We start from the raw sequence: 72089 nt of genomic DNA, 5'->3' as shown, positions 1-72089 counted from the left end.
TTTGACCAACCTGAGAGCCTTCTATGAGTGCATAACCAGCTGGCTAGATGAGGGGAGAGCAGCAGATGTCATTTACCTTGATTTCAGAAAGGCTTTTGACACTGTCTCCCATAACATTCTCATCAAAAAGCTCAGACAGTGTGGCTTGGATGAGTGGACAGTGCAGTGGATCAAGAGCTGGCTGAATAACAGAGCCTAGAGGGTAGTGATCAATGGCACAGAATCGAGTTGGAGGCCTGTGGCCAGTGGAGTTCCACAGGGATGGGTTCTGGGGCCAGTCTTCTTCAACATCTTCATCAATGACCTAGATGAGGGGACTGAGTGTACCCTCAGCAAGTTGTCTGGTGACACCAAACTGGTAGGACTGTCTGATTCCCTAGAAGGCTGTGCTGCCATTCAGCGGGATCTCAACCAGCTTGAGAGTTGGGCAGAGAGGAACCTCATGAGGTTCAACAAGGACAAGTGTAGAGTCCTGCATCTGGGAAGGAACAATCTCATGCACCATTTTCTTGGTACCAGTATCGGTAACTGGTTACTAGTACAGGCTGGGGTTTGAACTGCTGAAGAGCAGCTCTGCAGAGAGAGACCTGGGAGTCCTAATTGATAACCATGAGCCAGTAATGTACCCTCGTGGCCAAGAAGGCCAATGGCATCCTGGGATGCATCAAGAAGAGTGTGGCCAGTAGGTCAAGGGAGGTTCTTCTCCTCCTCTACTCTGCCCTGGTGAGGCCTCATCTGGAGACCTGTGTCCAGTTCTGGGCTCCTCAGCTCAAGAGGGACAGGGAAGTGCTGGAGAGAGTCCAGCTCAGGGCCACCAAGATGATCAGGGGACTGGAACATCTTTCATACGAGGAAAGGCTGCGGGAACTGGGGCTGTTTAGTCTGGAGAAGAGGAGACTGAGGAAAGATCTTACTAACGTTTACAAATATCTGAATGGTGGGTGTCAGGAGGTTGGGACATCCCTTTTTTCTATTGTATCTAACAACAGGACAAGGAGTAATGGGATGAAACTGGAACACAAAAAGTTCCATTTAAAAATAAGAAAAAAATATTTCACCATGAGGATGACGGAACACAGAAACAGGCTGCCCAGAGGGGTTGTGGAGTCTCCTTCCTTGGAGGTCTTCAACACCCGCCTGGACATATTCCTATGCAACCTGATCTAGGTGAACCTGCTTCTGCAGGGGGGTTGGACTACATGATCTCTAAAGATCCCTTCCAACCCCTACCGTTCTGTGATTCTATGATTCACCACCAGTGTTAAGTGTGAGGGTGAATCACTTTCACACCTATCAGATCTAAATTAGGCAAAAGTGATTACAAAATATATAACTACAATCTAATAACATCCTTACACCACCTTTAAATGAAAACCTAGCTGTGATCACAAAGTCTGCAATATTTGTAAAGATAAGAACATTAAGCCATGAAAGAGAAATTTAAACCATTTGCAAGGAAATAATCAAATAGGATCGACATTTTAAATGAATTCATAGAATCATAGAATCATTATGTTTGGAAAAGACCTCTAAGATCATCAAGTCCAACCACTAACCTCACAATGTCAAGCCCATCACCAAACTAAACCACATCCCTCAGTACTCCATCTATGCATCTTTTGAATAACTGTATGGATGGTGACTCCACCACCTTCCTGGGCAGCCCGTTCCAATGCTTAATAACCCACTTGGTAAAAAAGTTCTTCCCAGTCTCATATCTAAACCTCCCCTGGTGCAACTTAAATCCATTTCCTCGTGTTTTATTATTCATTACTGGAGACAAGAGATCAACCTCCACCTCATTACAACTTCCCTTCAAGCAGCTGTAGAGAGTGATCACAGCTCTTCTCAGCTTCCTCTTCTCTAGGCTACACGTGCCCAGCACCTTCAGTTGCTCCTCATCAGACCTGTTCTCTATACCCTTCACCAGCTTTGTTGCCAGTCTCTAGGCATGGTCCAGTACCTCAATGTCATACAATCATAGAATGTTAAGGGTTGAAAGGGACCTTTAGAGATTATCTAGTCCAATCCCCCTGCAGAAGCAGTTCCACCTAGATCAGGGCACATAGGAATGGGTCCAGGTGGGTCCTGAAGACCTCCAAGGAAGAAGACTCCACATCCTTCCTGGGCAGCCTGTGCCAGGACTCCCTCACAGTCACAATAAAAGAGCTTTTTCTTATGTTTAAATGGAACTTTTTGTGTTCCAACTTTACCTCATTACTCCTTGTCCTGTTGCTAGGTAAAACATAAAAAAGGGATGCATCAGCCTTCTGACATCCACTATTCAGACATTTGTAAATATTAATGACATCCACCCTCAATCTTCTCTTTTCTAGACTAAACAGTCCCAGTTCTTGCAGCCTTTCCTCATAAGGAAGATGCTCCAGCTCTCTGATCATCTTGGTGGCCCTGTGCTGGACTCTCTCCAGAGTTCTCTATTTCTCTCAAGCTGTGGAGCCCAGAACTGGACACAGTACTCCAGATGAGGCCTCATCAGGGCAGAGTAGAGGAGGAGAAGAACCTCCTTTGACCTTCTGGCCACACTCTTCTTGATGTATCCCAGGATGCCATTGGCCTTCTTGGCCACAAGGGCACATTGCTAGCTCATAGTTTGTTATCAATCAGGTCTCTCTCTGCAGAGCTGCTCTTCAGCAGTTCGACCCCCAGCCTGTCCTGGTGCATGGGGTTGTTCCTTCCCAGATGCAGGACTCTGCACTTGTCCTTGCTGAACCTCATGAGGTTCCTCTCTGCCCAACTCTCAAGCTGGTCGAGATCACACTGAATGGCAGCACAGCCTTCTGGAGAATCAGCCAGTCCTACCAGTTTGATGTCACCAGACAACTTGCTGAGGGTACACTCAGTCCCCTCATCTAGGTCATTGATGAAGATGTTGAAGAAGACTGGCCCCAGAACCCATCCCTGTGGAACTCCACTGGCCACAGGCCTCCAACTCGATTCTGTGCCACTCTCAATTCTGATCACCTCTCTCTGGGCTCTGTCATTCAGCCAGCTCTTGATCCACTGCACTGTCCACTCATCCAAGCCACACTGTCTGAGCTTTTTGATGAGAATGTTATGGGAGACAGTGTCAAAAGCCTTTCTGAAATCAAGGTAAATGACATCTGCTGCTCTCCCCTCATCTAGCCAGCTGGTTATGCACTCATAGAAGGCTCTCAGGTTGGTCAAACAGGATTCCCCCTTGATGAATCCATGCTGACTCCTTCTGATAACCATCTTTTCCTTCTTGTAGTAGGAGGCCCAGAACTGGACACATTATTTGAGATGCAGCCTCACCAGTGTTGAGTACAGAGGAGAATCACTTTGTTGATTCTGCTGGACACACTGTTTCTGATACAAGCTAGGATGTCATTGGTCTTCTTGGCCACCTGGACACACTGCTGGCTTATGTTCATTTGGCTATTGATTAACAAGTCCTTTTCCACAGGACAGCTCTCAAGCCACTCTGCCCCAAGCTTGTAGCTTGAGGTGGTTGTGGGTGCAGTGCGGGACTCGGCACTTGGCCTTGTTGAATCTCATGCAAATGGCCTCGGCCTATCACTCCAGCCTGTCCAGCCTCCTCTGAAGGGCCTTTCTGCCCTCAAGCAGATCTATGCACCCTCGCAGCTTAGTGTCATCTGCAAATTTACTAAGAGTGCACTCAATCGCCTTGTCCAAATCATTGATAAAGATGTTAGACTGAGCCCCAGCACTGAGCCCTGGGGAACACCACTGGTGACTGGCCACCAACTGGATTTAACTCCATTACTGTGACTCTCTGGGTCTGACCATCCAGCCAGTTTTCACCCACCACAGAGCAGGTACATCCAAGCCATGGCAGCCAGTGACTTCCAGGAGGGTGCTGTGGGAGACTGTGTCAAAGGCCTTACCAATGTCCAGGGAGACCTCATCCACAGCTTTTCCCCCATCCACTAAGTAAGTCATCTTCTCATTGAAGCTTGGTCAAACAGCACTTGCCCTTCATAAAGCCATTTTGTTTGAGTCTGAACCCTTGGTTATCCTGTATGTGCCTCAGAATGGCACTCAGGATAACCTGTTTCATAACCTTCCCCACTACCAAGGCCAGCTGATAGGCCTGTAGTTCCCAGGATCCTCCTTTTGACCCATCTTGCAGAAGGGGGTCACACTTGCAGCTTCAGTCTGTCCCCTGTCCCTGTCTTCTGGCTCTGGTGGTATTCAGAATCACCAGCATAACTAATATAATTAGTACAGACACTGGGAGAGATACTGTGTCTGCAGGAGTACATAAGGAAATTAAGACAGGTTAGAGGAAAGGACCCAATGGGGAACAAATGATGAACTGGATCAGCTTTCTTTTCCCTGACATCCTCACTGTTGGCTCCTTAACCTCTCTTTGGCCCTGTGGGAACTCCTTCATCTGCCCATGACTGGGCCAGAAGCATGTCATGAGCATGCACCTGAGGGAGGTTTCATGGGCACCTGTTGGTCACAGGGTGCAGGATGATCTGGGCTGAAGGCATCTGGACACCATACTCTGGCTTGGGAAGAGCCAGCTCCACCAGCAGCATCATTCACTGTGTTACCACCACCTCCTTCTTGCAGCCCCTGGATTGCTCTTCCAGCCAACAGGGCTAAGTGCCTTGCACAAGTCATTGTCACCTCTCCAGCACCTGCTCTGCACCACAGCTGCACATCTTCACTGTAGTCCCGCTCACATACCACCTCTTCCTCTCAGACATGTGTCCATGAAATGCCACTACACCAAGCTCATTTTTTTTCCTGCAGTCTACTGAAGGCTGGCTGACAGGGCATGGCTGTGCTTTCATGAGTGCAATTCGCAATCTAGCCCACAAGAAAAGCAAGGTGACAAAAATGCTATTTACACTGGCAGACTGGAGTGCTAACTCATTTCTCTTACAAAGGATTTGGCACAAATTATTAGAACTGAACTGGAAAAAAAATTGAAAAATTATTAGATCTAACTGACAACTTGGCTGCATAAATTCCATCTTCATATGAAGAAACATTCTTATACCGCTCATGCTATTGTTTTATCTCATCACTGTGGTAGTCACCTGCTCCTTTTCAAGCTGATACAAGTACACAATATGTCTCTTTTCCTCTTTATTCTTGCCATAATGTTAAATCATTTCAAACTTTCTTTAAAAGTAAAACATCTAACCTTCTTTTCTATGCCTCCCACTTTATCTAAGCCTGGGGGTGGTAGGTAAAAGGCAGTGTAGCAGGTAGGTTTTCTTTGTATACCTCACAAGACAAAAAGCAATTTAAAAAGTGTCATCTATATTGTAAGTGTTCAGCATACAGAGATGAGACTGCTTTCTTAGAAACCAGCGCTACCTACGAACTCACAAGAAGACACAGAAGAGAGGTTTCTGAACAGAATGGGAAATGCATCGTTTGGAATCACAAACTAATACTGGGATCAGTATGATTTTTGAAGTTGCCTGATTTTGTCATCCTGGCCAGAGTGGCCACAGAGATTGTTGCTGGGGGGCAGCAGACAAATGGCTGAGAGACCCGTCAATCTCCTAAATGCAGCAAGGGTAGTAACATGTCAAACAAAAAACAGAAATAAAAAACCAAGACATTGTTCTCACATTGTAACAGAGCATCCCTGTTAGCTTCAGCTGTCATGTTTACCCAAAAAGAAAAGACACAGAAAAGGTCAGAGAAAGTGAACTGCTTCAGTTCCTCCTGTGGGTGGGGTGGGTGGAATAGCAACAACCATTACTTACAGGTTACTGTTGCATGACATATGGCATTTATGTGCAAGTAGTTCTGTTTAACAGGATGTGAAGAAATGTTTGTCTCATTAGAGGGATCCTACTGACAGCTTCTGGTAAGACAGCCTGACAGCAAGGTGGTGAGCAATTCTGCCACAAACTTTTGGCTACAAACAATGCAGAGCTGTTGTGCTTGCCAGGTATGGTTTATGCCTGAGGGCACGCAATAACTAGGCAGGGGAGGGAGGTTGGGGGGTAGTGGTGCTGGAAGTAACTCTCATAACATTTAACTCCAGCACAGCAGATACCTACAACATTGCTCAAGTGAAAGGTCTCTTTTCGTATTACAATGTTTCCAGCATTGGCAACACATACCTGTAAATCACTAGCACTCTCATGTTCCCAATGGCCTTTTAGTAGAAACAGTGTCTAAATGGATCGCAACCACCACCAGGTGGTTAACTATAAGGAGTGAGTCATGAGTCACAGAAAATAACAGCATCACAGCACCCCAGAGTACTCCGGATTATAAACCTTCAGGCTAAAGAACAAGTGACTGATGCTCATCTCTCTGCTTTGCAAAAGCATCAGGTTTAATGCTAGAGAGGAAGGGAATGAAGAGGGTCATCCTGAGAAGACAAATTGGTTTTCCTCAGACATATGCTGCCACCAAAAGCAAACAGAGATATCTTAAAAACCCTTTCCTAGCTGAGGAGCTCAAAGCAACCTTGTGCTCCTGCCAAGTCATGTATGCCCTGTGAGGAACATAGCTACTACCTTTGGATAAAAGAGCAGCTGAAAGTTTTGGATATAATCCACTCAATGCAGAAAACATAAAGGAAGCAGTTACTAGCCTATATTGGTCTCTTTTCTGACCTTGTCTTTGTTAATAGTTACAAATATACACCTGAAAGAATCACTGATTTATCTTTTAGAGAATATTATCAGCTATCTAAGCTGATCTATGTGAAAGATCTCCTCCTATTATTACCCTTTTACTGCAATTTTCTCTGTAGCAGCTGATGAAATGCGTCACTAAAAGTGCAACTGGCAACAACATCTTTGTTTCCTATTGGCACAGGAGTTGTTTAGCTCACACTGTTTGACAGAGCAGGGATAGCCTCACAACCTGCCCTGCACACTTTTTGCCAGGACAAGAGCATGCTGTCTGTCCTGATTCCCTCTAGGCTTAATTACACTGGAGATGTGTTTGGTGCCTTTGCCATTTGTAGGTGGCAGTGAACAGAGCAGCAGGTTGTGCTTCAGTGACTTGTACTCATCCATGAGGTCTGGGTGTTTTGAAGGGATTTTTTTTTTTTTGTTATCCTCTGACACAGCAGCTGTTGTAAAGTCTTTGTTAAAATGTCTACACCAAGGGCTGTACTATGTTACTCAAGAGCGAAGAAGTCCAAGCCTTCATTTTGTTAATGTGCCCCTACAGAAAGGTAAGAAGTTTTTATAATTTCTTTTTTTCTGTAGCAGAAAGTGGCTTTTTTCTCTTTTAGCCATCATGATAAGGCAGTGATTACAATGGATAAGTAAATCCCATGTATATAACCATGTGATTTAAGGACTGATGTAGAAGAAAAATGATAAGATCTTTTTATTTGGTGTTCAAGCAGCCTAATTAACAGATTTGAGTTCTAAGTAAGGTCACAGTGCCCTCTGCTGAAACATAAAGCCCTACATGAAACAATAAACAACAAAAAACCCCAACTGGCATAAGAATAACAAATTTCCTATTCAACACACAAATTATAAAAATAGGTTTGAAATGCTATTTGGGACCTCAGGCTTTCCCTTCACAGTACTGTAGTTGGGAACCATTTTGATTACAACTTTGTTGCTCTGCTTTGTAAAGTATGCAACAGAAACCTCAGAAAGCATTGCTGCTATTACTGATACAGATATACATGCTAGTGGAAATGTCTTTCTCATACATAGAGAAAAGAAAAGGTAAACTGATGACAGCCCTTCAAAATAGCCAGTAGAAAGTTCAAAAACTGTGTTTTTATCAGGGTCCTCCAGACTGTATCTATACAGAGTTAGGGTTTGACCTCATTCTTCCATTGGGAGGAGAAGGGTTAATCATAAGTGTAATTTTACTGACTGACGTGTTTTCTTAGTGGGTGTGGGAAACCACGATGACTAAGAATGGGAGAGAGGAGAACATTTAATGGATGTTTAAGGCTGAACTAATATCGACTAAAGAGCTGTAGACATTTGACATCTGGAGGAGAACTGAGCAGGGAGGAAGAACTCTGGAAGAGGCAAGGAAGAAAGGACTTAGATTACAGAGGCTGAAATGGCCCATTCTAATATGCCATGCCAGGAATTGCATGAGGCCTGAGCCCTTGTACAGTATTTAAAGAAGTTACTTAGGCACTAGGTTAGGAATAAACAACCTTGGCATTTTTGGAGCAGGCTACTGTTTCAGTTGTCATATAGCATCTAATATCCCAATACTGTTGCCTTCCTGTGTCTCCATCTCTACCTTTCAACCTGGTACTGAAAGATTGAAGCTATCTTTATTGCCATGCAGATCCGCTCTTTAGAGTCTATAAATTAATAGCCGTTACTTCAACTGAAGCATAGCTTTTAAAGAAAGAAGTCTAGCTAGCAAAGAAAACAAAACTCCTACTTCCCAACCAAGATCAATTTCTCCTAGTCTCCAGTGAATTTTTGCCCCATTTTATTCAAGAGGCAACAGCTTCTGAGGTTTTGTTGTCATGTTTTTAATTACAATAAATAAAATGGCAAGAGAGCTATCTGAGAACATCTTTGCTGGTTTGATCCTCAGTCACTCTGAGAAACAGCCTCAGGTTTTATTCAACAGCCTACTTACAGGTTTTTGTTTGAAGATGGACATCTGTTGGAGATTTTCAGTGGGGAACACCTGGAATTTAATGCTCAAGATGGAGTGGGAGCTAAGAGGCAAGAAAACTCTCTTCTTCAATAATTTGTGTTGTCTCTTTTAATCCTTCCCTCATTAGCCCAGTGCTCCCACCCAAGATACTCTTTCATCTGTGCTCACAACCCACGCTTTATGTTTCTTAATGCAACGCTCAGCAGATAGCTCTGAATAAGTTCACCCAGAGGTTGTTCTAATTCCCTCCATTGAAATTTCAATTTAGAGGCTCACATTAACCCATTAATTAAAGTGCCACCCTATTTATTACAGCAGCTTCACCTTAATCAGTTAATACAATGGCAAGTTTCTCTTTGTTGCTTTGCCTGGCAGGGAGATCTTGTCAAGAGGATGAAATATATACCAGACAGGTGCCAAATTGTAAAGCAATATGAGGTCCCTGCCATTTGGCACTGCCACTTCTGGCACCAAGCATGATGGAGCTGTAAACATCCCAGCAAGTGACTGCTCCTCCCAGACTAACTCCTATCCTCTCATTGTTACATACTGTAGCTGACACACCAAAACTACCTTCTTCAAGCAAGCACAAGCCTCCCAGGGTCGGACATATCAAGGAATCAAAGAATCTCATGTAGTAGTTAGTGTTCCTAAAAGGCTCGAGGAAAGCTGGACTTCAGGAAGGCTTACACTACAATGCTTCATTTTGGACATAGATTCTCTTTTATTTCTGGGCTGCTCAGCCACACCCTCTCTCTCACTGGCTGCCAGCTATGGCCAGACAGGTATGACATCTCTGCTTCTCTTGTGGGAGCTTGCGAATGCTTCCTCTGAGTATGAGACCACAATATAGAATCATATAATTATTTCAGCTGAAAGAGACCTTTAAGATCATTGAGCCCAGCCTTTGTCCCAGCCCTGTCCATCCCACTAGACCATTTCCCTGAGTGCAACATCCAACTGTCTTTTAAACACCTCCAGAGACGGTGAGTCCACCCCCTCCCTGGGCAGCCCGTTCCAATGCCTGACAGACCTTTCAGTAAAGAAATTCCTCCTCATATCCAGCCCAAATCTCCCCTGGTGCAACTTGAGGCTGTTTCCTCTTGTTCTATTGTTTGTTATGAGAGAGAACAGACGGACCCCTGCCTCACTACAACTTCCTTTCAGGTAGTTGTAAAGAGTGATAAGGTCTCCCCTGAGCCTTCTTTTCTCCAGGCTAAACAGCCCCAGATCCCTCAGCCATTCCTCATATGAGATGTGCTCCAAATCCTTTACTAACTTGGTAGCCTGCCTCTGGATCCTCTCCAGCACTTCAATGTCCTTGTAGAGAGGGGTCCAAAACTGGACACAGTATTCGAGGTGCAGTCTCACCAAAGCTGAGTACAGGGGAATGATAACCTCCCTCCTCCTGCTGACAACACTGTTCCTGATCCAGGCCAGGATGCCGTTGGCTTTCTTGGCCACCTGGGCACACTGCTGGCTCATGTTCAGATGACTGCCAACCAATACTATCAGGTCCCTCTCTGCCTGGCAGCTTTCCAACCACTCCTCCCCAAGCCTGTAGCGCTGCTGGGGGTTGTTGTAGTCCAAGTGCTGGACCCGGCACTTGACCTTATTGAAACTCATAGCATTGGCCTTGGCCCAGCCATTCAGCCTATCTAGATCTCTCTGTAAAGCTTCTCTACCCTCAAGCAGATCAACACTTCCACCCAGTTTGGTGTCTTCTGCAAGCTTACTAAGAGTGCACTCTATCCCCTCATCCAGATAACTAACAAAGACGTTAAACAGGAGTGGCCCCAGTACTGAGCCCTTGGGGACACCACTCGTGACCAGCCACCAACTGGATTTAACTCCATTGACCATGACTTTTTGGACTGAACCATCTAACCAAGCCAAGAACAGCCAATTTGTTTAAGAGAACACTGTGGGAAACAGTGCCAAATGCCTTACTAAAGTCAAAGTACACAACATCCACAGCCTTTCCTTCAACCAACAAGGAGTTCACCCTGTCATAGAAGGAGTTCAGGTTTGTTAAACAGGACCTGCCCTTCATAAACCTATACTGACTGGGCCTTATCACCTGGTTGTCCTGCATGTGCTGCATAATAGAACATAGGATGATCTGCTCTATCAGCTTCCCGGGCACTGAAGTCAAACTTACAGGCGTGTAATTTCACAGATCATCTTTCCCTCCCTTCTTATATTTGGGAGTTATATTGTTTGATTTCCATTCAGATGGGAGCTCCCCAGTCAGCCAGGACAGCTGCTAAATGAAGGACAGTGGCTGAGCAAGCACCCCTGCCAGTCCCCTGAGCACTCTAGGATGTACCCCATCCAGCTCCATAAATTTGTGCACATCAGTGTGGAGTAGCAGGTCACTGACCATCTCCTCCTGAATTGTAGGTGGATATTTTGCTCCTTGCTCCTGTCTCTTGGCTTAGGGGGCCGACTTTCCCCACTGGAAATGCTGCTATTACTAAAGACTGAGGTAAAGAAGGCATTAAGCACTTCAGCCTTCTCTTCATCTTTTAATACCAAATATCCTTCTGGATCTAATATTAAGGAATAGAGACTCTCCCTGGTCTTTCTTTTATTGTTACTCTGTTAAAGCCAGTTTGACTTCTTGCTAAGCTTTTGACCTTTCATGGGAGGGCCTTTTCTGTGTCTGTATGTAGTGCTTGTAAAATCAGTAGGGGTAAACTTTGGTTTTGCAGATCATCGCACTCTTTCCTCACAAGCATTAGCTAACTGGAGGTACAACAATGTAACTTCCTTCAGCTGAAGCACTCTATAGCCTCACACTAATCTTTTCTTGAACCATTTCCTTCATAAGAGAACTTCCCCCTTTCTGGCAATACCCCAGGGAAGTTAATTTTGCTAGCAAATTCATTCATCTGTCTGCATTTGGTTTTCCATAGCTGGTACCTTTTGATCCCAGAATCTGATAGGATGAGAGTGTGTGTTACCCTCAACCTGAGTCAGAGGCAACAACTGTGTTGAAAGCTGGAGTAATTGCTTCTCTGCAGCTCTGCAATAAATTATGCTGTGGTATGATAGAGGAAGGAAATCAGTAGCTGCTGTACTTGTTTTGCTTGCTCTGCCACTGCCTTGGCCTAATACATTCTGTTCCCTGACCCCTTTTACGGAAGAAGAGTTTCCTGCACAGGAGCCTATTCCTGTTTGTGACATACTTGAAAAAAAAACCCACAAAAAAAAACATAGCAGCATTTACAGACATTTTGTTCCTAAACTCATTCTCTTCCATGATGAATCAGCTTTTTTTCTATATTCTGTAATCTCTCCATATTTTCTCTGGGACAATCTCTACACACTCAATGAAAGAAGTTTTCTGGATGATCTTTGGTTATTTGGTTGGAAATGAAACAATTTATATATATGTGTGTATATATATATAAATATATATATATATGTACTAACTTGGATTGCAAACCCAATCCTGAAGATCTGGGTATCCCATCCCCCATGAATTATGTATTTACGTATGGATTGCATTTTCTTGGTACCATTATTGATAACTGGTTACTAGTACAGGCTGGGGGTCGAACGGCTGAAGAGCAGCTCTACAGAGAGAGACCTGGAAGTCCTGATTGGTAATAAGCTAAATATGAGCCAGCAATGTGCCCTTGTGGCCAAGAAGGCCAATGGCATCCTGCAATGCATCAAGAATGTGGACAGCAGGTCAAGGGAGGTTCTTCTCCCCCTCTACTCTGCCCTGGTGAGGCCTCATCTGGAGTCCTGTGTCCAGTTCTGGGCTCCTCAGCTCAAGAGGGACAGGGAAGTACTGGAGAGAATCCAGTGCACGGCCACCAAGATGATGAGGGGTTTGGAACATCTTTCTCATGAGGAAAGGCTGTGGGAACTGGGGCTGTTTAGGCTGGAGAAGAGGAGATTGAGGGGTGATCTTATTAACATTTACAAATATCTAAAGGGTGGGTGTCAGGAGGTTGGGACATCCCTTTTTTCTATAGTAGATAGTAACAGGACAAGGGGTAATGGGATAAAGCTGGAACACAAAAAGTTCCACTTAAACATAAGAAAAAACTATTTCATTGTGAGGGTGAGGGAGCCCTGGCACAGGCTGCCCAGAGGGGTTGTGGAGTCTCCTTCCTTGAAGGTCTTCAAGACCTGCCTGGACATGTTCCTGTGCGACCTGTTCTAGGTGACCCTGCTTCTGCAGGGGAGTTGGACTAGATGATCTCTAAAGGTCCCTTCCAATCCCTACCATTCTATGATTCTATGGTTTTCCATCTTCCTCAAAAGATATGCCATTGTATCCATGCAACTTATCTGTCCAATATGAAAAGTAAGCCATACTATACTCCCACAAATGTATCAATGTTATGGAAGATGCCGACAAACCTGCAAAAGTCAGTGAACATCCACAAAACCCCCAGTCATTGCTATCTGTTGTTACATTGGGAAAGAGTCTTGTTGGATATTTTCCTCTCAAAAATTTCACTGATGGCTCCTCTGCATCTAGTTGGGTGGATTAATTGTACAAGGAGCTTTGCAGATACAACATAAGAACTTGGTTTGCAAGAAGTAGAAGTTAAAGCAAGAGTTAACAGACTACAAAAAGAAAAGCAGAATTTAACAGTCTCTTTAGATACAAATTGCCAAATTACTTCTGCAACAATTCTCATAAACAAAACCCCACACTTACTTTCAAACTCTTATTTGTATGACCTTAAGCTCACGTAGCTGGTTATTCCCAGGTTATGCATTTATGGGATAACAAGTTAGAAAAACTACAAAGAAGTCTTTAGAGACTGAGGATTTATCTGCAGCCATAATATTGTGTCTCCTCCTCATGAGAAAAAATCATGTCTCCTTTTACTTTCATGTTGCAGGTATCTTCTAGCAAATGGCATGTGTCTTTACTTTTGCATAACATTTCTGAGAATTCTTAATATTTACAATCAAGTGCTTGATCAGAATTTTCTTAACTATAGATCTGGCTTTACACATTGCTTTTAATGTACATATATCCATCTGTGAGAGAGAAAATATAATTTTTATCCAAACTTACAATACACATGCTCCTAAGAGAGCATTTGCTTTCTTGTGAACCTCTATGTTGAGATTTTGTGTCCTGGGGCCCTCCGGCAACAACTTGCTGTAACTTCAGCACAGATTCCCGGTAATTTGTAATGTCATTTATCCTTTCACATCCTGAACACCAAGCTTCCACAGGCAAAAAGGGGAACTATTTGCACACAAAATATTTTTGCAAATTTAGCATCTACTTTGGATAATAAATAGATACAGGTATTTACACATTCATGTATTAAAAACATATAAATCTATAAATTGCAGTTCACTTAAGGCCTTGGTTTCCTAGTTGTATAATCAGTAACTTCTAGGCATATGCTTATTAATACAAATGTAATTTATTAGCTTCATTTTAGAAACTGCCTTGAATTATGTCATGGAGTCTATGTAAGTCTGCCAGGGGCAGGGGAGGGAGCTGGGGAAGGGAAGAGTGCACAATGACTTAAGTGTGAAAGTAATGAGGCTGAAGTATAATAAGAAAAGAACCCAGCCAATTAGTCCCATACAGAGTGGGTTATCGACTTCTCTAAGCTTTGTGATGGTAACACATCCTAATTCTACACTCTGGAGTGTAAAGTGTTTTTCTGGGAAAAAATAACCCAGAACATGCTACCATCTGGAAATTTGTATTATATTATTAAAATATATTAAAAAGTATAAATGTTCAAGATATACTATGGAGTGATGCTCATCATAGAATCATTTCTCAGAAACAGAAATAACAAGACCACAGATAACTGGTGGTGTCTGCTATTACATGCACCAGTCATTTACACCAGAGATGGAAGAAAACGATTAGATCATCGTTCACACCCTGCAGATGGAGTAAACCATCTTCTGCTCAAGAACCTCAACAGATATGAAAAAGATGTCATGTTATCATCTGAGATCCATCTCTAAAACTACCAATTACACAAATCACACTCTAAACTGATCCTAGTGCATCTGTTGAAAATGTTACTGGAAATGCTGCACAGGAAAGAGATAGTTGTACTTCTGTTTACAGCACTTCTGGCACAGCATTATTACTCATAAACTTGCACACTCAAAAAAAAAATCCTGAAATATCACTTTGGTTTTATGTTCTGTTTTAGAATATACTATTTTTAAAGACAAGTATCGCATGTTCTAAGAACATTTCCTCAGAAAAAAAATTATAAAGGAGGATATTCAGTTGGCATCCCATTCAACTTGGACAAAGATGAAACAAAGAATTTGCCTTCCAGGCACAGTAATTAGGTCTGCTTTGTACTTTAAAATACAATAGAAATCAGAAAAGTGAAAAATTTGGTCTTTGACAAAGTTTATACAGACTGTTTACTTCAAAATTTCTCTGTGATCTGACCAAGCCAATTTCTCACTAGTACACCAAACGTGACAATCACAAAGCTTTCAGGAAAAGCTCAAGTCCCTCTGATTTTCTTTCAGTATGGATTAAGGGAAGGACACAAGACCAGGCACAGAGTGATGTATCAGAAAAGGCTCCAGATCTCAGGAGATCCTCAGATTGCTCTCTCCCATAACTGTTCCACTTGTATCTAAAAACTATGTATTTTTCAGAGTTTCATCACACAGAGAAGGAGAGGTGGACTTCTATGACTTGCCAGTCCTATCTTTCCCGGTCATGAAAGTAAATGACCAGATAAGCGCCCCTCTCTTTTTTTTTTTTTTTTTTAAGAAGTTACAAATTACAATTAGAAGTTACAATTTAATATGCAAAACTGCAGCGTTCCCAGGCCATATAATGAAAATGCTCATAAATTCCCTCAAGCCAAAGCTGGCCTTATCTATTTCAATATCGAGTATTATTTTGAAATTTTAACTAGCACAAGACACAAGGAAAAAAAAAAAAGCATTAAAAACCAAAAATATGTTTGTGAACCTTAGGAAAGGACAGAAACTTCATATAAGAGCTAGAATAAGTATACCCAGAAGTGGCAGAGACTTAATTACTGGAAAAAGCTCACATAAATGCAATTTTGAAGTTCAGAAATTACTGCACTTCTTTGCACTTCATAGATGTGTGAACCCTAGGATGACACAAGGATCACCTTAAATATAGCTGTGATATATCCTTTTGATCCTCTTTGACCACTGCATCATGTGACACAGCTATCATCAAACACATAAGACTGGGCTTTTCAGACAGAGATGGGTGACTGTCCTCAGATACACATCCTTCCTACAGAATGTGAAAAGGAGTTGAGAGGAAACAGAGGAAATGACAGGACTTGCCCTGGACAGGAAAACTTATTCTCATGTCCTGGGTCAGGGATTATCTGGGGCCTCGATCTGTCACTGCAGTCCCACAATATGCAGGATAAAGTCTATCTTTTCCTAAACCATGTCCTCGCCATCATCCTGGCTCTTCAGGGATGGGTCTCATACAGGGGATATTAAGAGGCATCTTTGGCCAGAAAGAGTGCCTTATTGACAGTACACTTAATCTGATCCCTGCTCCAAGCAGTTTAGTTTGGTTATTCTTTTGTTGCTTCTTTGTTGTTGTTTTAAAAACATTACAAGTACTGTAAAATAAAATTCAAAAACAACCTGTGGAGAAAGAACATGAGCCTAGATGTGCCTTAAAAAGCTCTAACACGTTACATTATAGTTTTAAACTCATTTTCTCTAGACCATGAAGTTTTAAATTTTTTTACTAGAGAATGACACCATTTGAAGAAGGAGTAAAAATTATTGTACTTACATATAAAGCCTGATCATTAAAGGCTACTTGCAATGCATTTTTTATTGTTTTGGGGTCAGAGATGTCTTACTTTTAAGATCTCACTGAGTTTCAGGCAGGAGGCAAAAAATGCATGGCTCAAGCCTCACAGGCTGCAGCAGCTGATGGGCTTGGAGAAGAGAGAGTAAGTACACTCATAATTTTAACTGCGCACAACCACAGCAGCTCCCAGGCTGCTAGGTGCATCTGGAGATGGCCCAAGACACTGTTTCAAAGCAGTGTCAGGCTCCTGGAGGCTGCACAGACACTCTGGCGATTAGTTCCAGAGCTTGCTCATTCACTCAGTAAAAGCTTTTCCTCTGTTCATATTCTGCACCTGGTAAAGAATATCCCATGCACCAGTACAGGCTGGTGACTGACCTGCTGGAGAGCAGCTCTGCAGAGAGAGACCTGGGAGTCCTAGTTCATAACAAACTAAATGTGAGCTGGCAATGTGCCCTTGTGGCCAAGAAGGCCAATGACACCCTGGGATGCATCAAGAAGAGTGTGGCCAGCAGGTCAAGGGAGGTTCTTCTCCCCTGTCTCTACTCTGCCCTGCTGAGGCCACATCTGGAGTCCTGTGTCCAATTCTGGGCTCTCCAGCTCATGAGGGACAGAGAACTTCTGAAGAGAGCCCAGCACAGGACCACCAAGATGATCAGGGAACTGGAACACATACATATGAGGAAAGGCTGTGGGAACTGGGGCTGTTTAGTCTGGAGACGACTGAGGAGAGAACTTATCAATACTTATAAATACCTAAAGAGCGAGTGTCAAAAAGATGGAGTCAGTCTTTTTGCCGTAGCACCCTGTGACAGGACAAGGAGTAACATGCACAAGTTGGAATATAGAGTTCTGTTAAAACATAAGGAGAAACTTTTTTCCTGTGAGAGTGAGGGAGACCTGGCACAAGCTACCCAGGAAGGGTGTGGAATCTCCTTCTCAGGAGGCTTTCAAAATCTGCCTGGACACACTCCTGAGTGATCTGATGGAGGTGGACCTGCTTTGGCAGGAGGGTTAGACTAGATGATCTCTAGAGATCCCTTCCAAACCCTACCTTACTGTGATTCTGTAACTGTGGGTATTTCAACGGCTGCCTACTGCCTCTTGTCCTGTGCTACTGTGTACCATCAAAAATGGTCTGTCTCCATCTTCTTTCACAGAATGGTAGGGGTTGAAAGGGATCTCTAGAGATTATCTAGTCCCACTCTCTACTAAAGCAGGTCAACCTAGATCAGGTTAAATATGGATGTGTCCAGGTGGGTTTTGAAAGCCTCCAGAGAAAGAAACTCCAAACTTCCCTGGGCAGCCTGTGCCAGGGCTCCCTCACCCTTACAGTAAAGAAAATTTTCCTTAAGTGTAACTTTTTGTGTTCCAGCTTTCATCCATTACCCCTTGTCCTATCACTAGACACTACAGGAAAAAGTGTTGCCCCATTTCTTGGCATACACCTTTTTAATACTTGTAAGTCTTAATGAGACCCCCCTCAGACTCCTCAAGGCTGCAGCCTTTCCTCATGAGAAAGATGCTCCAGTCCACTGATCATCTTGGTGGCCCTGCACTAGACTCTCTCCAGAAGTTCCCTGTTCCTCTTGAACTGGGGAGCTCAGGACTGGACACAGGACTCCAGATGAGGCCTCAGCAGGGCAGAGTAGAACCTCCCTTGACCTGCTGGCCACACTCTTCTTGCTGCATCCCAGGATGCCATTTATCTTCTTGGCCACAAGGGCACATTACTGGCTCATGGTTAGTTTGTTATAAATCAGGACAACCAGGTCTCTCTCTGTAGCGCTGCTCTCCAGCAGGTCAAACCCCAGCCTATACTGAAGGGTTGTTCCTCCCCAGATGCAGGACTCTGCACTTGTCCTTGTTGAACCTCATGAAGTTCCTCTCTGCCCAGCTCTCAAGACGGTTGAGATCCTGCTGAATGGCAGCACAGCCCTCTGGGGAATCAGCCAGTCCTCTCAGTTTGGTACCATCAGCCAACTTGCTGAGGGTACACTCTCTCCCCTTATACAGGTTGTTGATTGAATCAGACTCACCCTAGAGCTGACCCCCACTGTGGAATGACACTGGGTACAAGCTTCCAACTTCATACAGCTCTGCTCTTTACTCCCCATCAGGTAGTTACAGACAAGGAAAAAATTCTCCTCCAGTAGACTAACAACATTGTGCTGCCCTCCATCAAGTCAAAAAACCTCTACACTCAGCAGCTCAGAGAAGACTTAAACGTGACAGACTTTGGAGACAGGTCCATAAGTTTAATCACCATTACTCTCTCTTTTCCAGGATTCCCACTTAGGGCAAGTTCCATAAACTTCAGAAGATGTTTGAAATAAAATAATCTAAAATACTCACAGAATATTCATTACAAAATTACTTTATATAAGAACAGAAGAGATAAGATTTTATTGCCTCATCAGGGGTAAAAATTTATTTATGCCATTTATCAAGTGTTCAAATTTACATAAGAGATAACACTTCAACTTTAGATTCAATTGTCTATCGGTAAGCTCTACATCAGAATACCTTTGACACATCCAAGAACACTTTTTACAAATGGCTTAGAACAGCAGAATCTGATAAATAATGGCCAGCTTCACTAGCCTGAGGGTCACTGCCTCTCTGCTGAACATGACCCACAGAACAGTGGAAGTCTTAAAACCATTTTAATCCCCAAAAACTATCACTACTGCACTCAGAGCATTTAAATCACATTGTCCTGCATTAATAACACCAAACATTACATCTAACCTTAAAGATGCACCACATCTCTCTCTAACAAAACTTTTTTTTGTTAAGCATTGTAAGAGAATTGTGCATCAAAACATCTGCAAAATACACAGTCACCCATTTGGCTTAGTTTTACACTAGAAGTAACATCAGCCATCTATTTGTTCATCTCTTGTGTTGTGTTCCTCTCCCCTCCCTTCTCACCCAGGAAATCATACAAGACCAGGCAGTTTAAATGTTAGCACTGAGGTAGCATATTTTAATTGAACAGAATAATAGGTCTGCTACTGTGCCTCCTCTCCTTTAAAGCACACACACAAAAAAAATCCCCACAGTTTTTCAACTTCTTTGGAGAAGATAGGCATACAGTTAATTTCCAAAAGCCACTCCATTTTGAATTCAAAGCACAAAGCAACTCAGAATGGTAGACACATGATACCAACTAGAATGAATAAACATATACAAGAAGGAATTATGCCAATTTTATTACAACTGTGGTTACATTTTAGCTCTGTGGCACCTATTGTTCCCTATTATGAAATGCATCTTTACAGTATCTGAAATTTAATTTCAAAGAATAAAGTCCTGAAAAAGGACAGTTTTGCCTCAGTTCTTCTAAATGATTTTCACACTATCTGTAAGAAGGGGCCAAATAATTGTAACAAAACCAAAACAAATCAAATGGACCTAATATAAACTCAATAGGAATTAGTAACATGAGTGTATCAAAAGAACTGGAGTTAAGGCAGAAAGAGAAAACTTGCCTGAATGAATTGAGAGCACTTTCCATTAACTTGAAAGTTAACCTTAAAAAAAAATAAATATTAAAAAAAAAATTTAAAAAAAAAAAAAAAAAATCACTGCAAGAGTAGAAGCTTAGTTTTATAAAAAATTGAGAATAACATTATGTCAGCTTTGCCCTCCTGGCTAAAAGCTTCAAAAGAAAAAGCTGAAGCAAAACTGTACCCAAGGCCGCAGCCTCAACACCTACAGTGATTACTGAAGTAACTCCTACACACACCTGTTTTTAGGGGACAATTGTAAACAGTGACCCCAAAGAATGTCATTTTCGAGTCTGTATGCCATGCTGGTACACATAACCTTGTCAAACTCTGTTGCACAGTATACAACCCTCACCCAGCCCCGGACTGGATCTTTGCATCCCCCCTTCTCCATCTTTCACACAGTAAAGCATAAATTTTACTGCAGTTAAAAACTCCTTGAATCAGCTGCATGCATAAGACAAGTGGGTTTTGAACACCTTGAAAAACAGATTGACAATGTAACTGAGTCGACCGCTAAACAAATTCCCGGGACAACACCCAAACAGCTCAGGGAAAATGCAGAAGTTATAATGACCAATTGAAGCTGTTTATGGAGACTTTCATGTTAATATTTCAAGTAATCCAAGATGCACTCCCACACTTGTTATAAAAAACTTAAGGCTTTTATGAATACTCTTACATATAAAAGGAGTATTAAAACAGAAGGAACTTGTTTAAAGTAAATACAAACATCTGAAAAATCTCTGAAACCTGTTTATACAAATACTAATAAATTCTTTAATATTTTGTACAACTAGAAGGTGCACAAATCGGCATTCAAGCGGTCAATGCTGGCAAACACCTGTCAGACAATAACACGACTTACTTGGATAACAATACAGTTTAAAATGCCATAAATTAAAAAATAAGTTAGTTCACATTTTTTTCCCCCCAGCTTTTATGTACATCTTAGTCTTTAATGAGATCGAGTAGCCTTCTTCAGAAGTTCGAGGTCTTTCCGTCGGCTTTTGATTGCTCTGGCACAGCCATACTCTTCCAGTTGTAAAGGGATATACTTTTCTATCTGAACAAGCCCATGCCCGGCAGGATTGGTAAACAACTTAATCCAGGATGGCTTAAAGGTTCCTCTGAAGCCTAAAAACGCCAGGTTTCCTGTGACGAAAACAGCTCAGTGTTACTGAACCAGCCAACCAGCCAAGCCCGCCCAAGCACAACACAGGATCCTCTGGGAAAGGAAGGGCATGCTCCTCTGAAGTTCTTTCCCCAAGATCATTCGGGACATTCACTCCCCTCTCACTCAGCTTCACACGCAACTTTCTTGCAAGTAGTGGTTTGCAATTTCCTTTTTCGACATTCAGTATTAAATACTCTGAAACCTTAGTCTGAAAACACAGCTATCAGGACAGTTATAAAACCTGTTTTACCAGATAGGACTCGTGCCCGGGCCCTGAACAGATAAGAGCTACTCCATGTGGTCTATGAAGTGATTATTCCTCAAAATGCCAACTCTTTCTCATCTCTTACCTTCAAATTCTGTTAGAACCGGAAATACCAGCCTGGCACAGGAGAGCATTTAAAAATAGATTTGTTGGGTGAGGCAGAAAATACTGGCCTCGGGGGAAAAAAAAAAAGTGTGGGGCTTTTTTCCTGTAATCCACAGGCACAACAAAATGTGAGCTGTGTCTCTGCTTGCAACAAGCTGCAAGTTAACATCCCTCAGGGTAAAGGGAAGGGTTTTGGTTTTCTGCCCCATCTGCTGAAGGGCTGCCTGCCCCCCCCACCACATTAACAAGGGCAGAAACACAACAGCCCCAGCCAGCACAAACTGGCAACCACCCTCCACCAGCTGCATCCTCCTCACACACCCCATGAGAACCCTGCCATGCCAACAGAAACACCCATACCAAGGTGGTGTCAAAGAAATGCAGAAAGTTTCCACTAACCGTTGCTCTGAAGATAAGGTGGTTTGGCTGTCCCCAGGGACATTAAGGCTTCTGATAAATTATTAGGAATTGCCACATCACCTCTTGTGCTCAGGAGAACAATGGACCTGCAGCACAAATGGTGCACAGACAGCAGCTGTTATAAACACTGTTATAATAAGTTTTCTTCATATTCTGCTACATGTTTTTACAGCCCCTTAGCCATGGAAATAGTCAATACTCTCTGAAAGAACTAACAACAGAAGCATCCACCTAGAATAATCTTTTTTAAACTAACTTTACATTTCAAGACAAAAAAAATCATTGCAAAGTGTTTTTAGAATATATTTTACTATTCTGTATAAAAAAATGAGTTGAGATATTGATTCAAAATTACAATATTAGCATGCTGGTTTTCTGCCACTAACTTTTCATCTGTCTTTAATGATAAGCAAATTTCTCCTTAGGTAGGGAGAGAACAGTAATGTATCTTGTTACATAGTTCTCAGTGTTCTTAAGAGACCTTCCTAAACAAAAACCTCTTCTTCTTCTAAGCAAAGTGTTATAACATCACGTTTAGTTTAAAACTCTTTTTGAGGAGAAAGACAGGCAACACTGGAAAACTGTGAAGTGTTCAAAGGTTCAGTTATTTTCTCAACTTGTCTGTTAAAACCTTCCTACATTTCTCCTTTCCCCTCAACTTAGGTTCATGTTTTGCTCACTTTCAATGCTTCTGTATAGACCTCATTATTTAAATCCTCGTTAGAGAGTAGAGCTACAGCTTACTGGACATACTGGAAATAAATGGCCATTATGCTCACCTTTGTGGAATTCCAGATTTCAAATATCCTTCTACGTGCTTGATGTCTACTCCAGAAAACAATTTGTTTCCTGACACTGTGCCAGTGCAAGCATCAACTACAACAATAAGTATACCATTATCCTTGAAGGAAAACACGGTGTCATTGACCTGAATGGGAAGAGAAAAAAGAGCAAAGAACTTTTTAAGTCAAGATGAATCCAACAGCAACTCTGAGTGTTAATCCTCATCTAGATTAGACACTGAGGCACACTAACTTCCTTATAGATACTTGCTTATCTTCAATTTGCCCCTTGAGGGAAGGCTTTCTGTGAGGATTCCAAAATTGTATGGGAGTTCCAGTTGAGTTTCTTCCTAACTGCTTTAGATATGGCACATACATTTCTGTAGAAGTTTGCAGCTGCTAAGATCACACTGTTCCCATGCCATTTGTCTGCCTAAGTATCTCAACAATTTTACTATTTCAACCAAGTAAATGCAATGACATTGCAGAATATAAGCTACATACAGACTTCAGGCTTTTGTGATGTGAGGATGTCTGTAAATGCTATTTCAGCTTCATGTGGAAGTCTCCTTCAACATCCAAATAGAAAAGTCAAAGTAAGCTACTTATACAGTGTGACATCACTAGACTTATTAGGATTGAACCAAGAGAAAATACTGAAGAATCCACAGAGATTTCTGTAACTGTCATTTTGAAGGAATTCTCATTACCTCACCAGTCTGTTAGCATAAAAGCAATTTCAGTAACATTAATTTAACTGACAGGTTTCTGAGATTAAAATATCATCTTTCTGACTGTTTGGTTTTTAAATGATGAACTAACACCTTCCGTTCAAGTGAAGAAAAGCAAGATCGGCACAGAGCTGCACAACTGTTGCAATGCAAGCTGCTAAAAAAAAAAAATAGAAGAAAACCATAAACAGTACTTACAGAAATAAATGCTTGCTGACCTCTGCTTAACTCGTTTTTACCAGATGAATTTATCTGCACAAGGAGGTAGTTTTTGTGAGCATCACTGGTGAATACCATCTGGATATCAAACAAAACACATTAAGTACACACAGACACGTGTCATCAACACTTTATCACACCGGACAATTTGCAATAGACTGCCCATGCTCCAAAGCAAATGCATCCATTTGTCAATGACATTATTTATGGTACTAGCAATGCTAATCAATATAAAGGTGTACAGTGTGACCTGTTTTATTCCTTACTTTCAGTATTCTTCTCAGCTTGTATTGCTGAAATGGATAATGCATTTTCAAGTTCATGCTAATAAGCAAAGATCCAAAAACGAAGGGTGAAGACTGATCAACATCACCTAGATCTCTGCAGCAAAGACATCCAACATGGAGTACAGACAATCCCACAGTACAAGTACCAGATCTATCTATATCCCATCTCCATAGCACTACCAATCTGAGAGGTGAAGCAATATTTTCAAAGAACAAAAATGGAACTCTTTGGGCTAGAAGACTTCCTGCCTTCTAGTGAATGAAAGATTAATGATGTCACTGGTAAGGTACATGCAGTACTGTGTTGAAAGACTGAAATTCTGCCTTAAAGAAAGTAGACAGCTACACAAACTATACAGCTTATGACAGTTTTCGCTTAATTTTACCTGAGTTGTGCCACATTTTGTACACGGTACAGTAGTCTTTACTGGCATCTGCTTTATGACGGTTGGTCGTTGGTAGTACTTTGGGTAAGCTTTTGCCATGCAGTTACTGATCCCTTTTGCTGAATCTTTGGTCACAATCTTGATCCTTTCACATCCCTGAGATGAGCAATAACTGTGACCATCCCTATTATATTTGGCTTGAAGAAATAAAAAGAGTAGTCTACACAAAAGAGAGAAAAGAACGTAGGTCAATTGGTGGAACAACAACTTGTGTTAAACCTTTAGAGCTATATTTCGTGATTTTCAGAAACAGAGAAACTACAGTAGTCACCTCCATGCTACAGTTCAAACTTTTACAAAATATTTACAGTCTACTAGTGTTAAGAAGTCTGTACTGACATATCTGAAATTCCCAACAATGAAAGAAGACATCATTATGAATGCATATGCTTTGAAAAGAATAGCTACTCCCCCAGTTAGTAGCTTGCAGGAAACAAAAAACAAACAACAAAAGCATGAATGTTTTCTTTGATTATAGATCTTTGCAGATACCCAGCAGTAACTGTATAGATATACACTTTCACTCATCGGCATTGGACAATGTAATTGTACTGTTGCAAATGCCTGGAAATGCATTTTAGGGGGGTATTGGTATATTGCTGTATACAGAGACCCGTATTAGTTCTATTATATATTTGATTGTTATCACTGTAGCTGTTAGACACAAGAAATGTAAATGTCTTTTCAAAAGCTACATTAATCTGTGTATTCACTACAGACAAAGGAGCAGATAAGGAAGCAAAACGAGGGAACAAATTATAAAGACTAACATTTGTAAAACACACAAGTGATGTATGAAGGACTTTGACTCAAAGTTGACTATAACTTACATATTTCAAAGTGATCTCAGTAGCTTCTGTCATAAAAGCTATTCAAAGGGAGACTAAGACTTTTAGGCACTTTTGAGAAGACTGAAAGCAGATTAGGATTTTCAGAAATACCTTCTTAAAATGTTCTTGGAACAGAAAACTTCTTGGAAATTTCCAGAATTTTCAGTTTAACAAGAAGGCACAAATTTTCTTTGAAGACTTGGAAGTTACTTGCTGAAAGACACTGCTCAGCAGCACACCAGACATCATAATTTCCAAAGGCATATGGGGTATGATATATCAGTGGCAACAGTGGTGCTCTTGGAAAAAATATTTCAGTGACAACCACTCTATTTTTGAGATTTAAGGTCTCATCAGGTGTTCTTTCTGGGCTCCTTCACAACAGCTTTCCTCTCATGCAGCCATTTCAGTGAGATGCATTTAACACTATCAGAGTGGATATTTTAAGGTTAAAGAACATCTCCCAAGAGGGTCAAATTAAAAAGAGTTACCCAGTACTGTTGTCCAAGTAAAACTTCTTGTCTGATCTATTCTTTTCAAGCTCCACCATTGAAGATACAGGCATGTAGCGCTCTACTTTGCTTGACAGAGCAGATGACCGCCTTTGAAATGTTTCCAGCACTATAACAAAATCTGTATTTGGTTGATAACAAAGACCAACACGAATCCAATCATTCCTGAAACAAAATAAAACACGTAAGTCACCAGGAAAGTTTAGATGGCAATATGCAGCAAACAGATAACTCAAAATCCATGTAATAGGAATGCAAAAAGCTCCAAAACCCTAAACCAGAAGATGTTTCTTCTCCCTACATAAAGTGTTTAATTAAATATTATAGTAACCTCGATACCTTCAAGATATATTTGATTACATATTTTAGACATGCAATATGTTTATCTGGCAACAAAATCAAGTACCCTAAACCATTCAACTCCAATTTGCTCAGTCTCACTACTTGCACATTTTCTTCTCCAAAGGATTTTCCTTACAGATACTACACTGGACAAAAGCTTAACTTTAGGTTCAGATCTACTGATTGATCGCTTGTTTTTTAAGTACAAACATAAAGTATGAAAAGCATATACCTAATCTGAGACCCAATCTTACTAATGGTTGCAGAGTCTCACGCATGCTAATTCTGCAGGCCATTACTTTAGTATTGCCTTAGTGGGCAATGTCATGAAAGAAAGCAAACATACTTGTTGAAGTTGATGAGATACAGATAGGTGACGTTTGGAGCTTTTCCATTCCAATGTATTGTGTAGCCCTTTTGGAGCATCACTACTGGCTGGTATTGTTGAAAGACAGCTCTCTGATTAATACCTCGAAGAACCATGGGATTGGCTGGGTACTCATCTCGTATGATAGTCATGGAAAGATTCTGTCCGTTCCGGGTTTGGACATACACCTGTATGATATTAAGGAGGATGAAAATAACTAGGATGAAAAGAAAGAGGAAAGATTTGGATGCTATGCAATATGGAATTAAATATTGAAGGATAAGTCATACAATAGCTAAAACACTTTAATTTGATGTTCTGAGTTATGTAGCGCACACATATCTCCTAAAGAACAGCCCTATTTGAAAGACTACTTAGTTTTCGCCCATTTTACAGACAAAAAAAAAAGAGAGAGGGGAAAAAAAACCCCCACAGGATTAGTTATGGTTCTTAGTCAAACAAACAGAAGAGAAACTAGAATGGGAATCAAACCTCTATGAGATTTGCATTCAGAAGGTGGTTATTTTACAAAAAAAACACAAAAAAAAGGGAATCAACGAAATTAAAAAATCTGTTAAAAACCATTTTGTAAAGAAAAAAAGTGCAAAGAAAAAACATCTTCAAGAAAAAAACTGTTTTAGCACATAGGCTAGAAGCAGAAGTGCCCATGAGAGCTGGTCAATCTTCAAGCACCACTTCCTCCAAGCCCAGGATCAGTGTGTCCCAACACGCAAAAAAGGAGGAAAAGGAGGTAGGAGGCCTCCATGGATGAACAACGATCTGCTGGGACAACTCAGGCAGACAGCAGCCATCTAGGAGAGGTGGAAACAGGGGCTGGCTTCTTGGGAAGAGGATAGGAACATTGCCAGGGCATGCAGGGGTGCAACTAGGAAGGCTAGAGCCCTTCTAGAATTAAATTTAGCCAGGGATGTTAAGGACAGCAATAAGGCATTTTTCAAGTACATCAGCAGCAGAAGGGAGGTGACAGGGAATGTGGGCCCGCTGCTAAATGCTGAGGGTGCCCTGCTGACAGAGGATGCGGAGCAGGCCAAAGTACTGAATGCCTTCTTTGCTTCAGTCTTTATGGCCAAGGTCAGCCCTTGGGAAGCCCAGTCCAGCAAACATAGCAGGATGGCCAGGACAGCAAAGGACTTGCCCTGGGTGGAAGAGGAAGAGATTAAAGAACTGTTGGGCAAGCTTAAGGCTCATAAGTCAATGGGTCCTCATGGGATGCATCCTAGAGTGCTGAGGGAGCTGGCTAAGGGAGCTGGCTGATGTGATTGCTAAGCCTCTCTCCATCATTTTTGAACAATCATGGAGGACAGGTGAGGTGTCTGAGCACTGGAGAAAGGCCAATGTCATGCCAGTCTTCAAAAGGGGCAGGAAGGATGACCCAGGAAACTACAGGCCAGTCAGCCTCACCTCCATCCCTGGAAAGGTGATGGAACAACTCATCCTGAATGTTGTCACTAAATATATGAAGGATAAGATGGTTATCAGGAGGAGTCAGCATGGATTCATCAAGGGGAGATCCTATTTGACCAACCTGATAGCCTTCTGAGTGCATAACTGTCTGGCTAGATGAGGGGAGAGCAGTGAATGTCATCAACCTTGATTTCAACAAGGTTTTTGACACTGTCTCCCACAACATCCTGATCAGAAAGCTCAGACAGTGTGGCTTGGATGAGTGGACAGTGAGGTGGATTGAAAGCTCACTGAATGAGAGAGTCCAGAGGGTGGTGATGAATGGCACAGAATCAAATTGGAGGCCTGTGGTCAGTGGAGTTCCACAGGGATGGGTTCTGGGGCCAGTCTTCTTCAACATCTTCATCAACCACCTGGATGAGAGGACAGAGTGTACCCTCAGCAAGTTGGCTGATGACACCAAACTGGGAGGGCTGGCTGATTCCTCAGAAGGCTGTGCTGCCATTCAGTGGGATCTCGACCAGCTTGAGAGTTGGGCAGACAGGAACCTCATGAGGTTCAACAAGGACAAGTGCAGAGTCCTGCATCTGGGAAGGAACAACCCCATGCACCAGGACAGGCTGGGGGTCTAACTGCTGAAGAGCAGCTCTGCAGAGAGAGATCTGGGAGTACTGGTCGATAACAAATGCAATGTGCCCTCGTGGCCAAGAAGGCCAATGGCATCCTGGGATGCATCAAGAAGAGTGTGGCCAGCAGGTCAAGGGAAGTTCTACTCTCCTCCTCCACTCTGCCCTGATGAGGCCTCATCTGGAGTCCTGTGTCCAGTTCTGGGCTCCTCAGCTCAAGAGGGACAGAGAACTTCAGGAGAGAGTCCAGCGCAGGGCCACCAAGATGTTAAGTGGAATTGACAATCTAAGTGGAACAGCTGCAGGAACTGGGGCTGTTTAGTCTAGAAAAGGGGAGACTGAAGGGGGAATCTCATTAATATTTATGAATATCTAAATCGTAGATGTCAGGAGGTTGGGACATCCCTTTTTCTATGGTATCTAGCAACAGGACAAGGGGTAATGGGATGAAGCTGGAACACAAAAAGTTCCATTTAAACATAAGAAGAAACTATTTAACTGTGAGGGTGACAGAGCCCTGGCACAGCTTTTTCAGGGAGGGTGTGAAGTCTTCTTCCTTGGAGGTCTTCAAGACTCTCCTGGACATATTCCTGTGTGATCTTATCTAGGTTGACCTGCTTGAGCAGGGGTGTTGGACTAGATGATCACTGAAGGTCCCTTCCAACCCTACCATTCTATGATAGGCCTGCAAGGCAAAGCTCCTGGCTGCCATATACATTTGGTTTTACTTTGCACCATTTAATATTGTGCTTCCAGTTTGTGTGTTGAAGGGAGCACAATATACACAACTCTCTGAGAAGTGCAACATGCATAAAAGTATTTTTAAGATAAAGAATTTTCAAATCTTTTAAATCTAGGTAATTTTGAAGTTCTTACACGTCCCCAGCCCCCACAAGTTTTTTATGTTGTAGATTTGCCCCAAAGAGAAACTACAAGAGTACTAGCCTGTGCATAGGTCCCACTGCAAACTACTCCACTCCATTCTGTAATATTAACGCATTTGGGATGTTGAATCAAGTAGTTATCCATTCTGGCCACATAGGTATCCTTGTAGTTGGTCGCTGAACCATCTAGATCATGGAATATTGAATTCTTGTCACCATCCAGATCTCCTTCTTCAAACCAGGGGCCAGGTTTTCCAAAGAAGGCTTTCAAAGAAACCTGGCAACAACAATTAAAATATTTTTCCCCCCCAGGCAAAGCACAGGCTAAGACTTGCACACCTGCAGAAACATGGGAATTTGACAATCAATTGAAAACCTTAAGTCAAGGACAGCGGAGTCTTGCAAAACAGTGTTGTGGTTTAATCTCAACCAGCAACTAGGTTTGCTCTTGGTTCTGAACAGTGTTAGAATTTGTAACCGAAAATTCATTACTAAGGATATACCAAACCTTACAAAAATTTCCTTTTAACTTTACCATTAGCTATCAAAGAGATCATCACTGCAACATATTCTATATCTGCTTTGGCATTATTTCTTGCTCTGGAGACAAAAGATGTGTGACTTCTAATCAAGAGGGAAACTCTGAAGTACAGATGTATGGGAAAGACAACCTAAGGCTCTTGGACGTCTATTTTAAACATATCAAAAAGAAAATAATGCTATTTCCAAGAACAAAAGAAGACCTGGAGTGAACTTACATTTGGACCAAACTTTACAAGAGAAATGTTGTTTTTTGGTGTCATCTGCCATGGATTTTTCATCAAGAATCCAACTGCACTAGTAAATCTGTCCGGAGTTGGCACAAAGTTTTTGAACGTGCACTTGGTGAGGTGAATGGGTCCATCATAAATTTGAAAACCTCTGATTGGAAATGTCCTGTTAATGCAAGCAAATATTTATATCACCTTGTAATAAAACCCACGACACGCCTGAATATGTGTCACACAGATCTTCTGTCAGAAGAATCAAGAAATCAACATTAAGAAAATGACTTGCAGGATAAGTCTTAGTAAAAGAAATTTTGTTTCTGCACTTATCTAATGAGTCAAAAAATCCCCCACTGTTCTTAATTTGTGTGTTGGAAGAGCTGTCACTGCTCATCAGCAAACATGCACCTCTCAAGTACGGCAAAGAGGTTAGTGGTTGGACTATATGACCTTAAAGGACTTTTCTGTCCGAACAAGTCTATGCTTCTAATACTACTAATGCTCTTTCATCAATCACGGCAACGGGAAGAAATGCCTGTAGACTACAGGAAAGCAAATGACATTTCTAACTTCAAGAAAAAAAAAGCCCTAGGGAAATGCAGGGAAAGGCTGGTAAATCTTAGCTTAATTCCCTGGAAGGTAATGGAACAGCTAAGCCTGGAAACCATTTCAAGGCATATGAAGGACATGACAGTTGTCAGGAGTAATCAGCATGGATTCACAACAGAGTAGCCATGCTTACCAACTCGATAAACTTCTGTAACAAAATGATTGGTGTGGTAGCTGAGGGGAGCGCAGTGAATATAGTCTATCCCAACTCCAGTAAGACTTTTCACACTGTCCCCCTAAGAGATCCTCACAAAGTAAAGTCTGGAGAAGAACACTATCTGAATGGTTGGACCCAGAGGGTAAATCTCCACTAGTGATCTGGACGAGAGATCTGGGTATAGTCTCAGCAAGTTTGCTGAGGGCACAAAACTGTGAGGGAGAGCTGTTGCACCAGAAGCTCGTGCTGCCATCCAGATGGACCTTGAAAGGCTAGAGAAACAGAGATGGGAACCTCAAGAAGTCCAACATAGCCAAGTGGAAAGTCCTACACCTGGAAGAAACAACTCTACATGCCAGTGAAAAGGACCTATGGGTCCTGGCGGAAACCAAGCTGAGAATGTGCCCTTTCCACAAAGAGGGAAATAGCATCCTCGGCTGCACTGGGAGGAGTGTTGCCAAGGGAGGTGATCTTTCACTTCTATTCAGCACTAGTGAAGCCACACCTATGGCAAGGCTAGGGGCAAGGCTAGGACTTGGCAACATGTTAAACAAACATCACAGTAGCCAGAGAGAAAAGAATCACAGTCACAGATTGGTATTTGTTACAGACAGATTGTAACTTTTAGTCTAAAACAACCTTTGAAATCCTTCTGCCTTTCTCTTTTTTTCTTCCAGGCACAAATGCTGTTCAAGGTTTCATTAAAGTACGATAACTTAAATTGCTAGGGAAAGCGGACCTGTGGGAGCATTAGATGAAAACTGACTCAGCAGAATGGCAAGAGTGACACAGCTGCACTCCACGTGTTATAAAGAAAGGGAGCATCACTTCAGAGTTCCAACCAATCTCACATCTCAAACAAGAAACATCTGATGCAGAGAATACTTCTTGTATTGTTTCTGACTCCTTCACTCACAACATACTCACCGATTTCGAGGCAGAGTGCGTGCCTTGTTGTCTATCCCTCCAGTTCCTGCATATTTGTTTTGGCCACCTGGAAACCCATAATTCTTGCTCTCACCTATGAACAGCGACTCAGATACCTCTTGACTGGCACCTTCGTCACTTGGAAAGCTTCCATCACTATCAAAGTAACACCAGAGATAAGCTTTTAGCCAACACTCTCCAGGAGAAGAACCCACCAAGGCATAGTCCTCCATAACAGTCCTCCTAAAGCCGAGCAGTCTACACTTCATTTACAATACACAGAACAATACATTTAATCATTAATAGTATTATAGGCTGTTTGAAATGCCAGCACAGAGATAGACATTAAATTTTCTCTGTCTTTCTGTAGTGAAGCACTTTCTTTTACAGCCTGCTTTTGCAATCTGAGAATTTAGAATCCTAGAATCCAGTTTTTTATAACCTAAATGGCAGCAATTTTGGCTTATTACCCAAGTGACTTGATTCTTTTTTTATTAAACAGAGGTTCTGGTCCCTCTAAATGCTCATCGCCTTTCTTTTCCATTACTCACTTTCAACTCTTTGGGAGAAAAATTAAAAAACACCTAAGGAATCATACAATACCAAAAATACCTGTGTAAACATGACCCTCTGGAAGTAAGGCAGCAAATTGTGCTGTAAATCAAGCACAAGTTGAATTTGAGTACAAACTTTGGCAGCTGCGCCAGTTTACAGCCTTTATAACATCATATACACCACTGGAAATGGAACTAGGTGCAAAAACAAAACTACAGCCTTATGTATTTTATAAGCTTCTAGGCAAGAAAAAACAAAAGTGATTAACATAGAAGTACTCACCTAGCAAAAGTCAAACCTATTCCATTGTCTGCAAACCTGAAAGAAAGTTCAAAGCTTCAGTCAAATTTTCCAGATCATCTTGCAATAATGTACTGTAAGTGTACATCCCGCTATGCACTGAAGAAAGCCTGAATCTATTAATAGAATTTAGAATGACCAAACACTTAATTCTTAAAAAATGTTGCTGTTAAAAAAAAAAAAAAAATCAAGTAATTTTCTAGTCTTTTAGGCAGGAGCATGAGTACTTCAGGGAAATCATAAATACTTCAGTATAAAGTTACCTGTCTCTACAAACTTCCAGATTTTCTTTTATTACATAGTTTCATTTTGCTGTTTCAGGCAGGTTCTGATCTAATCACACAAAATTTTTTCACTTCAAGGAGTGGGATGGTGTGAAAGCAGTTCAACATACTGAGAAACTAAGCATCAGCCTTCTCTTACAATCCTGTTGTAATGCACTTTCATAAACACAGCTTCAGGGGAATCTTCTTAACAATATGCAGCTGTTTAAGTCCAGATACTTACCCAGAGTTTTGAATGAGGATATCCCCTCCTCTGACCCAGGCCCCATGATCATTGTTTTTGAAAGCGATTAATCTGTCAATCAGGGCAGCAACTCGGGGCTTTTCAGGGTCTGCATCTTGATGAGGTCGAAACCTAGGACAGATAAAAACGCAAACACTCAATATAAGAATACTATTTCTTTATGTGTGTCTCCTGTTAGACTGAGAGAGCCTGAAAGATAAACTCTCATGCCTGTCTGACCAGCAAAGGCCATTCTGCTTCATGTTTGGAATGACAGAAGCCAAAACCACTTGCATTTCTACCCCTCTACTTCTACAAGAGTCTCTTCATGGTATAATGAAGCAGGAGCATAAAATTTCTCTGGTAGTTCTCACAGGCTTTGCTTAAAGTCCCTAAAGTTTCATGAGATGCATCTCATCTCCTTTTATTCCCTTGCTTTTCCCTTTTGCACTCCCTGAAGTACTCCTTCCCCACATGTATTGCAGCATTAGCGTGAAAGTTTGACGGAGAGAACTAAAGCTCCTTGGAAGGATAAACAGGGCTGACAAGCATTTTACAAAAAAAAAAAAGGCTGAAGGTTTGTCTAACTGCTCCTTCAAAATTTTCAAACTCTTCTGATGTTCAGGAGTGTTCCTTCTTTGAGCACACCAGAGTTATTCCCCTGTTCCAACTCAGATGCTCCACACTGCAAACAAGATGGTCTGGTATGGGAAGTTATGGCTAGAATCTATCTTAGACAACAGGAGGAAAGAGTCTGATAAAAGACTGGTGAAATCTTTTACTTGATTATCCCAAAGATCCCACAGAAAAAGTAATACATTAGAAATACTAACAAAAAAAAAAAAAAAGCATTTTGAGCAGGTAAAGAAATACCCTTATCCTGACCATCTCGTACTCTTAATGTGGATCTGCACTGCTCTCCCCAGGGTAGGAAAGGGTGAACAGGTGAATGGGTTTTTAGACAGTCTGGCTCTGGATTTGCACTTAAACCCCTCTGGTTTGGTTCCATACATAATGACTAGTGGCCTCAAATAGCTACAGCGTGCCTCGTTATTTCTTTGGCTACTGTGAAGCAATGTCTCAAATGCTGAGTTTCTCACATCCTATGACACCCTGACAACACAATACAGGTTCGCATAAGGCATTTTGTGCCTCATATTGCTCCTGACTACCTGTTTTGCCTGAGGTAACACACAAGGGTTACAGGGGTTTTCTGACAAACCTTCCAACTAGTGAGTTCATTCCTAAATCACAAAGTATTGAATATCACCAAAACTGGGAACTTTCCTCTCTGCATCTGCCACTATCATTTAACTATACTCATCCTAAACACAGATCACTCAGAAGCAAAGATAACATTATGAACTGTATTTTCTGTCTTAATGCTTAGTTGTTACACTGAAACATTGACCGATACAGTTACTCAATATTGTCACTTGACCATCATCCCACACTTTTTTTATTTGAAGTTCAAGACAACCACAAGGAAATGTGGTTGACTGTACTATCTCTGCAAATGGCCCTCAGTAAAACTGTACCATTGAGCTATGATCTCCAAGTCTAGAAAGTACAGCAGGAAGCATTTAACAATAAGAAAGGCAATTGTATGTATTACTTGGCTCTGTTAAGTCTTTTTCTAACAACTAAAGTTTCTAACAATTATTTACAGAGCAGATTTTAAAGTAAGACTTGACTTTACCAGTAATTCCAGAAAATATTTGAAGCACAACAGTAGATCATGTTTAAAACAATGTCTTCTAAGAGTCTGAAGACTACTCAGAGCAAGGGCTCAGAAGAAACAACCAAATCCTTTAAGGAATACCATGCTCTGTTCTTCCCAAAAGAGATGAACAAAGGAGGGAAAACAACGTATATGAACATATTTGTTCAGTTATTATTTATAAATAATTATATTGTTTTTAAAAATGGGTTTTTTTCTTATGTGAATGTAAAAACAATCTCAGAGCTTTGCCATTTTTAACTCACTTGAAAGATAGACAATATCCTTTACCTTGCATTGTTGTCCAAACAAAGATATTCTCTGGGATCATCAACGCTAGCATTAGTTGTTTTAACACCCTTATCAATGAACAAACCAGCCTGAAACAAGCAAGGAAAGAAAATTTATACTATCCAAAGCTACAGTAAACATCAGATTTCTAAAATTTTAACTTCACGTTGCATTCAATACATAATTTAGAAACTCTTTTGGTTTGGCCTTTATTGACATGTACTTGTGTAAGGGACATACAGTATTTGCCTAATGCTAATTTGGGCAGAAGAAAAGAATTGCCTGGAATTTAAAAAAAAGTAATGGAAAGTCTTTGATGTTGATTTCAGATTTCCTTCCCATACCTCACTGTTTGAGGTTTTACTCTTCTTTCCACATGTTGTTCTGGAAAAATCTGGAAGCCAATCTTGTGATGAATTCAAAATACTCTCACAAATGAAAAAAAAAAAAACTGGCCAAAGAAAAAAAATGACCAAAAAAACCCAACAGTGTGAAAAAAGCTTTTTATTTCACTTTAAAACTAAACTACCTTCATCACTGAACTGATTTTTTCCCAAGTAATCATCAACTTGAAACTCTGTAAGTCAGTATGAAATAATTTATTTGAGAAAATAGAAGCAGAAGGAAGAATTTGTGTTATTTAATCCTAATTACATACACAAATACTTGCAGCTACTTTCATCTCCAATTACAATTAAGTGCTCCTACACGAGTGGATCCTCAGACCAGTTAGTGGAGTCTGCTCTTTTAACGTGGAATTTTAGCACAGAAACTGCTACCACCCTTGATTAAAGACAATACAAGCTGTACAGTTGAAACACTTTTTTTCTTTACACTACACTTCTGGTCTTAAGTATGTTTACTTAAGTACATCTACTTCTGATAAAATGTATCTCATTGGAAGTATTAATTGATTTCAGTTGTTCATGCTTTACAAGGATATTAAATACAGTGAATACTTAAAATGTGGCATACATGCTGATTATACACCACTCTACAATACCCAGATAGAATGATACAGTTCAGAGCACGAATTCACCACCTAATAATTCTGAAACATAAACAGATATATCCTAATATAGAAACGAAAAACTTTTTTTTTAATGGGAGAATACATTACCTTAAAATTGGAATGAACCCTGTTGTTATAGAAGATTCCTAGGGGTGTAAGCTCTGACTTGGTTTCAACAGCTACATTATGAGAATCTCCTGTAGCAACCCTGTGGAACAAATACCATATTCCAGTATCCTGCAAGTAAGGAGAGAATGTTGTTACTTATAAGTGAGTCTGATACTACTATCAGTGCTGATGTATCTAATCATAAAACAAACTGAACTTGGATGTTTTAAATAAGAAAGTAAGAACATAACCCACACCAGCTGTGCACAATGGAGTATAATTTTCAAAATAAAGTCTCCAAACAACTGCCCAGTGAGAAAGCAGAAATTTACAAATAACATGACTTTACTCTTGGAGAATTATATGCACTAAAAAGTGTTTTGCTTCTCCATGAAGCCATGTAAAACCGTGCACTTAATCACAGAATCATAGAATGGCAGAGTTGGAAGGGACCTTTAGAGATTATCTAGTCCAATCCCCCTCCAGAGGCAGGTCCACCTAGATCAGGTCACATAGGAACACAAGATGCTCTAATATTTCAAACCAGAGAAGTGTCAGAGTTGATGTAATTTTTGCATTTCAGTTATATTTTGTCACACACATTTGAGATTCCTTTGTTTTCTAGTAAGTCATACCATTTACATTTACAGTAAAATACTCAAAAGCCTTCCTCTCTTCCTTACTGCTACAGTCTGACTAAGAATTATTCATCTCTCCTCAGATTAGAATTTAATGACACAGCCAAAAAACCCACAAGAGTTTTCAGAAGAAGGAGAAAAAAGCACATCAAGAAGTCTGGCCAGTTCAGAGCACCGTGCCAATAAAATACAGTAATAATTTCAGCATCGGCTCATTTTCTCCATTCAACATCCCTGCTCTTAAAGAAGCTGGATCTATCTGCTAAATGAGACCCACAGAAGTTCCCCTTTTGACATATGGGTTCACAAGGGCTGTCATCGTTACAGCACTTGTATAGCAGACACCTACAAACATGAAAAATACTGCCTGACCACACGGTCTGTGCCCTCACGAAATAAAAAGATCCTTGTGTGTGTACATTAAAGGGTTAAACAGTAGCTAAAGAAACACTATGTACTGAGTGCTCCATCTCATGAAGAAGAGTCATCATTCTCCTGTTTAAAAAACAGGGATAAAGCCAATTCACTCTAGCTTAAAAGATTTCACACATTTCACTCTGAGAATATACCCATTTTCCAAACAGTTCTGGAAATTCTGCTTCTCAGTTAACATATTCCCATCTGTAACGATGACACACTTTGACATTTCTAGTGATTAACAATTCCAAAGGAAATGTGAATGTTCCATTAATAAAAATACCAAACCCTTACTTCACATATAATTAAATACAGCTCTGTGCTTGGCGGACTAAAGTAATTTTTATCCAGAACACATTCTGACGTTTGGAAAAAAGTTTAATAAACTTAAATGCTCCTTAAGCAGTTACAAGCAATCAGAAAAATGAAAAACTTTCCCTCCCACTCCCCTTATATATGTCTCAAAACAAAAGAAACATCTACTGCTGACACACCCTTACAATAGGCTTAATTGTGTAATGAAGCAGCTTGGGGGATGCAGGGCACAAAATTATTTTATTTGCTTGTGAATTATTATAGTTCATACCAGCAAAAGCTGTACAGAGTTTGTATTAGCACAGTTATGTATTCTGTTTCTGAAACAATATAAACCAGAGATGCTTTATACTAACGTGCTTACATCCATGCAAAGGAGGTATATCAAAGTGGCAAAACTTTCATCACATACAACAACATTTGCTCAGACCAGCACATTCTGGTAACAAACAGAAACGACATTTACTAGGATTCGTTAGAGGCAGAAAAAGACCTTGAAGATTTTAAGTTATCTCCTTTAATTTAGCTTGCAATGACAAAACAAAGTAAAGGAATATTACATTAAGCAGGCAAAATAGAAAGACACTGCATCGGAAAAAGAGAACTGGTTTCATTTGGTAAGTGCATCCAGATCCTTCCTAGTGGTAGACAATCAACTAGAAAAGTTTGTCCAAAAGGAAAAAAGCCCTACCCAAAACAGCATCACAAAATTTTCTATATCTTTTTTTAAGATACTTCAACTACTTTAAATAGTTTGCATCCTGATTTCCCAGTAAGACTTTATTGTGTATTCTGTGCCTAAAGAATACATGAATGTCGTATTTTACTTCCACAGCACTGAAATCTCTACACCAACAAAAATATCTCCTGTTTTCCATTTCTATTGGTATCTTCAGAAAAATCCACCACTCAAAACCATGCATATATCTCAGCCAATACAGAACAGATTTTGGCCTCTTCCTCCACAACACGTACAGAGCAGTTCAGCTTTACTTCACAAGTAGCTGTGACAATAGATTTGCACTAAGTTTCACGACAAGTAAAAATGCATCGGCAACCAGTGATGGGAAACAAATGATCAAGGATTGACAATAAAAGTGCTTCAGCTATTTCTTACATAATAAACATTTTCTGTAGTAATTTTTCATTCCAATGGCTACAGCTATGGAGATAAATCTTGCAGAGCAGTCATAAGAGTAAACAAACTTATGGCAGCCAACAGAAAATAAATGTCTTAATATGAAATGCACTAGTTCTTTGAAAATAAAAGGATTTATTTCTACATACACACATTGACATTATTGTCAAGTCTATTAACTATGAAGAGGAAGTGATCTCTCTTCCAGACAGAACAAAGACTTTTGGCACCTCTTAAATGCATGCCTAGACAGACCCTGCACTTGTAATGTCAATATACTGCCAAACACACAAAAACCATATTTTTTTTACAAAATGTATTTTTGGCACTGTAAATGTTACAGGTTTTACAAATACCAATGTCAAAAGTAGTTTGCATTGAATTACATCCATACACCTCACCTGTGAACCTGCTGCTGCGTTACTTATAAGATGATTGTTGGGATGAGAAATCCAGAATGTCGAAACTGCCCTGAAACGTTATTCAGAAAAAAGTTGTTGTAGAAAAGCTCTAGTTCTTAAAGAAATCTTCCCTTCGTAACAAGCACATATGAAATAAATAAATAGTAACAAAAAAAAAAATCACAACCCCCTCACATTTAGAAATCAAAAATGTTTCTTTTCTTAGTTCAATGCACAGTAGTTTATTTAATGTTGTTCAGATATTTGAATTGTTTTACTGAGTTCCTACAAGAGACTGTGAGTACACAGTAAACCACAGTGACCATTTGAGAATGTGCATGCCTTTACACAAAAGTAAAGACGGGATCTTAAACAGTCTGCTGAACAACTATTGTCACAATGAACCATCTTTCTATACAAATTAACATATTCTTTCTCTCTTTAATGAAAGACTAAGTGCTGTTTTTTATATACTACTACTATGTGAACATCTAAGGTGTCTGCATTCATTAAATTAGACATTTAAATGTTCCCATCTGTATATTATCAAAAGATCATCAGCTGTTCAACTGCTGCAGCTGGTTTACTTTTATTTTTTCACTATGAAATACTCACATGCAGTCTGTGGCTGGCACTGGGACATAACTTCCATACACTTTATCCCTAATACCAATACACATGCTGCTGTTTCTATCTGTAGGAAGAAGCGTGCCTGGTTTCGTGACTAGCCCAAGGTTGTGGAACAAAGTATTCCTCTGCTCAATGCCATCTTCTGTGAAGAAACAGTGACCTAGTGTGTCATAGCCAATGGTGTCCTTTATCTGCAGAAATACAAGTCCATTATGTCAGCAGCAATAGCATTTACTGAGATTTATTTGACAAGTACCATCTAGTTTTACTGTCTTGGCACAGCTGCAGAGTAAAGTCTCAGTATCAGCAGCTCAGATGATTCAAACAGAGTTTTATTTATCCCTTACAAACACACTACTATGTCTGGAGAGCTTAGCTGCCTGGAAGAGGAGGAAAAAACAGAATGGTGAGATCTGTTAAAAATAAGTTACCGTTTGCTCTCTTTCATTTATTCATTGTAATAATAAAAGCCAAATGTTGCTGAGCACTAAACTTGAAGAAGGGAGAGGACTGGTTTTGTCCTAAATATTCTTTACAATGTTTATGTCAATACAGTATGCTTCACTCTCCTTGCACCTACCAGCAAGCCATTAGTTGCATGAACAGTCACACATCTGGAAAAACAGTGATGAATAGAAAGACCATCCAGGTATGTCTTAAAACTATAACCTCCTTTTTCATCCACATCGCCACAAAGGTGAAAGTGAACAGGGTAGCTTCCAATCTGCTGCTGCCCCATTTGCTTCAATTCCACATATGAGAGATGAACAGATGTAAAATTCTTCAAAATCTAAAAATACAATGAGAAGTTCAAAATGAATAACCAAGTATTTGCTTTTTAATCAATCGACATTTAAGTTCATGAATTATCTATACCAAATGTGCAAAAGTTAGATGTAAACAGTTACCACAGCACAACACAATTAAAGTCAGATCATTACCACCTTGCTCTACATATCTTGCCTTACAAAACTGCATCCTTCATAAATAAGCATAAAAGCTTATCTCCATGTGTGTAAACCTGTTGAGATACCTGGTTCAACCACCAGCTCAGTATATGGTCACCTTAAAGACAGCTCTTCAACAAGCTGCCCACAGAACACCTCCTGACGTTCACATGATGTCAGTTTATTCCTTCCTTTCATTTTCCTGGTATCTAAGTAGAATTTGCCTTGTTGAAGCTTGGTCTCATTGCCTCTTGTCCTCTTCTCTGAACTCTTCTCAGGTGCCTGAAGGCAGCAAGGAGATCCCTCCTCTCCTCCTTCTCCACACCATACAAACCTTGTTCTCTCAGCTTCTCCTCATTCATCATGGATTCCCACACAATCACTACCTTCACTGGGTATGTCCCAGTGCACCTACATCACCTTTGTAATGGGAACACAAAACTAGATACAGAATTCCAGAGGAATTTCTTTATAAAGAAGTATGAAATTGCCTTCAGAACCATATAACTTCACAGTATCACTACCTAATACAAAGTAAAAACACAATGGGGCTGTACCAGTAACGTAGGAAAGCAAAGGTATTTTCTTCCACTTAAGAGCTACAAAAATGTGCAACAGTTGAAATGCAAAGAGCTGAGATGAGGAAAGAAAAGTACTTCCTGGTTATTTCATTAACTTACATACTGGGCATTTAGAAAAAAACCCTATTTTAATATATTTTTTGTACATTAGAGAAGCTAGCAATACAGACTTTTTCCCCTCCTCCTGTAATTGCATTCCTAAGGTTTGTATGCCTAAAATAGAGAGGAATGGTCAAAAACTGGCATCCCAGAGATCTCCAGCTCTTCAATATTTAGAATCACTAATGCACTCGTAAGAGTACAAAACAATGCCTCTCCTCTTTGCCACTAGGCCTCCTTTTATGTTACTGCCCCAGAGACCATTAGAAAATCCAGGAAGATCAAAACCCTGAGGCCATTAACATTCTCTAGTGCCTATGCTCCCTCTGCCTGGGCATGCAAAATTAAAATAAGCCAAAAATGCTTTTAGTTCTGAAGTCTAGGTTTGGCAGCAGACACTCTGTTACTCTGAACAGTCTCCTGGGAACAGTTTAACAACTTTGATGACTCAAAATGTTTGTTTTCTGCTCTGTCTTCCAGACATCTGAGGAGTCTGCTTTATTTGCCTTCAAGGCAATCAAGGTCACACTTTTCAAGATTCACAGCTTGTCATTATCTTCTTTCACTACATTACCTTAAACACAAAGGAGTGCCTTGAGCCTATCTATTTCTCTTCCACAAAACAAAAGCTGCCACACAGTAGGGAGAGGGCATTATTTTCTTTCCCACCATTGTGTCCACCACTATGAAATTAAAATCTGCATCCAAATATGTTAGAGAGATTTAAACTGTGACCAGCACACAATCAGAAAAAATACATTTGCATTTAAAATACAAGGCCTCAAACTTCTCCAGCATTGTGAAGAGTTGATACACTGCTACTCAATCCTTTAATCTCAAAACTTGAGTGAATACAAGTTTATATATTAGTTTCTATAATATTACTTTTTTCTATAATATTACTATTATATTTACTATATAAATTTACTATAATATTACTTTTCCTCAGCTTTCTTTATGTTTATGATAGAAGCAATGTCATTGACATAACCTTGGTATTTTCAATTTTTATTTTAAAAGTTAGGTAAAAAAACAGCCATGGTCCAATTCAGTTTCTCTTCTCTCTGTGCTTCCTCTCTAGTGCTTGGTTTCAGATGAGGCAGCTCTAATATTCAATGCTGACCACTTGGAGAGGGAGAAAGGCAGTGGAAAGAGGGAAGACAGAGAAAAGGGAGACCAAACTTTATTCTGTAATACGACAGTATGCATATGCACAGATGTGACTTGGAAGGTTTAATCTCTGTCATGAGACACTCTTATATGTGCTGGACAGTTCTATAGCATTTCACGCATTGATATCCCTTCCTCCAATTCTGCAGACTAAGTCTTGATGAGTTGAACCTAATTTGGGGAGAGATGAGAAAGACGTAATTTCTAGGCAAAGTAACTGTATTCATTTACATACTTTAAGTTTTCAAATCTTTCCAAATTTAACATTAATCCCTTTGTCCTCTAATACACCCTTACACGTCAAAAAGCTACTTTGAAACGGTTTTTTTCAGACCTTGATATGTCCACCAAATGTATCATAACTGAAGAACTGACACTCCTTTTCACGATAGCACGTATCTTCTGTCTCCCCTTTGATTAAGATGTTCCTCGTAAGAACTCCAACTTCTGCCCTCATGTCCACTCCATCAAGAATTTCTCCTACATGAGGAAACTGAGGATTTTCTGTCAAAAAACAGATGAAAGGGGAAAGAAGAAAAGAAGTTCTTATTGATTCAAATAAAAATAAAAAAATATATCTTATATAATGAAGTTGATTGTAGTAACAAAACCTATGCGTATAATCCTGATACTGGACAAGTTCCCGCGTGACCTACTCTAGGGGTCCTGCTCTAGCAGGAGGGTTGGACTAGATGATCTTTTGAGGTCCCTTCCAACCCTTAAGATTCTGTGATTCTGTGTGATTCTCTGATACTTTAACATGCTGTTCTCTCTCAGGTTTTCTTATGCTATGTCTCACAAAAAGCACATGTTATATGATAAACATGAATCCAGATAATACTAAGCAAATTCTTCCCTTCCAGACTGTGGGCAACTCAGTGTTAGTTAAGCACCTTGCAGGATGACACATCAAATCTGCTACTCCATGTTCCCTTCCAGAACAAAGTGCTGTCTACGTATTTTTTATTTCAGTAAGACAATCCTAAAAAAATCCCAACATTTTATTTGCAAGTTTTCAGTCCAACAGCTAGTAAACAGAATGGATAAGAAAGTAAATAAAAGTTTAAACGAAAGCAATGTGTCTAGACAACTTTTAAAGAAACACAGATGTAGATCTGCTGTAAAAGAAAAAAAAGGACACTGGCTAACTCATCTACTCAGAAGGTAAAGAACTGAAAATGAGGCCAGAACACCTTTAGGAAATACTATATTGATTCTTCTTCAAAAGAAAAAAAGGATTTGTTTTCTTAACTAAATTTGTTCTTCCCTACATAGAATAAACTAGCAAATAAGATACTCTGGCTTTACTCTGTTCTTCCAAAGAAGTAATCCATTTTTTATTAGTCTATACACACTGAGAGAGTTATGTAGTCCTGTAAACCTTAAAAAATGTATTTATGTGTTTATTTTTTTCCCCTTGGGTTTCTTTATCCATTTGTTGATTCCCTAAATGTAAGCTTCTACTATTCCTTCAAAACTTACAAGTGTAAACTGGTCATTACTACAATATGAAGCAGAACTGAGAGTGATAGTAACTCTGTACCTGCTGTTCAGGATTCTAAAAGACAACTGATGCCTGTAAATGGGACTGCACTCCTCCCCCTGAAGGCTAATCTATTTTTTTCCCCTGTATTTCATTAGCATATGTAAAATTAAATGAAAAAAAGAAAACTTAGATCTCCTATAGAACAATGCTGTTTAGTTTTCCTACTACAAAGGGGACAAAATAGCAAAAAGCCTAGCAAAATATGCAAGAAAATCTCAAAAGATGGTGAGTTCTTCAGCATGTAAAGTTTTCCACTGCAGAAAATTCATTCAAGTTAAGCATGCTCTTTAAAATACATAACACATACAATGTGAGACACTTAAGAACAATGCCCAGTAAGTGTCACATTCAAGGGCACTAACTCAGCTCTGCATCTCAACACATCCTGGTATTCTCTGGTGTATAGTAAAGTGAACTTAGATATGCCTTCTCCTTACCTGTGACTTCACAATACAGTAAAACATATCTGACTTATGCTAATGAATGCTGCAGTATGCAAACTGAACTGCAAAGTGGACATAAAAACTGTCAGGCCCTTATGACCTGGGGCAACAGCAAAGGCCAGCAGGGAGGTGGGTACTGGCACAGAGGGGGACACGGAGTGGCAGCTGGAAAATGCAGATGCCGGCAGAGCTGAGGACACAGTCCCACAGGAGGCTCTTATTGAATGACTCAGATCATAAAAAAGGAAATGGTCAACAACATGCACGACCATGTTGCATGTATCACACCCAAAGGGAAAACAGACTGCAACCACCCAGGGATATCCTGTGTGAACAGAGGCTTAGAAGTGCCATGTATTTCATAACTATTTTGCTGGTGGGTGTGGAGGGGTAACTGAGAAGAAGGAAAAAAAAGAGATACATGTTCAAAGACTTTTTTTTTCCTTTCTCATTTTTTAAAAACAATAGAAAAAAAATAATGATAACACTTCAAAAGATTGGGAAAGGCACTAAGGGCAAAGGAAATGGTAATGACCACAACAGTCATTGAAGCACGTATAAAGAGAATTAGTGAAAAGACAGAAATGAACCAAGAAAGGAAAACTAACAATGTTCTTGGAGGAAAACTAAAGCTTTCAGTGAGCCTGAGAAGAAATGAGAAAGAAAAGTTAGTACGGTGAGCTAACTTGATATTATACAGAGTGGTTTTATAGCAGAGAGAAGTACATGTTCCTGTGTACAACAACAAAGCAATACAGAGAGGGAGTTTACCAATCCCACTGAAAGGGACTATCTGGCATGTACTACCGTGAATACATATTTCATATGAATTTTCCAGCGGTGACTGCTCTCATACCTTTAACTTTGACCTGGTGCTTAGTACACTCTGGGCAGGGAAGAAGGGTGAATTCTTCTGTCTGATACATTGAGTAGTCTGTGCTTGCAACCACAATCCGATCTCCAGCCTCCCAGCTACTGACATCATCCAGAAGATTCAGTATCACTCCACCTACAGCTTCTACCTGGAAGCCTGAAATTGGGATGCCTAATTGAAAAGAAAGAGTAAACACAATTTAAGATAATATTCACCTTTATGTAAGACTACCTCTAAGAAGACACTAATAAGAATTATATGAGATTTCACAAGGTCCTAAGCCCTCCAAAGTATAATTCTACTCTGAAACATGGCAGGTACTGTTGCAGCCTGCTTATGTGGTGGAACTCAAATAAAATGAGAGGAAAAGATGGCACTAACAGTGACAGAAAAAAAAAAAGATATGTGGGTTGTTTTTTTTTAAAGATCCAAACCCCTACTGTTACGTGGCAACAACATATAGGTCCAGCTACCTAGTCTTGTTTAAAGTATCATTTTTCTGCCATTTAAAACTCAACAGATGTAATCAAGGATCTGGCAAAACAAAGTAGGACTTTCTTTTTCATTCACAACTAATAAAACAGTTTGGCAGGCTAAATTACACACACATGCTATTTCACTGCCTTGTGATGGGTTTGCACAAGTTCAGCAACTCTTGACTCTAACCCTACATTACCAGAAAGTAAAAGACAGATTTTGGTGGATATATTTTTACAGAGTTTTTATTCCATTTTCATCAGGCTGTAATGACCAGTAAAGCAGTAGCAACAAATAGCTCAATTAAGAAATAAATACACACTCCCCTTAAAGGAGAAATCTTCTGAGGCAAATATAATATTGCTTAGTAATTCTACAACCTTAAAGAGCAAAACTCAGATCAAAGATATCTGAAATACAAAAATGAACAAAGGATAAAAGCAAATGAAGAGCCTGGAAAGACTATTATTCACACCACAGACATAACTTGGTTATGAGAAAAGCTGGCTAAAGTCCAGCAAACAGCAACAAAAGACTGTATCAAGTATAAAACATTTCTCTTGGCCTCTAAGGTTTTTTTTAGGTTTATAATCACCATCTCAGAAGCTTAGATTTAAAATATACATGACTAACTACTGAAAGAAAATTTTTTTTAAAAATGATTTCAGCCTTTTTAAGATGTCTTCTCTCTACATAAATATATTGAAAATGAAGACAACGTTAGGCTGTTCACATACTGTACACAAATAAATGGAGAAAATGAGTTGTACTGAGGAACTGTGTCCTCACGCTTCATTCATAGCAAGAAAAGGAAAACATCACCCTGCCCCCGGAACTTAACAGCAGCACTCAGACATTTGAATTGCAACCAACAGTCTGGCAAAAAAAGGCATATACAGTATTTTTTGCTTCTTCCCCAACTGCAAGATTTCACAGGATGCTTTCCTACCATCATTCCACTCGCTGTAAGCTCTCACAACAAACTTCTGACCATCCACTGTGAAAAACTCTTTCTGAGCAAGGGCCTTCCCACCAGTGCTGTGATTTTCATAGTTTCTCACTGATTCATTACAGGAAGAATTTCCACCACCTATGACACCAACGAAAGCCCAGGCTTGTCTGTGAAAAACAAAAGTAAATGTTTAAATATAATGGTTCATGGCAAATTCTTCAAACAAGTAAAGGATAAGGAGCACAGAAGTAATAAATAAGGCTTTTTACCTGCTCTTCCAAATTAATTAAAAACTGTGACTTCAAAATGTGGAAGAAAAATGAGCAGATCTCATTGAAAAGAAACAGTTTAAAATAACTGGATGTCTTGTATAAAAATTGGCAAATAAAAGAACTCTTAATCACAGAATCACAAAATCTTAAGGGTTGGAAGGCATCTTGAAAGATCATCTAGTCCAACTCCCCTGCCAGAGCAGGCCACCTAGAGCAGGTCACACAAGAACTTGTCCAGGTGGGTTTTGAATGTCTCTAGAGAAGGAAACTCAACAACTCATCTGGACAGCCTGTTCCAGTGCTCCGTCACCCTCACAGTGAAGTTTTTCCTTGCATTTCTTTGAAACCTCTTACACTTTACCTTGTATCCATTTCCCCTTGACCTATCATTGTACCTCATTGAGAAGAGCCTTCATCCTCCTGACACCCGTCCTTTACATATTTGTAAACATTAATGAAGTCACTCCTCAGTCTCCTCTTTCACTTTTTCCAAAAGCAAATTGCAAGAGATGAGTGATAGAAGAGATTCAAAATCCTGCTCCCAAACAGCTTCACCAGGGCATAGGAGGACTAAGAGCCAGTGCTGATGTTCCTGCCACAGACCGCTGCTCTCACAGCACCATGGCAAGCAGCATCCCAGAGAGGCATCCAGGAGACGCAGGTGCATGCCCCAAGACCAGAGGGACGGACACAGCCAGCAGTAGCCACTGTACTGGACAGGCAATAGCTTTGGAATCTTTTCAGATGCTCAGATACAGAAAAAAGAACCACAGACTGTTACATAACCTTCTCCTGAGGGATCACTGAGGTTTCTGAAGGCTGAGACCAAGGATTTTTTGCTTTTTCTTCTCACTGGACTTTCCCTCAGCTGGACACCAACATGGCTGAGCAGTAGCATAGTGCTGACAACTGTCCTGTATATACCTTCCCTTCTTACTCCTCTGCTCTATGCATCCAAGTTTTTGAAAATTAAAATTAAACCACAGCACAAATCACACACTACAAAAAGCTGACACCAAATTCAAAGAACAAGGCTGTTCTGCTGTCCTTTAATGCTCTGTAATGCTCTAGTTGTGTGTCTAGAGGAAACAGTCAAGATCATCTATTAAAAAGTCAAATAATTTTGCATCATTGAAGCTGAATCATCCAAAGGAAAACAGTGTCAACTAGCTGGACTGTAGCCTTTTGCTAATAATCAATCCAAAAGTAGATATTAAAACCACGTTAAATCAAACTGCCTTTATTTTGGTCCCTTCAAGAAGTTCTTATCAATTAACATAAAATGAAATTTTATGAAATGAAATTGTTTAGTGTTAATTCATTCACAGGAATAGTAAATACTGGGCCAGCTTTTCAATAGCAACAGTAAACTGTTTCACATAACATTTAAAATAAACATCAAGATACTTTAATGCATGCTACTTTGCCGGAAGAGGCAGAAGGGGAAAGGGGTGTAATGGAGTATTCACTTCCTTCACTAGCTTTACAGGTGTACAAAATGACCCTGCTTTTTTTCAGTGAGCACTCAGGCAGAGCTTCTCACCTGTCTTCCACAGCAGAACAAGAAAAATTTGTGTATTTATAGAGACTCTACCAAGTAATGAAAACAGGTAAGAATCAGTTCAGAAGAGAAGATAGGCAACTTCTTCCCATCTGCATGCTGAAAAGAACTCCTCATTTCAGACAAATCAGCATGGAGGTCGTGGGCAGAGATGAACACTAGAAACCCACACCTCCAGGCCAGGTCAGGATTGGCTGCACAGTAACCTGAACAGCTGTCACACAAGTACCATCTCCCGAAAGCAATGAAGCCTATTACAGGGCATCCAAGTCTCAGCACTTCTGGCCAAATTGCCTCCAAGGCAGAGCTGCAAGAACTTTCCATCCCATGACCATATGCTTACACAGTCACTGACACAAACGTGTTTCTGATGGGAACCAAGGTCAGAACATACCATCCTGACTCATGCCCCAGGCTGCCTCTGCCAAAGCAGAGGGAGGAGACTAACTGGAAGGCAGATTTTCAGGCATGGTGAGGAGCAGGAATAGAACAGATAAACTAAACAACTGATTTCCTGGAGAACAGACAGAGGTTAGAAAATGCCATCTCAAGAGAAGCTGAAGAATGGACTGATAGTCAGAAGACTTGGTGTTCCCTTCACTTGTCTTGCTAACCCTGTACAGCACAAAGCCCATCTCAGAACACATACTTCAAAAAGTCATTAGCAACAAATAAATGACTGACAACAGTTTTAAGTTTCCTGATTTAATAGTTCCTATTACACCTGTTATTGTCCTGCTGTCCAGGCCCTGACCAACTGAAAAGAACAGTCAAAAGATACAGAAACACCTTACAAATGTTTACAGTAACACTTGTCATAAGTGTTATAAGCCAATAACAAAATGTTTTTACGGATCTGCTCCCTTGCAGAATCAGTGGAGGTGTAATGCACTTTCATTTCAGCAGTGCACAGGTGTAAGACACTGATATACAGGACTAGCATCTCTTCCCCATATTCAGTTTCTAGTTTGGCATTCCTTGCTTCTCCAAACACAAAGTCATATATGCATTCAAAGCTTCACTTGGCAACTGTTTTCTAGTTATGTGTTTGAAAGAGGAAAAAAAAAAACCCTCACTGCATTCTGTTTTAATTTCTGTAAGGAACAGTGAAAAAGGTCAATTACAAGTAAGTAATAAAGTCTAATCACAAAGACACTTGCATTTTTGGTGATCAGTCTCTGCACTGTCACAACACTGCACACTGAATACTACTACTACAGTACTACACACAACACTTAGAATCCTGGAACGCTTTAAAAATAGACACTGTCCAAATTTAAGAAAAAATAGTGGCAGAATCTGTATCTAATCTTTACTCAGCACAAAAGGGAAAATAAGTTATTTACCTGTAACTCAATCCTCTGACAAACTTACTGCCCAGAAGATTTTGAATAGTAACTCTGGTTTCCTCCAGTAGATTTTTAGCAGCTGAATCTCCTACAGCAATAGCAACAATGCGACCAGGACTTCCATTTTTCAGTAAGTTCTGGAGCTTCAAGCTTTCTTCTGAAAATTCGTGAGTATCAAACTTTAGCACTTCCAAAATCTCTGCTGTGTCCTGATCGATCACTCTCACATTTAATCCTCGGGAAAAATTCTTTGTAAATGTATAACGACCATAGGCCAGCCCTGAGAAATACATAGTCTTTGACAGAAGAGTCCATGATAACTTCTGGTACCCATGCAACTCCAGCGTTCCTTCAGAGCCCACACCAATAAATTTTTGGCCAAATTCTGGCACATCAGCACCTTCATTTGACTTCCCATACAAAATAATAGTTGCTTTGGATTTATAGCGGCATTTCTCTGCTCCAACATGAAGCATTCCACCATCCTTTATCAGGATAAATCGAGTTCTCAAGGTAATATTTTTAGAACCTTCTTTATCATCATCAAAAACAAGTAACCCTAAAAGAAAAAAACAAAACTCCATAGGTTTAAGAAAAACTCAGACAGACTTAAAGAAACAAGTTTTGCAGTAAGTACAATAGAAAAAAAACTTAAGCTCTTACATATGTTTAAGACTATTTGAAAATGTAACTCCTACCAACTGCATTTCATTTTTCTACAGATTTTTTCAGTTTACTCCTATTTTTTTCTGGTAGAATTACTAACATACCACAGTCACCATAAGAAGGCAATGAGACTTCATACAAAGAAAGCTACTACACAAGTCTTGGTTTACTATATCACACAGAAAACTATGTCAATCCTTCACTGAAAAACAACTCTACATTGTCCATTCATCTTTTTAATGATAATCCTGTCCTGGTAGCAGGCTGAAAGTTTAAAGCAGGAGAACTGGTCAATAAACTGCAACATAAAACTCCAACATATTTTCCATGTAATCACAGAAGTAAAAACTTTGCAGTGAACTGAAGCATGATGTTTATCTTGCCATTTCATACCTCCATCCTGTATAACTATGGAGTGCACTGTAGCGTCTGAATTCAGACGGAACAAATCCCCTTTTTTGATAAAAACTCTCTTTTCAGGATCTTTTCCAGGGCTCCAGTTTTTAAGACGAGGATTCTGATCAGGACAGTTCTCTGCAATAAAATGTGAAATTCAGCTTTAAAAAAAAAAAAAAGTGTCATTACATCAATCAAGGCAGGATTAAAATGAACATAAGTCAGCCACTCACAAGCAACTTCCATCTCCTTCTGCAGTTACAATACCACAGCCAGTGATGCTATTCTATGTATTCAGGCAGCCAAAAAGGTACCTGAAAGGTATCTGAACTCTCCAGGCCTGGGAGGCATTCTTATAAGGAATTAAACAACTGATGACCACAGACTGAACTGTCAACATATACTGTTGATAACAGATAAGTTCAAATCACATCTGATTTTTTTTTTTTTAGATTTTCTGCATTACCTGCAACAGGTAAGGGAGAGATTCACAGCAGGCACACTAAGCACTAGATGCCCTAAGCCAGTTACCTAAGGCAACTAACATGGTTGTGAAGTACTTAAAATATCCCACCTTCATCAAAGTCCCTCCCTGTGTAAGAAAGGCTGATCCCTTCTTCATTTCAACCATCCAGAGTGTGGGTTTGCAGTTAAGGGATAAAGAGTGACAACACATCCTTAATATATTCAATATAATACCTTAGGCTCACATTAGAGCCATTTTGTGGGAGACATTTGGGTCTAAACTCAAGGTTTGTACTCCTTAGGAAGTCAGATTAAACATCAGACTGCAAACTCACACAAGAGCAGACATGCAATCGTTGCTGAAACCCCAATGAAGTTCTGGTTCTACACAGGCAATAACATCAGTCTACAAGGCCAGAAAAGGAGAAGCAACAAGAAGTGACAGGGTTGTGTGATTTGTGTGATTTCAGATGAAGCTCCAGTCATATAGTATTTACAACACACATCTCTAGTATATCAAGCAGCTGAGCACTGCAGCAGCACAGACACAATACAAAGACAGAAATGAGGAGTACAATCTTTGGTAAGAAAATCCAAGGAAAAGTTGGACTTAAAATATTTTTCTTAAGCAAAACACAACCAAAAAGATGCCAAAATAAACAGCTTAGCAGCCCAACTGACAGTAACAGTCAAAACAGTCTTTTCACATCTTATCTTCTGGAGAGAATCAGCCACACATCTGCAGTGCAACTTTGGGAGCAAAGAGCTGCTAGCAACAGCCCATTCTTGCAAAATCTAATGAAAGCAAAACTTATCCACAAGTTTAACACAAGCCAGCTTTAGTTTTGCTGACAGAAATGTTTTTCCTTTAGTGTTACTCTCCACATTTCAAATTGTTTCCAACTCAGGAAACCCACAGAAACCAAGATTTGGCTACCAGTGGGAAAAAATTAGCCGAACTGTGTAAGGGCAAAGACATCCAAGTAGTAATATATTAACTAAAGGTGTTTTTGTTTTTTGGGTTTTTTTTTGTGTGGGTTTTTTTTGTTTGTTGTTTTGGGTTTTTTTTACGGAGATATGAAGAAAACAGTACTTAAAAATGAAATTCAACACACAAGGGAAAGCCAAAAAGCAAGAAGCATTGTGATCAGCAAGACAGCTGAGCACTCACCGGATATGTGCAAGTCTATTGCCTGACTCACCCGGAGTCACTAAACCCCTTCCCCAGACACCACACACAATGAGGACTGTGAGGAAGAAACATATTTCCTGGCTGATAGCAAAGGGCAGTGTGAGGAAACCATGAGTCAGCAACCTGATGACTTCTGTTTAGTGCAATTCATAGAAAAGAAGACCTAGTAACTCCAAATTTTTCTGTTGAGTCAGTAAGAGGAGGTAAAATAAATAACTGAATATTTAAATTGAACAAGATAGTAAAGAGATTTAAAAAAACCCCAAAACCATTGTATATTATGATCCAGTAAGGAAGACATCAGCTTCAGAAGTAGGCACGTCTGTAATGCAAGCATACTTCTGAAGCATCGTGGATCAACTTTTTGGCAAATAGATCACATGTGCTCAGAAAAAAGTACTTTGAAATTCTGAAATTAGCAATTGCAGTGGGGTGCCAGGAGAATTTAAAATATTTAGTACTTCACCACGTTACCTCCAAAATTATTGATTAGACTTTACAGACCATAGTCATTGCCTCTATATTTAAAGGTTAAATGAAAACAGAAGCATAGCTCTGAAAATGTTGGGTAGTTATGGCCTTGCCAAATTTAACCACTTATGTTGAAAATCTTTCAAGTCAAGCCTCTGCTTCAGAGCACTTTTTTAAAAATAGGTCAGCTATCTTTCAGCTTTAGTTGCTTCCAGCAGAGTTTGGGGGAGAGAAGGAAGTAATAGTTTTGCAAATGGTGAAGAAAAAAAAAAACCAACCCACAGAAGAAACACTTTGCCTCCCCACCTCCCCAAAAAAAAAATCTAGAACCTTCCATGTGGTGGAGCAAAGTTTTGACATTTGGCAGGCAAAATGGCAGGAAACAGTTCTCACATGTAGGTTAATAGTTGCTTTCTACCTGCTTAGCCACCAAGTCCAGAGTTTTTAAGGCCTCTGGGAACAAGTTATCAGTGTTATATTATGTTCACCAGAAGTTTATCACAGTTTGGCAGCTAAATTTTGTGAGGATCCTGTTTATCATGGGCAAGCTCCAGCCAAGAGCAGCAAAGGCCAAGCAGAACTTTTCCTGAAAATCTCCCCAGCTTGTCATCCTGACCTTGAAGCACAAGCCCCTAGAAATGGGGAAGGAAATTGCATTTCCAGTGCTCTCCCCAATCTCCAGCACTCAAACTCCTTAGGAAAAAAAAAAAAAAAAAAAAGATGATGACAGGCAGATACAAGCAAGTAAGAAAAAAGAAACCAGCTGACAGGCAGGAACAGAAACTGCAGGTAAGTATCATTTTCCCTTTGGGGAAGGTATGCCGGAGGTTTAGGATTTACACACAATTACTACTAAGTCTCACATTCCCTCCTCTGTCTTTTAAACAGCCATTAGAAGTACTGACAATATGGATTTCCAATTAGCCTTTAAGAACACACCTATCTGGAACCAGTGGTGTTGGCTGCAGTACTGCATGTGCTAGGTTAGAACCTCAGCTCTTAACATTTCAAGCTGTTGGGAAACTTTTGGGGGAGCTGCTGCAACAACACTACCATAAGCTCAACATTTCAGCTAGACTTTCTTTGGTGACTGTAGGGTTTCCAAAGGATTCCATGGGTCCATGTTTATTCTTTTATTTTAGAAGAAAATGCAGGAAAACTTCAGAAAGACACAATGCAACAATTAATGATGACAACCGGCCTGGACTTCCAGTGAGCAGTAACGGGCTGTTAAAGGAAAGCAGTCAAGACCTTTAGTTACTCCTTAGCCCCTACGCAAGTCACTACAGTAGGCTTTAAAAAAAAACAGCCTTTCTACTAAATCACAGCCACTCTTCCTCAGTATTCCCGGTGATCCATCAACTGCGTGCTGACCGTGAACTGAGTATAAAAACCCTGCACAACTCAATGGTTCTGGAATAAGCTACCATGGATGAACCAAAATCATTCCAATACCACTTAACACATTTTTTAAAAAGGCAAACCATCTCCACATAATCAGCTTTTAAAGTATAAAGGGACCATTTTACCTACCCCAAAGCACAATACCTCACTTCTACTAAACCCATCATCAATATCTACAACGTTTATTCAATTGAAAGTTAAAGTCTTGGTATCAAAGCAGAAAAGCTTTTTCCTCCCCAAGGTACCTCTCAGTCAACTGGCGAAGTTACCCTTCAGCCTTCTCTTGAACTCAGCTGTAATAAAAGCACTTACTGGAGGTGTGCGCCCTTGTTACCAGTGACCTGGGTCACAACATAGCAATAACTTCTCCTTTACTACTTCCACAGGTTTCTTCACTTTCCTTTGTAATTATCAGGAAAACTCAGCAACTTGACCCAAGAAAAGATCTCAGCAAGCCACAACCAGGAGTGCTCCTACTAGATGTGTGCCTTCTTCCTATACTGTCATCTGGAACTTTCAATTGATTCAGCCTGGGTTGCACTGACTTTGTAAACCAAATCTTTTGAGTAACTATGCCACTGAGGCTTCTACTTCTGTTCTGTCACCATAGCCAACAGTTTCAATTCAAAACCCTGTTTTAGCTTTTAGAAACTTGACTTCCGCCTTAAACCCCCCCAAAAAACAACAAAACTCATGCTCCAAATCATGCTACCACCCTTCAGTAACTACACCTCACAGCAACTCCTAGGAGTATTTGCCCAGAGGGATGTATGCTTAGCAATCAGCAGTTAATCACAACACCTGTTCACGGTTTATAACCACTGACACATGTGGGAGGTTTTCCAAATTCCATGAAAGTTACCCAGTTTCCTAAGATTAGGTGGAAAAAAAGAAAAATAATCAAGGCTAATAGATCACAAAAGTCCGCACCCAAGTTGTGTATAAACAAACCAACTGCAACTGTTGGTGTAAATTCTAACAGATTTTCAAATGTTTCTACTTGAATACTTTTATTACCTTCCTTAGTTACAACTTGAATAGACAGGATTTGTCTGCAATTTGTAAACATGAGACAGCTGCTTCTGCAGACAAAAAGAATTACATTTATACAACATTCATGCTTCTTTCTCCCTCACCGGTAGTCTTTATTTACTGCTGTGCCTTTTTGCCTCATAAAGAAGCCTCAACCACTGCTTCCCTCCATGTTGAAACTGTAGTAACTTAACTTGCACTTAACCTTCAACACTAATCCCAGAGCTGAATTACTGAACTACGTTAATAGGGACCATAGCTTCTACGATGATTTTGTTTGCAAAAGAACTTACCATCTGGAGCATATTTTGAAGCTATTCCCAAAAAAATCCCCAGTGCAACAAAAAGCGAAAAGCTAGAAATGGCAAAGCAAATGAGGGTATTTTTATGCCTGTTGGCTTCTGCCTGGCGGCGGTGCTGATCCACTGGTAAGGACGGGAGTCTTGTCCGTGCTTCTTGTCTCGCAGAGGTGAACTCAGCTGCAGCATGGCTCTGTGAGGGTGGTGGAGGACGGAGAGGTGCAATTCTCCCCGGGACGTACCCTGAAGACCTGTAACTGCTCCCATTCTGAGGCCGGAGGAAAGCAGGGGAGCTCCCCCTGACATCAGTGTCTTGCATGTTATAAAGTCACTGGAACACACACACACACACAGGGAAAAAAGATGAGAGGCAGGCTTTCAGAATACAGAATGCAATACATAAAAGAAAAAAAAAACAACCCAAACAAAAAAAAGGGCAATTTTAACTCATATGCCTTCTTAAGAAGAACAGCCACTGAAACTATGGCTATTTACAAAGCATCAGTCACTCCGTTGCTAAAGTGTATTTATCTTGAATAAAATCAAACTGAAAAGCATCTGGTAAGGGAATACAGCACAGAACAGACCACTTTTCCATAGTTCCACTAGGTATTTTTCACAGTGTTTTCACAGTTAGCTTGTTTTATGTGATTAAGAAAGAAGCTGAACAATGAGAAAGCTAGCAACCCCTTCTTCCCCAGTTATGCAAAGAATGCCTAAGTGTATTTCTTCTGCAAGAACCTGAGCAAACTCCTCATTGTTTTGCTTTATAGAAAAGATGATGGAAGAGACAAACCTTCCTTCCACACTGGAAACAGTAAAAAGCATTTAAATTTAATATTTAAAATACCAAACACAATTTTATTTATATGCACGCTGATGCAACTTGGTCAATATTTTTATAGTTAGCTGAGGCATGTAGAGCCCATTAAACTCTTATCTTACTCACAGCTGGATTAGGTAGCTAGGTAAAGGTGCATCAGGAATAGTCCTGTAAAAAAAAAAAAATCACCTGTCTCTTGCTCATCAAACCTTATGGTTTCTCTTGCTGCTGAAATACCTGGGTTTGGACACAAAGCTTGGAAGCAACAAGACTCTTCGAGATCTTTGTAGCTATCATTCAGAAGTGAGTTATATTTTTACTTCAGTTGCAAGTATTGTTTCCATCTTTTTCCTGAAGCAACCAATGAAGAAAGCCTACCAAGAACAGCCTGCCCCATCCTCACCTCGTTCTAACCAACCATGCTTTCCTGCTTCGCTTTAAGAGATGCAAAACTGAATTTGACTCTCAGGCTTTCTGGTCAACTGTGTTGTACTGTACAGAGTATTGAGAATGCTGCCATGATTTTTTTAATTTTAATTTAAGTAGCATTTCTTAGGGATGGGAACTTTTGAGAACACTGCTTGAGTTTCAGTTAACTGAAACATAACTTTCTAAACTAAAACCAGAAGGAGATTTAGGCATAAGTTGTGTGTATTAAATAGCAAAAATGAATTATGAAAATAAAAACTACCAATAATGGAGAAGCATAAAGATCCTCTTTCTTTTCCATTAACAAAGGGAAGCCTGAGCTATACTCTGAAGTGCCAGGCACCCTGGTGAAGGAGAAATGTGACAACAGTAACATTATTCTGAGAAGTAGCAAAGGAGCTTTTTGTCTCACATGCTGCAAAATCTGATACTTCACTGTTTCAAGGCAAATGAGTTATTACTGAACAGGCTGCATTACCCTTTCATGGGAGACAATGCATCTCCAGATGTATGCACAATGACAATAAAGGCACTGAAACACTAACTGGAGTGGCCATTCCAGACTGCCAAGATTATGCCAAGTCCTCTAGCAGTGTTCCTTGCACCTGTTTGTCGTAGTAAATTGATTTTCACCATTCTCCTTTCTGTTCTTTGAGAAACTATTTCCCAAACCTAATCCACTGCTCTCAAACTTAACTGTCCAAAGCATTATGAGCACTGTGAAATAGTTCGCTTTCACCACATGTGCTTTCACACTCAAGCAGTCATCATTCAGCAGTGAAAACTCAACCATTTCTGTATTTCAGAAGTGGTGTTAACAGCTGAGTAGAGAAGGAGCTTTTCAGCTAATTCAAAGGCAGTATTTATGTCTAGCTGAAACAAATTCAAAAGTATATTTTTGATTAAAAAATAAAGCAACCTGATCCAGCATTGAGGGATTTTCTACAGTCTGGACCACCAACTTATTAAACCTGCTTAAAAAGTTTTCATATATGGCATTTATCTATCACACTGACAAAATAACTGCAGTGTGTTCATTATAGGGTGACAAAAACCATTAACAAGTTTGTTAATTGCTCAGCTGTATCAACTATATCCAGAACACTGATGCAATACTTAACTTACTTTTACCAAATAATTTTACCACAACTTCGCCTCTTAAAGTACTGCTAGCCCTTTAAAGGAAGAAGTCATTAATTACAAAAGACATCAAAACCACTTGTGTCATATTTCAAGCATATTTTGTTTTGTACAAAGCATTCCGCTTTGTTCACAAGCCTCATTTTGCAAACTATAAAAAAGTATTCCAACTACCCCACTCAAATGCAAACACAGGTCACCCTGAGGATGGGTGGAAAAGGGACTGTCTTACTCATAAAAAAAATAAAAGTAATGAAACAAAGCCATGTGGAGATACTCAGCACAACTGAAAGACTTACTGTATAGTTTTCCACTACACTGGAATCACCATTTCAACAGCCCCTTCCCACTTCATGTGTTATTTGAAATTCTCTAGTTGAAAGAAGGATATTTTCTATCCTGTGGAGCACATACTGGCTTTTCTTTAAAATTAAGGTACATTGATAATCTGATTCAAATTATTGTCTTGTTTGCTTCTACTTTGTGGAAGTCTTGAGATAGCACACACAAATGCAAGCACAACAAAGCAACAAAGACTCTCTAGGCCATAAGTTGTTGCATAAATATAGTTTGTGTAAAATGTAGGTAAAAAAAAAATCTCTTTGAACTATTTAAATGTAAAATTTCATTGCAATTTTACATATATCTGAATTTTCACATGTAACACTTTTTCCTTTCTCCACCCAAGGTTTTCTATTTGCTTTTGACCAGCGTCTATGCTGTGTTCCTTTGGAGGAAAAAAAAAGGCAAAAAATGTTGAGATCGAAGGTCACAGAAGACTATTTGCAATTAAAAACACCAGAGAGGACTGGCTCCTATCACCAGGATCTCTTAAACTCACAGAACTAGGTGATCTCTGAAAGGAGCACATGATCTGGACATGTCCTGATGGTGCAGTCCTAGAGCAGAACACCACCACTACTTCTACAACTGTACTACAGTAGACGGACTGATGCGGTATTTTACTTTGCAACTTGTTTCTGAGTGATTTCAGTAAAAGTCAAGTTCTTGCACAATATACAACCCATCACCTTATCTAAGAGTTACATAGAATTCAATCTGTATCTTATTGTCTGCCATGCCATGCAGGCAGGTCGCTATCTCAGTATATTCACAAACTTTTCATCCTTCAGTAGGGTACGACAATCTTTTCAAATCCATCTTTCACCACAGCTTTTAGTCAGGGCCACATGTAAGCATATGCTTTCACCTCACTAGTACCAGGGAAGCTTCCAATGCACAGATTTGGCTAGAGCATCTCAGATACTTCAGCCCATCTGCTGGAAGGCTACACAATTTGCATGTCACTCTTATAACTGGAACTACTTCTAATGCTCATCACATCTGCCAACTCAGCTTAAACCACCTTATAAAAAAAACAAACAAAAAAAACCCCGAAAAAAACCCTGTGTTTACTTTGCACAGTATCAAAGTAAAAACAGTGATTACCTGCAAGTCTGGCCCTGACAACAGAGCATCTGGGCTCCGTGGACAGCAAACGCCAGCAGGCAGACAGCAATGAGCCACTGAACAGGCTACAACATCTCCCGTCTCCTCACGTATTCACCCACCACTTTTAACTTGTGCCACTACCACACACTCATACAAGCCCACATTGTTCCACACTGGCACAAACTAGAAACATATGCACTGTACAACTAAGGGGTAACACTTGAGATGTAAGCATGCACTCAGAAGTGAGTAGCACGCTTATCTGTTACTTGATCCAGGGCTGGTTTTCTGGAAGGCAATCAGATGCTTTCATGAGGCAATCCAAAACACGATCACCCAAAACACGAAAAATACATCAAGATATTTCACATTTTTCTGATGTCAAATGCTTAGGGTAACAAAACATGTCAAACAAAATGCTAGAAAAAATCTGCACCCTCGCATACAAAGTTTTGAGAAGGTGCAAAGCACACTTACTTCCACACACTGCAAAGAAATTAATGCTTCCTTTAAAGCACATTTTAAGGATGTATAGTTCACAGGTCTTAAAAATAAAACAGAGAAACTAGAAGAAACACCACTTCCATTGGTCTGGGCTATCAAACACCACCAGTTGTAGCTGACCTTTTACCATACCGTTTAATTTCAGAGTATATAGTCACCATTAAGGAAAAGACTGTGGAAGGGTGGAGGGAAAACCACATGGATCAAGAAAATATTTACCCATGCAATAGAGGGACAAATCAGTTACTGCTGCTTTCCTGGCACAGCCACTTGTCTGGTATGAGATCAAAGGACAGTGAGAAACCCAGGAAAAGGGAAAGGGACAAGAAGTCAGTACTTAAAAGCTCCTAAGTAGCTACAATTGCTGAATATAAAGTAGTATAAAGCAGACTCTTATAAGTACTACATGCACACCTGTACAAGCCTCCAAGCTATTCAACTACAACAGAGTTAACAATTTCAGGACAGTATTTCAAGTGTCTTGGAAGTTCCCAGTTCAACAAATCTTAATCTCACCATTAAGAAAATTGATTGTTCCCAGTAAACACATGAGGTGCCCATATTTTTTCCTTTCTGGTTCCACATTTTCATCAACAACACATCTGGTTCCATATCTTCATCAGCAACCTGGATGAGGGAACAGAGTGTACCCTCAGCAAGTTGGCTGATGCCACCAAACTGGGAGGACTGGTTGATTCCCCAGAAGGCTGCGCTGCCATTCAGAAGGATCTCAATCGGCTCAAGAGGTTCAATAAGGACAAGTGCAAAGTTCTGCATCTGAGAAGGAACAACTCCATGCACCAGTACAGGCTGGTGACTCACCTGCTGAAGAGCAGCTCTACAGAGACTTGAGAGTCCTGGTTTATACCATAAGCCAGCAATGTGCCCTTGTGGCCAAAAAAAAAGCCAATGGCATCCTGGGATGCATCAAGAAGAGTGTGACCAGCAGGTCTGCTCCCCTGTCGCTACTCTGTCCTAGTAAGGTCCCATCTGGAGTCCTGTGTCCAGTTCTGGGCTCCCCAGCTTGAAAGGGACAGGGAACTTCTGGAGAGAGTCCAGCGTCCAGCACAGGGCCACCAAGATGACTGGAGCATCAAGGGACTGGAGGACCTTCCTTATGAAGAAAGGCTGCAGGAACTGGGGCTGTTTAGTCTAGAGAAGATAAGACTGAGGGGGGAATCTCATTAATATTGACAAATATCTAAATAGGGAGTGTCAGGAGATTGAGGCATCCCTTTTTTCTACTGTATCTAGCAACAGGACAAGTGGTAATGGGATGAAGCTGGAACACAAAAAGTTCAATTTAAACATAGGAAAAAACTATTTCACTGTGAGGGTGAGAGAGCAGTGGCACAGGCTGCCCAGGGAGGGTGTGGAGTCTCCTTCCTTAGAGGTCTTCATGACCTGCCTGGACATGTTCCTATACACCCCGATACAGGTGAACCTGCTTCTGCAGTGGGATTGGACTAGATGATTTCTAAAGGTCCCTTCCAACCCCTACCATTCTATGATTCTGTAATTTTCTTCCATTGCCTTGCTACACCTTCTCACCATGGTAACAGACAGCATGCTTCTAGAAACCCAGTTTTCCACATGTGTGTACAAAAGCTGGAATTATTATGTGTACAGTAAAACACACTAACACAGTTAAGAAACTGCTGGAAATCACGATGTTTGCAAGAGCCTGAAAAATCCCAACTGACTTTAGTGTTAAAACTCTAGACATCTTCCATGACATATGCTGTTTGCTATATGCCACCACTGAGTCTTCTCCCTTGCCCAACAGTTTCAGAAGAAAAATCAGAAGACAAATGGCACCGGTCAATAAGAAACAGAGATACAAAACATGGTAAAAATTATGAAATTTAATACAAAATAAGTTATATTGCACCATATTTTCTGAATTTCCTGTGTAGTAACTATTAATTTTTACTGAATTTTTTGGCATATAGAAGACACACAGAACTGTATTATATGCAACCACTGGAACCTACTTGAGTTGAGGACTAGATTTCCTAAAACAAGTCTTTCCAAATATCACAGATGAAAAGACAGTAATAATATTTACAGTATAAAACAAGACCTGTAGATAGAAGTAATCTTTGTCAGCTAGTCTAATAAAATCTTGTGAGCACATCAGTTTCCCTCCAGGTCAGAAACTAATTTCAGACCTACATACAAGTTTCCTCTCAGGCTTTCTTTCCCAAGGTAAACAACTCCAATTCCCTCACCTGCTCCTCGTAAGACCTGTTCTCCAGACCCTTCATCAGCTTTGTTGCCTGTCTCTGGGCACGCTCCAGCACTTCCATGTCCCTTTCGTAGTGAGAGGCCCAGAAGTGAACACAGTATCTGAGATTGTCCTCACCAGCACTGAGTGGCACTCACTGCCCCAGTCCTGCTGGCCATGCTACTTCTGATACAGGACAAGATGTTATTAGCACAGAAGACGGCTGCCCAAGGGAAGGAAACAAGTCATTTGTAGCCTGTGGAATATGAGTTTGTCTATTTAAACAAATATGAAATTAAAGGTCATCAAGCAAAACTACTCTTTGATTCACGGCTTAAAACATACACCAGAGCCATGAATTTAACTTCTAGACTCTTCTGAAAGCATTTGGCAGATCTTCATTAAGAATGACGCTGAAAGATCAAAGTGAGGTTTTGTACAAGAAAAATGGTTCCCTTCTCCAACGACAACTGGGCTTTTGTCCATGCACAGTTTGTGTGAATAAACTCTGTAGCAGTCTCTTGGTTTCACTCACATCATTGTCACAAAAACATTCGATGCAGCAGATGAAATATCTGACTTCTCAGAAAGTTCATGCACAAAATCTAAAAGATTTTCACAGTTCTTCTCCAGAGATGTATCTTACTATAGAAACTGCAGAGACATGTTAGTCTTTTCCAACTCCTGGACACCGCACATTGTCCTGCAAGCATTCAAGTGTTCTTAACTGATCTCAAGACACTGCTAAAAACATTTCTATCTTCAAGTCTTGTCCATTTTAACAAAGAAACCTAAGCCAGAAGCCACAGCACTGAATTATGGTCTGTGAACATAAAATGATGTCTGCTACTTTCGAGTGAATTCAGTTTCCCCCACCCCTATGACCCCTTTGTTTTTGTGTTTGACCCAGTTACTCTTTACAAATCACTTGAATATTGGGGAACTATTCTTTTTTTCATTCATTGTTAAAATGATAGCACGTTCTGCTGCAGGAAGTTATTCAGAAACCATTTGTTTCCTTGCTCACAAGTAGATCAGTCAGTGACCTAAATACAGAAGATCCAAGAGAGCACACTAGGAACGTGTACTGAAATAAGTAATGTGAATGGAATAACTTTTAGTGTTTCTTTCATTTTCAGAAACTAAAGATTTAATAACTTGCATACAAGATAAGAATGGAAATGTTGCATTTTAATCACACATCTGCCACTAGCTCGCTCTGTGAGTCACAGCTTATTTGCGCCCCAAGTCTGTAACATGAGAAAAAAACCAATCACTAGCCTCACAGGGACATTGTGAGGGTTAGTTTACAGAACAATTTAGTTTCCTTCCGCTCAGCAATGCATCCGAGTACAAGCCTACTTTTAAGCAAATAATTAGCAGCTTCCACTTGAAAGTCATGCATTCTCGGCATTCACCTTAGACAACCTGAAGAAGATGGCAGGTGAAAAAAATTGAAAACGGGAAAAAGTATTATTTGAAACTGCATCTTATATAGATGACAAGAAGCAGTATCTACAGATACCTGCAGTCTCTAGAACAGCACAAAGCCCATCTAGAACAGCTACAGCTTAAGACTTGACAACAGAAAAATTTCTCTGTAAAGACACTTAAGAGAAGTGAATTCCAGTTCTGTCACTATCTTGAATACTTGATGAAACAGAGATTTGGCTCATAATCCATTCAAGAGGAGGGAGATCAGATTAAGTATCTATTTTCTTATTATTAAATTAGAAAAGCTCTCAAAACCAGACAATAAGTACCTATGACAGTACAGAATATAGTAGACAGCGGGGAAAAGTCAAATCCTATACTTAGCTTTGGTCAAACAAATACTCTCATGAAAACCCTGAGTGTCTTTACAAAAATTACTTCATCAATAGGTTGTCATATTTAAAATATATTAAACACCTGAATCAGTGGCATAACATGCTCTCTTCTGTATCAGTAAATGCATTTCTTCCTTCATCATCCTGATTCTTTGTACTTATCCTGGTTTTCTTCTCAAGTAAAACTGTCAAGTTCTTTTTTCAGTCCACCTCAAATTTCAGTAAATTATACACCAACTCTTACTCTGCTCACCTGAAAGACTGTCTCTGAAGTTTTTAATTGTGCATTGGCCACAAAGAAAACAATGCTGCTTGAGAAGCTGAACTGCTGCAGCTGCACACCCACATTCTTTTGGACTTGTTTTGCATTGGTATGAGCCAAATTCAGTGAGTTTGCATTAAAAGATTATTATGCTAAGAGCTTCAAATCACATCCTCTGAGCAAATGGCTGTGACATCAGCACCTCTTAGCTGTTTGAACACCCAAAGGAGATATATATATATGAGACATATCCTTACATTCAGAAGTAGTATTGAGAATGCAAACGATGGTTCATGTCTCTTACAAGAAAAAACAAACAAACACACAAAGAGGTTCACGAACCTGACTCAGTACTAGATGGTATGAACTTCAAGAATTTATATAAGCTCAACAAGGACTCAAAAAGAGCAGTTAGTCAAGGATTGCTGTATAAATAAACACTGCCTCAAGCTTAGGAAGTCCCTGAACTGTAAGCTCTTGGAAGCTGGAAGCAGTAGTATCATTATGCAGTATCCTTACCAGACATCTATTACTCATTGCTGTCAGACATTGGGTAACTGCCTGGCTGGACACTTTGACATGATGTGGCCCTTCTTCCACGATGCTTTAAGATCGCATTGAACCATCTTCTTCTGCCCCTACTTTTTCAAAATCACCTCCTCCTATGAAGACTAAAATCCCTCCTCAGTTCAGCCACTGCAATTGTCTCTTGACATTATCACCAGAAAACATACCTTCACCTGATGGCTTAATGTGCCAGACTGACATACAGTAGTTGAAACACAGGAACAGTTTTCATTTTGCTGTAGGAACTGTGGCCTCCAGCAGAAAGGCAGGGCTAAATCCATGGCAGCACAAAGCCTTCAAAGCAGCAGTCCTGTGAAAAGAGAGCTTCTATAGCTAAGCTAACACCAGATAACTTAACCATTATGTGTGAATGCTCTATGGCTCTAAGGTATCACAGGAGACGCAGAACTATGCTCGTCGAGAGCCCGGTGAATTACATACATTGATTTAACTCACACAAATAAAACTCCTGTACAATTTTAGAAAACAAAGAACACTTTCCATCATTTAGCATTTTTATAAAAGTCACAAACAGCATATTTGAAATTTCAAAACAGAAGCAAGCCTTCAAAAAGTAAAACAAAGACTTCTAATCCAGCATTAAGTATGCATTCTGCTGAGCTGGTGGCTAGATTCATACTTGGGATTACTGTGGTAAATTCCTTTCTAGGAAACTCCGAGAACTTTGCACCCAACAGCCAAGCCCTGCAATATCTTGCCAGGTACAGCTAGACACTTGGCACAACTGCACTACTCTCCTTTTTTCGTCTCAATCCCATGTGGCAAAAGGACCAGAGAGCTACCAGTATGTTTCTTTTTGTTAACCTATTTCACAACAAAGGGACAGAATCAGTTGCAAAGTTTTGAAGTATGCATTCTTCAATGTCTTCAGTATTTCCTTTCCATATTGGCAAATACAGTGCTTTTTTCTTTGTTCAACATATATAGTTTTCTACTTCCCCTTCACTTCCTTTCTCAGTATTACTATTCCAAGAAAACATTTGTTTCTACACCCACATCTACAAAAAATTCATTCCCATTTGTCTTGCCAAAAACATCTCCATTCAATCCGTAATGAAATCCTTTGTACTAAAAATATGCTGAGAATAGATCAAGCCTAATCATGATCTAATTCCAAACATGAAATTGTAATTTACAACACAGATTTGAATCACATTTTGGTGCATAATTTCGGTGATTTACTAGAAGTGTCTCGCTAATGCAAAGAATGAACTCTACCAATATACTATGCTCCTATCACATAATCTTTTGATATGTAAAATATGAGATGGAAAACATGAGATTTACTAGATGATAATTTGGTGCAAACACACAGGATTTGAAGAACTGAGCTGCCAGAAGCACTGTGGGACAAGCTTCCCTGCAGAGACATGTGATGTAGCCTGTGAGCTGAGGAGATCTTTTAGCTGTTGGGCAGGGGTAGCAGGGTGCTACTTCTACAGCTATGGAGGCTGTAGCAACAGCTCCTAGAAAACACTGGGCAACTCCTCCCCAGTTGCCCTCCAATTCCTGTGTAACGAAGAACAAAGAGGAGGTGGAGCCCTGATGACAGGGTAGTTAGGTTAGTGCCTTCCCAGGGTTAAACAAGCAAAGGGCTACCTCATATTCAACAAGTAAGATAAATATAACTGAATCACCGAATGGCATCCTTGACATTTCTAATGCTCATATTTTCCTTTCTTTATGTGGAAGAAAAATAAAGACCTGCAGAACAGTGCTCATGTTCATAGAGTGGTAGGGTTGGAAGGGACCTTTAGAGATCATCTAGTCCAACTCCCCCGCAGAAGCAGGGCCACCTAGATCAGGTCACATAGGAACATGTCCAGGTGGGTCTTGAAGACCTCCAAGGAAAGAGACTCCACACCCTCCCTGGGCAGCTTGTGCCAGGGCTTCCTAACCTCAACAGTAAAATAGTTTTTTCTCATGTTTAAATGAAACTTTTTGTGTTCTAGCTTCACCCCACAACCCCTTGTCCTGTTGCTAGATACAAAAGGAAAAGGGGATGCTCTTTAATTAATTAATGAGATTCCCCCCTCAGTATTCTCTAGACTAAACAGCCCCAGTTCTCGCAGCCTTTCCTCATAAGAAAGATGTTCCAGTCCCCTGATCATCTGCAAACAAGACTGCAAAAGACTTCCACACTGAGAAGCTGAACTGACTTATTTCAATATGCACAAAAAATAGTATGCTAAAACTGCTTACGAAAGATTTTTCTGCAACATGCTGGACACAAGATAAAGGAAGTTAATGACTGTGCTTTCTAGTAAAATCAAATTAATAAGTTATTTGTAATTAAAGAACATTCCTAGTCCCAAATTGCCACAAGGTATATAGATAGCTACTTGCATTTTTGGAGATAATGTTGTTTTCAAGTATATAACTTGGACCGAAAAGCACCTGTCTCACTGCACCCTATCATTACCCAAGGAATTAAAACCAACCAACCTTTCAAATATTAATTGAGGGAAAAAATAAAATCTCAACTAAGGAAGCCCCACAGTTTGCTAGGACTTGTGTGCTGTACCTATTTTTACATTCACGTCTTTGAGGAAAACCAGCTTTTTTCTTCCCCTGCCCCATCTCCTGGTTTGCCAACTTGGAAGAAATGTTAACTGTGCCACCAAATGGCAACTCTTCAGTCACAGAACCAGTCACAGCTGGGAAACTTTTAGTGGATTTTACAAGGCCTGTTAAAAACAACAGCTTTTCCACACAGGGGTCACCACCCTCTGAACTGCTTAGTGCCTTCACCAATTCTTGACGAACAGGTTAAATGCTTCCAGCCAATACTTACTACCACTTTCCCCACTAAATTCTGTGGGACTAAATTGATACTGTTAATAATTACAAAATTCCTATGGTCTGCCTTGAAAAAAAGAATATATATCCATGCCTTAAACCACAGCATGCCACAGCTACTGTTCAGATTGGACACTAGAATTCAGAAGATACTTCTGCAATTACATTTTAGCAAGGACCTCACAGTAAGCCCTCATTTTCAACCCTCCAATCCTCCTGTCTTTTTCTTCCTGAATACCTTTGCAGCTGAGTGAATTATCTTTGCTTTACATTAAGCTGTTAGACACTTTGCTTAGCTTGAGACGCTGGTATACATTCTGCAGGGTGCTGTATTAGTAGGGAGAGAGCAAGAGGAGCATGCACAACAAACTTCATCTGGCAGATCTCCCATTCGCACAGGCAGTGCGCAGCATCCATTTAGACAAAGCACCTCAGAGCTACAGACTCCTAAGAACAAAGGTGAACCTCCCTTCCTCTCTACTGCTACCCATGGGCCATTTCATATCAGTGATGAAGATAAGGTGTTACACATCTTTTCCTGCAACTCATCAAAACCTGACTGATGCCAACTAAAAATCTCAAGTACTGCTCTATCTTCCTTATTCTATTGCCTTTGTGAAGTCTCAGGCACTACTTATTTTTCGTAACTATTCGGGACCATAAAACCTCTTCCTTTAAAAGACTTCGTGCCACTCGTTCACATTCAAAATAATAAACAAGGATACTACGTTCAGCACGCACCCCTAATCTGAACTGTGATGTCGCACCAAACGTCGCGCACTCATCACCACGCACTTTCTTTTATTTGAAGGGTTCAGATACACAACTCCCACTCTTTTTTCCATGCCTCCAGGCAAGGCAGGCAGGCTGCTGCTTAGCTGCCACGGGAGAAGCGATCGGCAAGAACCCTTTCCACGGCAGACGCCTCTCAGGGCAAGTCCCGCCGGAGCGAAGCTGTGCAAACGGTGTGAGCCCAGCCTTGCTCCCCAGCGCGACCCCGGCTGCGGCACCTGACCAGGAGCGCTCGCCAAAGCCGTGATGCGCTTCCAGCGCACCCCCGCCCGCCGCACCTGACGCCAGGCCCTGCGGAGGGGCGCGGAGCCCACACCTGCCGGCGAGGCGGGGGGCGGCGGGGGAGCACGGCGGGGGCTCAGGCCCCCTCTGCGCCCGACGCTCCGGACGCGGTCGCACGGGCCCAGGCGGCGCAGGAGGCTCCTCGGGCAGCCACGGCTGCGCCCGCCGCCTCCGCTCCCTCCTCTCCTTTCTCTCCCCTCCCACTGGCCCCCGGAACAAAAGAGGCCGGTGCGGCGGCAGCCGGACGGGCAGCCGCGGCGGGCTGGCCTGCACCCCGGCGGCTCGCCCGCGCCAGCAGCCCCAGCCCAGCCCGTCGTTTCTCGGACCCGGCCTTGGCCGAGCCCACACTCACCTGGGCCCGGCGCGGCAGCGCGCTCAGGGCGGCGGCATGGTGCTCCCCGCCCCGGACACGGCGGGAGGCCACCCGGCTGCTCACCACCTCCCGCCGCTCCCCGCCCCAGCTGCTGCCCTTACGCAATTGGCAGCAGCCGCCGCCTTTCTCCCCCCGCCCCCTCCCGGGGCAACGTCTCCGGCCCCGAAAGGAGGCGGCTGTGCCCCGCTGCTACGGCCCCGCCTCCCACCGCCCTCCGCCTCCACGCCGGGGAAGGATCGGGGCCGCCCACAGCCGCGGCGCCCGCCCCTCGCACCGCCCGCCGCTCGCACCGCCCGCCCCTCGCACCGCCCGCCCCTCGCACCGCCCGCCCCTCGCACCGCCCGCCCCTCGCACCGCCCGCCCCTCGCACCGCGTCGGGGCCGCCAGCTCCGCGCTCTGTTGGGCGCCTCGTTTCCTTGTGCGGACCGCCAGAGCGGCGGCGCCTCTGACCCGGCCCTTGAGGTGCCTGGCCCGGCCTGCAGCCCCGACTTTCCTCCTTGCCAGGAAGGAGTCCTGCAGCACCAGGGACTAGCGGGGTGGAAGAATGCAGGGGAGCACTTTGTACCCCTGCCCTCATTCAGGGTTCTTCTCAAGGCGGTTTGGGAAAAAGAGAAATTACAGCTAAAATACCAAACACAGGGTTAGGTGCCCGTGTCCGACTTAAAAAAAACAAAAAAACAAAAAAACGACGTTAAGAGAGCACAGGTGATGGCAGGGAGATGGGAAAGGTCCGCGTTGTCCGAGCGCAGGCGAAGGGGCAGGAGTCAGCGAGGGGGGCACAGCGTGCGGCGGCCGTGAGGAGAGCGGGGAGGGACGCGCCAGGCAGCATTAATGAAGAGCAGAAAAGTACGGGTGGTTTTCGGTACCGGACTGGACGCGAACAGACAGCAAAGTTACTTACACGAGTCGTAGCGCGGACAGTCTCTGACCTGGGAAAACAGCTGGCTGGAAAATCTGATTCCGCTTTCTGGGAATTATTCTTTTTTTTAAAAAGACCGACTTGGAGTAAAATCAAACTAAACCCCAAATTGTTCTGAATTTCGAGGAACCAGTGTCCGCAGCTGTTCCATAGCAAACTACACCAATCTGGTTTAGCAGCTCTGAGGAACCGTGGAGTTCCAGTACTTACCTTTGCTGGGGACCCAGACCTCCAGGGCACCTCACACTCTCTCAGCTTTGATATAGATCTGACAGCGAGTTTCTCTTAAATTTGGGACCTCCCACCGTTTCCAGCGCACCGAGGTTGGGCCAAGCTCATTACAAATCCGAACAACAACAAAAAAAAAAGTTCGGGAAATACAGAATTTTCCAACATAATGACTTCCTTCGTTTCCTGACAGTTGGAAACGAAATGATAACTCATTTATATTCCTATAAACGCTGCCCCGATTAACTTTAGTTCTAGCGATTTCGTCTTTGTTTACCAGTAAGCATAGCCTGTCCTTGCTTACAGCATATAGAGACATCTAGTGACTAAATAATAAACTGCAAATCGGCTTCAATTAGCCTGCAAGCTTTGCGATACCAGGATTATTTGCTTGCAGCATTTCGCTAGGACTGCAGAATTCAGGGAGGTACAACTGCAAACCACCGCACCGCAAAACAGCAGTTGCCATATGCAGGGACGGTGATAGGATGAGCAGCTGCACCAACTCAAATGGTGACTGTGGCTGCAGCTCCTCTGCACAGCTTGAGCTTCAGGCCATAGCTTTCAGGATTGAGATTTAGAGGAATACTTTACTGAAGGCAGAGATTTGTCTGTGTAGATACAAAAGGTGGTATTGAGACCGTTCCTAACTTGCCTTTCACACTAAACCAGAGTGAAGGAAGCCCTTAAGTGTATGAATAAGGCAGTCTGATATTCACTTTGATCATGTCTCTGTTTCTTCTTCAGCTTAATTTTTTGTAAATGCCCAGGAGCACAATCCTTCTGACAAGTATGATTGTAAATCTTTGCCTCATTTAAAGAAATGCACATGCAAACCAAATATTTTTGTTTGCCAATGACTTTGGTAAAAAGCAAATAGAGGATAGTTTATATTTGTTCAATATGAAATTGCTGGAAAAAAATGCCCAGTTTAAAAAAAAAATGGCACGGCACTGGACATTCATTTTACACTTGTACTTCTATGTTTGTCCATGAAAGGCATGTGCCCAACTGTTAATTCAGTTGTCTATGTGGATGGGCAAACTGTATTCCTGTTTTTACTGAATTTTTAGTGTGTGTTTGGCCTTCTGAAAGTTGTTTTTAATATGAAAACACTCTTGCAATTATCCTTTGTCATATCCTGTATATATATAAAAAATAACGCTGAATTATTGCTCAAGAATGCTAATAGTAACAAAACATTCATGCAATTTAATTTGTGGAAACCCCTGTATTCCATAAATTGTTTGATTTAAGCCTTTCCTCTCCCTTGAGAAGTTATTTTCACTTAATGTGGTAGAAAAAATACCTGTAAAGGTGATCTGGCCAGATGGATAAGTTTTCTGTTCTCATTAAGTAGTAAAGCTAAACTCTTCAAATGTGTTATTCTTCAAGTACTTTTGGTTTTCATTTACACAATGAAATCCAGTGGAAGGA

At 40.8% G+C, this 72089-nt stretch overlaps 1 protein-coding gene across 3 annotated transcripts; it reads right to left on the bottom strand.

The window, feature by feature from the left end:
* Positions 1-19355: 19355 nt before the first annotated feature.
* On the bottom strand, positions 19356-70720 carry CEMIP2 (cell migration inducing hyaluronidase 2). Of its 3 annotated transcripts, XM_062018098.1 has the most exons (25): positions 69485-69588; positions 65406-65548; positions 56000-56336; positions 51140-51280; positions 50078-50639; positions 46896-47065; positions 45452-45640; positions 42941-43110; positions 40390-40599; positions 39795-40000; positions 39180-39249; positions 36271-36399; positions 35151-35239; positions 33140-33271; positions 32615-32650; positions 31778-31933; positions 30076-30253; positions 29379-29594; positions 26362-26570; positions 25653-25838; positions 24272-24491; positions 23578-23676; positions 22646-22794; positions 21846-21952; positions 19356-21054 (listed from the first exon to the last, which is right to left on the bottom strand). In XM_062018098.1, exons 3-25 carry the CDS (start codon positions 56322-56324, stop codon positions 20858-20860), a joined length of 4146 nt encoding a protein of 1381 aa, XP_061874082.1. In that variant the 5' UTR covers positions 56325-56336; positions 65406-65548; positions 69485-69588; the 3' UTR covers positions 19356-20857. The 3 variants fall into 3 exon arrangements, with proteins under 3 accessions (XP_061874082.1, XP_061874085.1, XP_061874084.1); XM_062018101.1 differs by lacking the exons at positions 65406-65548; positions 69485-69588 and adding an exon at positions 70635-70720; XM_062018100.1 differs by lacking the exon at positions 65406-65548.
* Between the last annotated feature and the right edge of the window lie 1369 nt (positions 70721-72089).

The sequence above is a fragment of the Colius striatus genome, chromosome Z (genome assembly GCF_028858725.1).
Source record: "Colius striatus isolate bColStr4 chromosome Z, bColStr4.1.hap1, whole genome shotgun sequence".
NCBI lineage: Eukaryota > Metazoa > Chordata > Aves > Coliiformes > Coliidae > Colius > Colius striatus.
This window is presented reverse-complemented; position numbering and strand designations above follow the sequence as displayed.

What these genes read in the sequence shown, in the direction of transcription:
- CEMIP2 (XM_062018101.1), bottom strand. Translation starts at nt 56,324, where the DNA reads ATGCAAGACACTGATGTCAGGGGGAGCTCCCCTGCTTTCCTCCGGCCT. An exon ending in CATAGTTATACAGGATGGAG is followed by an intron (nt 50,640 to 51,139) that starts GTATGAAATGGC and finishes TTTTTCTTTTAG; the next exon opens with GGTTACTTGTTTTTGATGAT. An exon ending in GGGTTCATTCCAATTTTAAG is followed by an intron (nt 35,240 to 36,270) that starts GTAATGTATTCT and finishes TGCTTGTTTCAG; the next exon opens with GCTGGTTTGTTCATTGATAA.